General features: G+C 43.8%; 2 protein-coding genes across 2 annotated transcripts; both read right to left on the bottom strand.

Moving 5' to 3' along the window:
* Positions 1-5,865: 5,865 nt before the first annotated feature.
* LOC142571928 (nose resistant to fluoxetine protein 6-like) lies at positions 5,866-13,206 on the bottom strand. Its single transcript, XM_075680654.1, has 3 exons — positions 13,023-13,206; positions 12,164-12,306; positions 5,866-6,957 (listed from the first exon to the last, which is right to left on the bottom strand). The coding sequence occupies exons 1-3, from the start codon at positions 13,153-13,155 to the stop codon at positions 6,640-6,642; spliced, it is 594 nt and encodes a 197-aa protein (XP_075536769.1). The 5' UTR covers positions 13,156-13,206; the 3' UTR covers positions 5,866-6,639.
* An 8,392-nt stretch (positions 13,207-21,598) lies between these two features.
* On the bottom strand, positions 21,599-32,853 carry LOC142583255 (uncharacterized). Its single transcript, XM_075693679.1, has 5 exons — positions 32,773-32,853; positions 30,705-30,870; positions 25,180-25,262; positions 23,502-23,624; positions 21,599-21,644 (listed from the first exon to the last, which is right to left on the bottom strand). Exons 2-5 carry the CDS (start codon positions 30,867-30,869, stop codon positions 21,599-21,601), a joined length of 417 nt encoding a protein of 138 aa, XP_075549794.1. The 5' UTR covers position 30,870; positions 32,773-32,853.
* Between the last annotated feature and the right edge of the window lie 28,095 nt (positions 32,854-60,948).

Here is a 60,948-nt window from a genome sequence, read left to right as displayed (position 1 = left end):
AGAAAGACGCCGCTACATCCGCATCACAGGAGGAACAGCCGCTCCAGTGAGGTCTCGTATAGAGAAGTGAACGGGCGCTCATGGTATGAGGCTACAGTTGCGGTCGGCCTAATGAACAGAGAGAAAATATACAAATACAAACGGAACAGCAACATCTATAAACTATAGAATATAAGAATCTTGATATACGGTTATGTGACACTTTGACTGAGCTGTAGGTTGATTATTATTTTTGTTGCGCACCATATATGGATGCCATAATCAAACGCTCTTCAGCTTCAACAAAACATAAGCGCAGTCATATCTCCTCCGCATTGTGTAGCTCTGAAGAAGCATGCCGGGAAGAGTATCGCCGATGTGGTCTTTTTGTAACGGTCGTGTCGCGCTTTGTTTCATCGCTTTAACGACGTTTTGACGCTCTTCGATTTGGTGGCGTGCGCTGACCAAGCGTGTGGAGTCGCTCGTGACGCGTGGTGCAGTTACCAAAAAGACTCCTAAAGGTACGAGAGCCTCTGGAAAGAAACCATTCCGCCGTGTTGATAGCTGTTTGCAGTGCGACTTAAACAATTAACTATAAGGTTATGAGATTACTATTCCGTTCTTGTAGGCTCCACTGCCCAGCAAGGAGATCGGAGAATTGGCAGCTCACATACTGACAGCAAAGAGACATGATTGTACTCTCAACAGGGCTGAGATGGTCTTCCTTACTATAGTCTAAAAGTTATATGTATTTGTATTTAGACATATTGTACACGAACCTTGAATATTTATGTCTATTTGCATCATTCCTGGTGCTGCTGCAGACATAAATGTATGCTGCCACGCAGCGCTGTGCTCAAAGGTTCTTTTCATTATTGCTCGTTGGCCGTGAAGAAAAAAAAAGAGAGCAAGGGAAGATGCATTTTTGGTTGTGAAGGGAAAACGTCGAATTAGCTTGTTTTGTTATGCAAATAAAGTAATCATGACATTTTCATTAAACATTCTGTGTCAGCTTTTTTTCTCACAGCTGCTACACATATGGAATATGCTGCCTCATACCTCAATGAATTTGGTTTGGTACAGGCAATGTTGCGTGCAGGAAAGCGTAGTAGTTCTGAAATGGGCCACCTTTGTCGATGTGCTTTCCACGTGTGGAAAATATGATTATAAATCTCACTGTAATGTGATGACGGCATCTTACTGTTTGCAGAAAGCTTTCTCTTAGCATGGATCACAGCAAAGAAATATGTTGCGGGTCCAACCTTTATAGAGTGCATGGACCTCTACAAAAGCAGCACACGTATTTAACCAATTATTCTACGTTTTGCACGTTTAATCCTCAAATTAATGAGTATATGTGCTAACATATTTAAAAAGGTACAACTTTTATGATGCATCGTGCCTCCTATACTAATTGCTGCAAGCTGTCTTGTGTAAATGACATGCGCTGAAAAAATAGCAACGCGGCAAAGGTGATTTAAACGCTCTGATCTGGACTATCTTTGAATACGAAAACTAGAGAATTTGAATTGGAATGTTGATTTCTCCTGAACAACTTTATAGCACTTGCAACAGAATTTCCGCAATAATCGTTAGTATGAACATTACCAATACTTGACCAATTATCGTGTAAATAACGAACTGTGGTTAACGGCAGAGCTGTTCAATCAGCACTTCATATCCGGTTGCTGGAAGCATTCTGCCGCAGAATATTCTCAAGAACACATACTGCTAACATGCGATAAAATGTATTGCTGTTGCAGTTGAGATGTTTATGTACAGAATGTTGCTGCAGAGCGTGCAGAAACAATAACTAAATCAGCAATGCACTTCATTGCGGATGCTGACTTTCAACTTCCGGAACGTCGTGCCAGGCACAATTTATGAAAAATTAGTATGCTTTCAGTACAGGCTGCCTTCAATATGCGGAGACATGACCTCTAAAGAAATGAAGAAAGTTAATTAGTAAAATATTCTCCCTAAATAATTGTATTGTCTATCGCGCAAATTCTGATTTATGTCGCCGCTATGACGCTTTCGCAGCAATGAAATATCATTTTGTCTTAAAACCTGCATATTTATTAATTTTAGACCGAGTCATGCCCAAGAATCTTGGACGTAGTCCCTCCGGCACTTTTTATGAACTTTTTTGGCAATCTTTCGTACAGGCATAGAGTCTTGCACGTCTTCATAAGCGCGTCTTTCTGTTCATGCCCATGAATTTTGTACATGGCTCCTTCGGCCATCCATTCAACTTCCCTGCAGCGCATTAACGTAACTCATTGAGCAACGCTTTAAAAAATAGTATTTCAGAAGGTTGGGCGAAGTTCAAACACTTCCCGTTAGCTATAGCATACTTTTTTTCTGATAATATACGCTTTTACGGCACTTTGTCGTAGTTACGACTATGTGCATTAAATGCCCATATTTTCAGGAGAGTATCCTCCCGACGTAGCTAACTGAAAGTTGTTGAAATTCGGCCGATCTCTTGAAATAGAATTTATATAAAGTGCTGCTCAGTGAGTTAAGCTAGTGCACTGCTGTAAAATTTGACGGATGGGCCAAGAGCCCGTTGTGCTTCATGGCCATGCGCCGAAGGACGCGCGGGTGAAGAGTTGCAAGACTGCATGCTTATAGGAAACGTTACAATACAAAACGATTACTTGTACCTATACTAAACGTTACTATATGCCTTTTAATTTATAGGTGCTCGAAATTTTGAGAATATGCCCCTGTATTAAGCGTTACTTAATTGAGTAAAGGTTACAATTTTATTTCTGGCTTATAGGTGGACAAATACGCCCCTTTATTCGAGGTTACTTGAATAAAGGTTGCTATGTTATCTCTATTTATAAGTGCACAAATTTGTGAGAATATGCCCCTTTAATAAACGTTACCGAACTAAGAGTGTAGCGTTGCTGCTCAGAAGCTGTGCGCATACCACGCCGTAGTGCATGTACTGGTCTAGCTGAGCGGAACTGACAGTAGATGTCAAGTCCAATATAAAGTATAATCTTTATTGTACTTTCAATGGACGTTGACAAACGCCGGCAGTTTTCCGTCCGCGTCATTTCATGTGCCATCCAGGCGCGACACCGGTAACACCACTGCCGGTGTTCATAGCGCCAGCTCTGCGCCACGCCTGGTACCTGCCAGGAAGTTGTTTGCACTGTTTCCACTGCGCAGCAGCAGAATATTCGTGTGCTGCGACGTGCCACGAGTTTACCGCCTGCGTGCATTTTCAGAAAACCATGCGAACTGCTGGAGTGCAACGCCAGCGCTTCTTATTGCTTTCAATGCATCGACTTCGCGCGAAACTGCCATTTTTTTTTTCTACAGTTGGTTTAGGCTTTCTGGCTGCAATGAAGATGCTATTACGTATATGTCTGACATAAGTCGCCAACTTACCACGCCTGTCGTCCCTTACCCGTTCGCAATGTTTGACATGTGTAATTAGGAAGAAGGCAGTATTATGCGATATGTCCGAATTGACGGCATAAACTCTTAAAGATATCCCTCGCGAAAGCTGCTATCGCCTCCTGTGTCCCAAGCACACGCCGTCTATTAGTGTCCGTTGTGGAAGTCCCTACTTTGCAAGCAGGAAATATCAGCTACGTTGAGGTTCTGTTTCACTCTTCTAGGAAGAATGAAAAATGAGAGCCTTTTATGCGCATAGCTTAATCTCTTTTCCATAGTTCAGCAGTATTTGTAATGGCTAGCTGATTGAATAATTGTCTGTGGAAACATTCACATTTCACGTAGTTGATGACTCACAATGCAACAGCTGTGGGGGAAATAGCGCGGGGTGTGGCCCGTTGCTTGGCACCGTTTCAAGAAGGCATTGTCGGATCAATTCGCCCGAAGCACTCATTATCGCAAGTGAGTCAAACGGCTTTGCTTTCCTCCGTGCCGCGAAGAGCAATGTAAACGTGAAAAGGGCTCCACGTGTTCTAATTTCCCGTGGTTATCTCTTCGTAAAACCACTACTTGGCCTTTCTAGCGAACTATAAACTATTTTACTGTTCCTGCTTGTATCAGCGTTGAGTGATAGCAGGAATGGCGTTTTTAAAGACGCGGGCTACCTTAAAAACAACGCAGAAATTTCCCTCGCCTAAACACAACGTGGCGATGCTGTTACACTTCCTCCTTGTGAGGATGGATGGATGGATGCAAAACTTTAATGAAGGTCCTGAGGTACGCGACGGACAGTCAGGCCATGCCCGACCGCTGCATCGTGGGCCATCTGGACAGCCCATAGTTGCGCTCCCGGTATAATTTGTGATAAGAGAATTTACCTTAGCCCGCGACCATAGCGCAATGGCAATCGCAGGATAGGCGATCATGTATAGGCAGGGGGAACAGTGCAAGGGCAAAATTGCCTCTGTAATCCTGGCAAGCAAAATTGCCATCGCGGCTGCCACGACGTTTGGGAAACGCACCGACAGACACTCTCTGCTTTGGCTGCCGCTTTCCCGACACCTCAGGCAGAGGACCACGGCACACGGAGCGAGAGTAGCAGGTGGCTGGCCGGTGAGCTGAGGCTATAGGCACAAGTCCTCGGACTGCGACTTGAAGCACATCTTTTAAGTGAAGCTAAGTGTAGCATATTGACAGGAGGCTAGAGCAATGTACGCCATCGTAAACGCGTCATTCGTTGTTTAGGTATTTTCTAGGGAAAAAATTACCCTGTTTCGCTAATATACAGAAACAGGGCTCAGAAAGACTACCAGAATCACTCCCCACGTCATGCTTAAATGTTCGGAATTAGTTAAGTTTGCTTCTCGTTTTTCAAAATTTCAGAATTTGTACGCTGTCCTCATCTATTTTTATATAATATACGTAACATACAACTTGGTTTGATCATTAAGCCTCTTTGCTGACGATTGCATTACCCATCGACAATAATCACGGCAGTAGAGACGAAGTTATACTAGCCAGATTTAAAGATAATAAATAAACGGCGCAGCACTGGCACATCCAAATTAAGGCAAAGTTTTTGTATGTTTTGTAATAATAAACTCTGTATCATCTCCTCGTGACACTTTTGAGTTGAACACGATGCCTGGATGCTTTATCGATGGCAGTGATTCATTGCGTAATAACTGAAACTTGCCATTTCAGACAGCCTTATCACTTTATCAAAAGTGTGTTACTATCCATAATTTTGTATGGTTGTTATCTGTATTCCTGCAATAGTACTTTGTTTTTGTATCATATATATCGAAATACGCATCTGTACCATTTAACAATATGCGCTTTTTTTGCGTTTTGCAATCGATGTTCTACTTGAGAGGGTGCTCCTATATTGCGCTAATTGATCTTTTTTTTCAGTTTACGTTCTATTTTGGGTTAATATTCACCAACTGGCGCATATTATGTTTCCTATTATTGATATGAATGCTAGCTTGCTTCGTTTTTCTTGTAGTTCTCCTTGATAGTTTTTGTTCTGCAAGTTCCCTCATTGAGGTCCTCAGAGTACTCAATTTTAAACCGAATTTTAGTTTTCCAGAAATGGTGCCTTAAAAATTGTCGACCTTACTTCCCCGCCAAAAGAACAAAATAATTATTGTGCTTTCTAGATTTTGTCTATATTGTAACGAAAGAAACGCAAGTTTATTAAATATGCTTACTTTGCCACACCCTATGGAAACGGCAACTACACAAAGTGCACAAGGGAGTTGACAAATGGTAGAGTACATCGTTTCACCTTCTCTTTGGTTGTGATCGCTATAACCGGCATAAATGCAAGGCGAACTGGCAGCAATATTTGTTGACTTTATTCACGGGTAACTTGATCACCCCCATTGAAAACACGGGGAAGTACCAGGGTACGACAGGTCTTTGCAAAACCGAATGTGTGGTATGAGGGGCTTTACAAAGCTACACATGGTGCTCGTATTGTTGTGGAGAAAGACTACATCGTCATTTGTGCTACAGACTAATAAATACTTGCACTCAGTACAGCCTGACCCAAACCTGCGAATGCAGTAACACAAGGACGACGTTCAGCGTTCATATACAAGCTTGAAGTGACATTACCATGCTCACTACACCGACACACACTCACATGTATTATACATATATAGTTGGCAGACGCAGCGCCATCTATGTGCACACTACAACAGCAAACCGCCGCACATTGTTTACCGCTCCATAGAGATGCACAGCGGTTTACGGCAGCCTACCAACCACTAGTTCGTGCACAATCGTGTCCACATAACATCATAAAAACGCAGTTGAGACCCGTTTTTAGTCGCACGAAAAGCAAACAGCCGAGAAACTTGGAGGTATCACTTGGTTGACGAGAGTATGAAGACGAAGTTTCTGTTCTCATGTAGGTGATGGTGCTGTAGATGATACCGATAGCACAGGCAGCGCTGCAGCGTCGGAACGCTGCAACTCAAGGATTGCTGCGCGGGTACTGTACACCACATTTAGTAGAACCACCCGTTTTCGCACATCACGTGCATGAAGAGACGCGGTACAATGGCTTTTTCTTATTTTGTTTCATGCGGCACTTCACCTCTGCATCGAAACGAGGAGGCGACCGCGGCGGCAGCGAGTCGAACCTGCCGCTCCCGACGAGGACGCCCCAATACTGCAGGCCGTTGATTCATCAGGAGTAAATGAAATGAAGCAGTGTCCTACAGCAGATAGCAATCAAAGCCTTTGAGGCACCCACTGCGACCGCCACGAAAGACCACGCACAGCGCCGTTCCACGGATCGGGGAGTGTATAGCCATTCATTTTGCCACTGGTGAGCTGTGAGATGACCCGGCCATTTTCCGCTTTCTTCTCCGGCAGTTCAGCGCTACAGTCCAGATGCGGCTCTTGAGCTTGGTTTCCCGAAGGACGTCCTCTTCTGGTGAACCTCTGGAAGGCAAGCTTGTCCAGGAGTGCTGTGGGGCCTTCGCATACCAAGTAGGCCAGGTACGCCAGAAGGAAGCTCCAAACGAGCAGCGCAAAAAACAGTGTGATCTAGGAGTGAAAAAAAGAGAAAAGAACAGCGTCGTTGTGAGTTCGAGGCAGCAGAGAGCGTCATCATTAATGATTTTTTGGTACACTACACAAATAAACCGAACATGATTCGGCCACTTATCTTACGACACGAAGAATACCGTTAGACAGCTATGTGACTGGACACTAACACGTCTAAAGAAAGAAGACATTCCACAAGAACACATAATGCAAGAGTTCCGAGCTGTTCAAGAAAAATATAAAAACTACGCGTAATTTTACAGTGACGGGTCTAAAACATAAGAAAACGTAGGTGTCAGGATTATAACGAAAAATTGGGAAAATAGCATTCGGATAAATAATTTTTCTTCAGTCTTTACCGCAGAAGTTTATGCAATATGGATGGCACTTAAGACAATTACTACCGACAAGCAGAAAAATGCTAGTATTTATACCGATTCATTAGGTGCCCAGAGAACTCTAAACTTAAACTCTGCGTCTGAACCCCAGCTTGGCGATATCATAAACATGGTATTTAATAAGAAATACGGAGAAACCGTATGGTTCTGCTGGGTCCCAAGCCATGTTGGGATACTACAGAATGAAGCAGCAGATAGAAGCACATTTATGGCGGCGCACAAAATCATAACTCATAACACTTCCATACAAAGACAGTACCCGAGTGATTCTTAAGGCCCTAGTATCAAAATGGCAAGAAGAATGGAACTCCTGCATAAATAACAAGTTACATGTTACTGAACCCTGCTTGGCGAGTGGAAATCATGCAGTCACCAAGAACGGTTGTATGAGGTGCTGTTATGTCGACTTCGAATTGGACACACGCATTTAACAAACAATTTTCTATTTCGAAAAGAAAACCCACCATCTTGCGAGAAATTCCATGAATAGCTTACAGTAAACCGCATCATTATGTCATGTCCACATACTGAAGCACACAGGCGGAAACATTTCAACAATTTGCATCACTTGCACATACCTTTACACCCTGCCTTAATATTGGGCGATGAGCCACTAGTGCCATTCACTAACTTGTTCAAGTTTTTAGATGAAACTGGGTATTTACATGCACTTTAAGGTAACGCAGCTATTGCTGCCGTAACATTGGATCTTGAACTGTCCTCTGACTGGCGCAGCATGGCCTTAGTGGCTTTTGCGCCATAAACTTGAATCAACTAACTAAAGAATTTGTCAAGTCATCGTGTTCGAATGGCCATGCATTTACATTGCGGCTAGAGCAACAAAAATGGCGTAATTTCTTTGCAGCTGTCGCCACATAGGATTGCCATCAGGTAGCGCGTGGTCACATTACAAGTGGCGGTAGAAGATTTGCTGTGTACACAGTCTGCAGTAAAAGTGTTATGAAAAGCTCTGCAGTCACGGTGAAAAGACTTTGCTTTACTTCCCTTCTTCAGTGCGTGTATGAGATGAATAAATGAACAGCATCGTAAGGGATTATTTCAACGCCACCACAGCATACCACCTGCATAGTTCGAATGCCGATTTCTGTTAAACAAAGACGTCTTCAAAAGCCAGCTAAATGCATTCATTCATTGTCGGAATGTGAGGTGTGTTTGTGGCGGCAACCTAACTGAAATAATATTAGCAGGCTTATATTTTAGAGTTCCGTACAGTCGTCTTGAATTCCTCCGCAATCTGTGTTTTTTTTTTAAATTTAAGTACGCATGCACGCACCCAATAGAAATACACAGTTGGCAGGCCCGCAGAAAGGACCCAATAAGTAGACGTTCACTGTCTGTGCGTGAGTTCAGGGTACACGGCTTCACCTTATAAATTAGGCACATCAAGAATGAGAACTGATATCATGCATGCATAAATACCCTCGACAGGCATGCTTCGCATATGCCGTATACTTAACTGTCAAACGATAGTATCAAATGCCTGACGATGCATAAGCGACAGAACATTGAGACGTGCTCCTTTAAAGGTACAGATTGTACCAAATAAAAAACCACACTATCGCAGGCACGGCAAACAAAAGTAAACATCAATGCTAGCGTCTCGATGTCATTATTTTTCTTGCTTCATCCTCAAGCGCGCGGAGGAGCAGGCTGGGGCTACTAATGCTCAATGTAAGTGAAGTGATGATTTGTTGCGTAACTGTGACTGTGCTAACTGTTACGTACCTTTCGTACATCATCATCATCATCATCATCATCTTATGTCTACTGCAGGACAAAGGACTCTCCCAGCCATCTCCAATTACCAATGTCTTGCGCTGGATAATTCCAACCTTGCGCCTGCGCATTTCCTAATTTCATCACCCCACCTAATTTTCTGTCGTCCTTGAGTGCGCTTCCCTTCCTTTGGAACACATTATCTAACTATAATCACCCACCGGTTATCTGACCTACGCATATTGCATGGCCTGCGAAGCTAGATTCGCCCCCCTTTCCCCCGGGATGTGAATTAGAATATCGGCTATTCCCGTTTGCTGTCTGATCTACACCACTCTCTCCCTGTCTCTTAACGTTATCCCTAACATTTCTCGTTCTATCGCGTTTTGCGTGATTCTTAACTTGTTCTCGAGCTTCTTTGTTAGCCTCCAAGTTTCTTCCCCATATTTCAGCGCCGGTAGAACGATGTGATCTTACATTTTCTTTTTAACTACAACGGTAAGCTCTCAGTCAGCATTTGGTAATGCCTGCCGTAACAACTACAGCCCTAGTTGATTCTTCAGTAAGTTTACTTCTCATGATCACGGTCCCCTGTGGGTAATTGACCTAGTTAAAAGTACTCCTTCACTGACTCTAGAGGCTGACTGTCCATCATGAATTTTTCTTCCCTTCCTAGGCTATTCAACATTGCCTTTGTCTTTTGCTCATATTAATGTTCAACTCTCCTCTTACACCTTCTCGGTTAAAGTCCTCAATCGTCTGTTACAATTCATCCCCTGTGTTACTGAACAGGAAAAGGTCATCTGCAAACCGAAGGTTGTTGAGATATTCGCCGTTGATCCTCACTCCTAAGCCTTCCTAGTCTGATAGCTTGAATACATCTAAGCATGCACTGAATACGATTGGAGACATTCTGTCTCTATGCCTGACCCTTGATAATTTTTTGCTTTTCTTGTGGAGAACCAATGTAGCCGGTTGATATTTCCGAAGATATTCACGTATGCTTGCTCTGCACCTTGATTACGCAATGCCTCTATAACTGCTGGCACCTCTACTGAACCAAATTAATTTCATAATCTATGTAAGCCATTAGAGACGTTGATAGTACTCCGCAGATTTCTCGATTGCCTGACTGATGGCATGACATGGACGTCATCCATTGTAGGCTACCCTTTCCTGAAGTAAGCTTATCTTCTTTGCTTGAAGTGAAGTGTTGCTTTTATTCAATTGGAAATTATCTCGGTGAATATTTTATAGAATACTGCAAGCAAGCTCATTGGCTGATGATTCTTCCATTCTTATCTCCCTTCTTATGGATCAATTTAATGTTGGCATTCTTTCAGCTCTACGGTAAACACGACGTTGTGAAGCATTTAGTATAAAGGGCACCAAGCTTTTCAACCACAATATCTCCTCTATCTTTGTATAAATCGACTTTTATTTCATCTTCTCTTGGCGCTTTTCCCCGGGACGTGTCTTGCAAGGCCCTTCTAACTTCATCGCTAGTTATAGAAGGAACCTCTGTATCCTGTTCACTACTACTTCGAATGGGGGTATCGTGCCTGCTCTGGGTACTGCCCAGGTCAGTATAAAATTTCTCTGCTGCTTTTGCTATATCATCGAAATTGCTGATGACATTCTGTATATTTCTTCTGTATATACTTATCATGTAATTATCCCCATTTTTGTCTTGAATAAACTGATTCTGATTCTGAAACATTACCTTGCTTATTGTTCATTGCACACGCCTTGCTCTGTCCTATGCAAAGTTTTCTTCTTACTGATTTCATGATAGGGTCATGCTTTGCTGCTTCCTCAATCTTTCCAACATTACAATTTCGATTATCGCTTACTTTCTTCTTGTATGTCAGCTTTGACAGATTAACGAATTCTTTCTGGCCGCTTGAGTTAGACAGGTTCATGCTTTGTCGTTTCTTTATTAGGTCTTATGTTACTTCGGAGAGCTTACCTACTGGTTGCCTTGGTGTCTTACCTCCCACTTCAATTGCTGCTTCTTAAATTAGCCTAGTTACGGTGTCATGCATTACCTCTATGTTATCTCCATCTTCCTGTTCTAAAGCTGCATATTTGTTTGCGAGCGCGAGCCTCAATTCGCCTACATTTACCCTTACTGCGTCTAACCTAACTAACCTATGATCATTATCATTTACGTCGCCTAACAATTCTATATTCCGCAATATGCTGGGGCTGTACATATCGGACCGCAACTGTTCGCTGAATACGACATATGTACAGTACCCGTATACACGTACGCGTTAAACGTACTGTTACTTTCAAAGTGTCCACAAAACTACATGTCGTTATTTAGCTTTGCCTTTGGGATATTATATATGTATTTTTATTGCTCATGATACGGGAAATTGTCATCCCCCGACTGTAGTACGCAGTTTACAATGGAAACCTTTACTGGTTTCTGTATAAGAAATCTTCGCAGTTGAACAAAAATTCATCCATGTTGCGGATGACCAGAACTTATTTTTCATGCGGTGGAAACTTCCAAAGCTAGAGCTTGAGACGTGGCTGCTGCCACAGTACCCCTTCACGTGCTATTCTGCACTGCTGGATAAATATCTACTATACTAGCTTGTTTCGTGACTGTCTTTGGTATCTAGTTGCCTGGCTATGGCGATTCTCTTGACTTATCGCAGACTCTGCAATGCCATCAGACAGCCAGGTGTTTCCACACTATAATATAATTGCAGCAAAATCGCACCTTGACTTCCTTAAGAAATTTAACGTGTTCTTTATTAGTGTCGAAATGAAAAAAATAACGTTGCAGGGAGCATTGGAGGCAGTGATAAATAAACAGGAACAATGTTATGCGGTCACATGTATGCGGACGGTTGCCCTCGGAATAACAATATGTCAAACCGAGTAAGGCGTTTACAGCGTGCCCCCAACAGGGCGTGTTTGTTCCCGCAGTTCATCTTTAACTGCAAGGTTTCCGAAAATTGTTTGTATAAGAAACTTTGCCCTATAGATTTACCAGTGATCTTCCACATATTTACCTCCGGACTTCATAGTCTACGACGCCCTTGATAAATGTTTACCTGGTTGAAGTGTGACCAGAATATGCGCTCTCTGGACGCGTGCAGCATAAGTTGGATGAAAGGGAAGTGGATAAGGTAGACGCCGAACGACAGTTTGCTCAGCGGCACGAAAGCGTTGTAGGACAGGAACTTGCTTAGGACTCCTGCAGGATAAAAAGAGCGGCGGCATACTATCAGTGATAATACGAAGCTATCCAAAGGGAGTATGGAGGGTTATGGTAAGCGAACAAAGCGGAAGACAAATAACATACACATCGGGGACGGTGCTAGACCTGGCCTACCCGTACGGCATATAAACTGAACAAATACAATACACCACAAACATTGTTGCAGACAGTGTGTTTAACTCAATAATAAAAGTGCTACCCCATAACTCTAGTGAGAGTTGTTAAAGGAATCCCTGCAAGAAGCTGTTTAGTTATGAACAGTTAAAGGTTGCGAATATCTTGCAAGCTTTAAATGTGCGATCAATTCGATCAAGAACAGTATTGTTTAATGTGACGATCATATCATTAAGGCGTAATTGATTTTTTTTTATTAAACACTCACTCCGAGCAATCTTATTATAGTGACGTGCTTTATCTGTGCACATGATGTTCTGAATGTAAACATGACTGATAGAACTTGTAATCGATATTCTTGATTGCTCCTATACATGATACAATGTGTTGTGATGCTCAGCGGCTCTTATGATCATGCCGTTAATTGTAGACATTCGGCACTGTTATGGTAATTTATTTTTACCGACGAGCACTGATAATCTGTGAGTGATTTGGTCCAGAACATAAAAAAAGGAAATTTAGGCTTCTGAAGAGAGTATCCAGATTTTTAAAAAAAGATGTAGTCAAGGTAGCCTCACCTCCTCGGCCCGTAGAGCACGCCAGCGTGATCCAGGAGAGAAACAGCGACCACAGAACACGGTCAAAAAACGCCGTGAATAGCTTTCCAGCTTCCGAAGTGGGATTCGAGTTCGCGTACCAGGCGTGCTTCATGAAGATGCAGCAAAGGCAGCACGCAATGGCCAGACACCAACCCACCAACTGCACGCCCTGAACACGACAAAAACATTGCATACGCTCCTTTTGATGCCGTATGTACCACACCACAAGCGAAGAGCAGGTGTCACGCAAAAACTGAAGTACATGTAACATAATTCAAAACTTCAAACCAAGTTTCATCGAAGCAACCAATGATCAATCTGAATTCGAAGAATGCACTTGTAACGCGTTTTTCCGGAAGCCGATGAGCTGTGGTAAGAGTGAGAAAAGTCATAAGGCAAAGGCAGGGAGGTTAACCAGACTAGGCCCGATTTGCTACCATGCTCAGAGGAAGGGAAGAAGGGGAATGAAATATGGGGAGGAAGATAGAAGTTAAAACTTTGCACTGGTACACACACAATGAAGTGTTCATCGTACAGTCCATCACAAACGATCACAAAGGCTGGTTCATCTCAAGAAGCGCAGCCGCGTTTCTGTACTTTTGCAAACAACAGACGCACGATGGCATGGTCCCAGGATCTTTTCTTTTGTAAAAGGTTTGCCATTTAAATGGCCTCAAGCTGTTCGAAGAGCAAGCTTCTCATCTTTGTACGATGGGCAGTCACACGGCAGGTGTCTTATGTTTTCTTCTGTGCATCATGTCTTTCAGTTGGCACTGACTGCCATTTCTTCTCCCGAACACCCACTCATTCCTTATTGCTAGGCTTTGATAAAATTTATATAGGTCAAACGGGGAAGTGTTTGAACGATCGAGCCCGTCAAAACAGTAATAAAGTTAAGAATGGGTATGGTTGCCACATAGCCGCCCATTGCAAAATGTATGAATGCACTAGCTCTATTGTTTGGGAAGACCGGATTTTTAAAGAAAGGGAAAGCGAAAATGAAAGAAAAATAATAGAAATGTCCTACGTAAGAAAAAGGCCGGAGATAAGGGTATAAGTACGCCCTCTGTTGTATTGTCAAAAAAAAAAAAGGATATCCTTCCAGAGGGGAAAATTTTAATACTTGTCTTGTATCGGTACGCATGGTTGGTCTGGGCAGTCTATAAAAAGATGGCGTTTTCTGAAATAAAAATTTTGTTGGCAGTCTGCGCGTGTCCTGTGGTGTCTGCTTGCTTTGTGTACGTTTTTCAACCGCGCTGCATTAGCTTCAATCAAAATGAACCAACTAACACTCATTAACATGGTATTGATACCTCTGCTTATTAAGAAGGCAACTATCAAGGTCCAGGTTGGGCCTAGCTGGACTGACATTTCGAGGAAGGCAGCGCTGGAAAAAGGTACGACAAAAAGACGCGGACAACACGAGTGCTGCAGCAGCTGTGCACGAGAATGCAGGCACCCGTGATTGTCCCACGTGTAGGGAAAACAATATAGCTGGAAACTCGAAAGAGTAAACAGAAATAAATTTTGAGGTACCCACAGACTGAGCTGCCGTATGCCCTTCTAGCAGATGAGTAATATACTGGATGGGCATAGGTGTAAAAGACAGTGAATGGAGATAATAAAAAGATCTGAAATGGCAAGGTTGTGCTTTATGAAGAATTACGGAATTTACGTATACCTTTTGTCATTTGCACCAAGCTGGCGCCTGTGAAGAACCTTTCATGCAACAAAATAAGAATAGGCAAACCATGAGCAAAAAAAAACAATATATTCAAACTTTCATTCAATTTTACCTAGGTTGGACCATTGAACAATATCTGACCGCGACTCTTCATCACGGCAAACCACTGTATATACTTGAAGCTTCAATAGTCACGATCTAGTAATGTTATTTGCCCAATTTATTCTCATGAAACAATGTCACAAGACATTCCTTAAAGGGGCCCTGAACCACCCCTAAAGCTTGGTGAAATAACATAGTCCGCGGGTAGCATACGCTGTTGTGAACATCTCAGCCAAGTTCTGCTGTCGTACGCGGTCCGTGGAGTTCGCAAGCGGAGCGCGAAGTCACCTTTCTCTGAAACGCTCTCGTTTCAAAAACCCCGTGATCCTCGGTCTTTTCTGTGCGCTTTATTTCGTCATAAAGCACACTCCAATACGCGTCTGCTATTGGTCGCTGCGCTCGGCGACACCGCGGCCGCCGCGAGGTGCCGCCACGAGTCCAGTGGTTAAGCGCACTGAGGCTCTCTGAGGGCAGCCGCGTTTGGCTTACGTTTAGCGCGGCATAGGCACCAAATCGGAAATTTGAACGGCGCGCCACGGTGACGTCTCCGCCGTAGCCTTCGCAGTGCTAGGCATTGGAGGAGGAAAGGGAGCACAGCTGAGGCCGTGTTTGATTGCCGATAACTCCGCTTCTGCTGAACGCATTGAAGTACTTTGTGCGGCAAAGTGTTTCAAAAATAGCCCATCTTCACTTCAAATGTCTTTCTCCACTTCGATAAAAAGTGGTTCAGGGCCCCTTTAAATAAGAATTCAGGGTTTTACGTGCACAAAACCACGATTGGATTATGAGCCATGACGCAGTGAGGGACTACAGATCAATTATAACTACCTGGGCGCACCTACTGACGGTACATGATCGTTTTTGAATTCCGCGCCCATTTGAATGCGATCTCTGTGGAGCGCATTCTCTCAAGCGAGCATATATCGAAACAGAATTACTATTTAGATAAAGTAATGTAATACAAGTGAAATCAAACATGCTTTCATCTCACTATACAACTTCAAGAGACACTAGAGCGAAGCATGGACATCGATTGCTAAATCATACTTCTTGAAAAACAAGCAATAGAGTCTCCCTACTGAGTATATTGCCCAAACCCAAGCCAACATCCATACTTACACAGCTGGGTACACGGACATCAGCGCTCTTCTTGTACTTCGCACAAAACGAAGGGCTTCAAAATCATGTGCGACTCATTTTCCAACAACTGTTTTCCAAGATCAATTCCTAACACACGCCCCCAAGAAAAAACAACTTTTGGGAATTTCTCGCCTCATTGAAAGCTCGTAACTTACTTTTGACATTTTTCGTTCCTTGATGTCGTCGATGACTAGGAACGCGATACAGCCGCTGAAGTAGCACACAGCGTGGTAGAAAGGCCGTATGTAGTATTTGTTGACGGTTCGCATCACGATTCTGCAATAGAACACCACCCAAAAACGCGTTACAAAATTATTGACGATAGCGTCGTTAATGGTGCTCAGCGCATAGAAGCTCTACCTAGCCTAAGCTAGACCAGGCATAAAGCAGATACGGAACACCTCATGTATCACTTCGATAAACAATTTGTGTGGGATGTCCCAGCTAAATTTAGCCAAGGTCTAAAAATATGCGGGATTAATAGAAGGACGCGACCAAGACATGTTATTGGCCATTGTACGAGGGAAGGCACGCTATTTCCTTTTTTTTTGTATTCTGCTTACTGCATTATTATACTAATGAAACAGTTGTAAAGCATTACAGGACACATCTAATTCAGTAGGTTGTACCTTCCTACTTGTTATGTAATAAGTTTTTCTGCGTCCTAAAGAAAGCCGCCAAATATTTTTTTTTAAATGTGAAGAAATAATCAACGATGATTTTCTAACTGGGAGTACGCAAGCTTTTTGCGTCCTATAACATAAAGCTTTCTATTAGCGATGGGGCTGAAGTGCGTACGCAGTCATCGGACCCCTTTTTTAGGCCTCCTGCCACACGTCGCACGCCCTTTGGCGCCTTAAAAACATATTTGGCTGTGGCCGTTTGCTATAGCTAGGCAATGCATCGATTATTCGACACGAACCTTACTTTCATGCCAGCGCAGAAGTTCGAAATGCTCACATGTCTTCTTCAGAGACGAAGAATACGTTCAGTTGCTCTCGGCGCATTTCACACTACGTGTCCCCAAACGTAAGCAAATGTAATGTAGATGGTGTAACGATAAGTTTGGTCTGTTCCATGCGTGCGTGCGTGCGTGCGTGCGTGTGCGTAAGATCTATCAGATGAGAGAAAATACTATGAAAGGAATTTACCTTCCTCATCGAAGGCGTGTACCTCCGATTCAGTAGACCCGCCGTGGTTGCTCAGTGGCTATGGTGTTGGGCTGCTGAGCACGAGGTCGCGGGATCGAATCCCGGCCACGGCGGCCGCATTTCGATGGGGGCGAAATGCGAAAACACCCGTGTGCTTAGATTTAGGTGCACGTTAAAGAACCCCAGGTGGTCAAAATTTCCGGAGTCTTCCACTACGGCGTGCCTCATAATCAGAAAGTGGTTTTGGCACGTAAAACCCCAAATATTATTATTCCGATTCAGTAGATATTGCATATGCTGACGGAGCCCGCCGAGGCTCATTTTTTTTTCTTCATCATTAAATGTGAAAAATGGGAGGTTTGGCCTTAAGTACCGCCGGCTATGCCAAATTATTGACATTTTTGTTGAAATTTGAAAACTTTCAAAATTGAAAACTTTTGTTTCAAGGAAGTGCAGCAGATCCAACGAGTCAGTATCAATATACAGTGAAGCTTTAGGTGAGTGCATGAAGAGTCGAAACACGAGTACACGCACACACGCACACATACACACGAATTATACCGAGCTTTATTTAAGCGTAGTTGCTGACAACTAGCGAGTACGACGTACGCCTTGAACGCATCATGGTTTCAGAGGCAGCACGTGCATGTGCACGTCGCACAATTATAATCCTTTCTGTCCACAAGAAGCGTCTACTTCCTCCTAACCATGCGGCCGCGGATGCGCGAAAGCGAGCTTTCTGGTTCTTTTTTTTTCACCGCACCGCCGAGGCAGCCACTGCCGCGAATGCGCGAAGGCGAGCGCCATCTGGTGGTGCTGCAAGGAACTCAGTGGCGCGCGTGGTGGGCGTGCTTCGGTGTGATTGGTTGTCCTGTTCGGCAAGGGAGCAGCCAGGCCGCAGCACCCACGGTCGCGAAACCCGACGAGGTTCTCAAAGAAAAGCTTTGCTTTTAGAAGCAAAGCATTCCTTTAAGTAATTGAAAGGATCAACAGCTACTTATTACAAGCTTTGCGGCACATGTTTATATTCGAGAGCTGATGGGAACCGCCATAAAATTCTAGTTATGGGTTTTAATAAACATTGAAATGGCAATGTAAATTGAAACAAAAACACGGCATGGGGAAGCCTTGTTTTACCCCTCCCTATTACGTCACAGGGGGGGGGGGAGGTTTCACCAGCAGCGATGCTTCGTGGTGCCGTGTGTGTGATCAGATTGCTTGAACAAATAATGTCACGCTAGTTATTTCTGTCTGCACGGCCACTTTGAAAGGTCAAACACGTAAGTAGACTTTTACGGTGATTTCTTTCAATTTTACAATATAAACATGTGTCATAACACATAAAGGATGTAATTATTGTAATAAGTTTATTTAGTGAATTATTTGCTTTGATTTTCCTTGCAGATAATGTCTACCTGGGCAAATAATTCACCTGCAATGACGTAATTTGAATAAATTTTGTAAGCATTTTTTTATGTGTTCGGAAGTCAAAATCGAACTACAAACACGGGCACTGCATAGCGGAAACAATCACAATCAGTGAGCCTGTCTAACAAAGAGAATTTCAGTGTCAATGGCGTTAGCAGCTACAAGAAAGGGACCGCAGAACAACGCTTCGAGGACGGCACGCTTGGCTTCAGCTAATGTTTAAGGCTCAATCACATCGGCGACTTGATGAGGTCGCGTGGCCATTTGCGACTGGAGACCAAAAAGTGACTGAAGGTGACCGATGCTCACGCCGGCAAGCCCGGGCGAGCGTGACCTGCAAGTCGCAATCATGGAGGTATCGTTCTCAGCGAGAACTAAAGGGATCTACGCAAATCGCGCGCACTTCGATCGTTTCCCGTTGAGGCAACAGTTATGGGTTTTGTTGTTGTTGTTGCCTCAAAACGTGGCTTGTTTCGAGCGGAGGCAAGGACGTCTTCACTGTGCTAATGGGCTCTGCCGTGCGTGGGGTCAGCTGTGGCAGCGCGGAAGCCTCCGAAGAAAAAGCAACGCTAGTCTGTGCGCCCGTGCCGCCGTTCGCGATAAGTGGCCGGCAACACAAGCCGCCTCCTGCTCGAACTTCGCGCGCGTGACGAGGAGTAATATTGAGACTAAGTTGTAATTTCTAGTTCGCCCTGGTCTCCGCGGACAGACCTCGTCGCGGACGGTAGGCCTTTCATCGTTCCAGAAGCCCGTCGGAAGGAAGAACAGATGATAAACCTATCTGTTTCCGCTGCAGTCACGCTGGTGGCATTGCTGGCTATTGCCGCAGCCAGTGGCCCTCTCAGTCCCAAAGCCCACTTCCCACTTACTCCGGTCCCTTCCGTAATGCAAGCCACTACCCGTCCCGCACCGAATACTCTGCACCCAATGTCCCTGAGGAAGCTACCAGTCGCCTCCACCGCATCGCCGTCTATCTCGTCCGCTCTCCCTCGCCGTCCTTTAGCCATCGTTTTTCGAAACTAGACTGCGCAGCTTCTAACGGTGAAGGAAGTTTACGTCGACGGCGTCCCTGTCCGAGCTTTTGTTGAAACTGGGGCACACGGCTCTGTCATAAGTGCTACCTTTCGTCGTCGCATGAAGAAGATCCTTACACCTTCCACGAACCGAGTCGTATGTGTCGCTGACGGTACGACGGTCGCTATTTTTGGCATGGGGACAGCTCCGGTTACTGTTGCTGGTCACCAGGTGGTCGTTATTTTTACGGTCCTTGCGCAGTGCCCTCACGACCTCATACTCGTATTTGATTTTATTTGTGTCAATTCCGCTCTGATTGATTGCTCCGCCGGTATCCGTCTCCTTGAACTGCCTTACCTCTGTGAACCCAGTGACCAACCTCCTCTGTCTCGCCTACATTGCAGCGATTTTGTTCGCCTACGATCTAAAACCGTGACGTATGTCGAACTGCCATGTTCGCCAGGTGTTCCAGAAGGCGACTACTACGTGGCGCCTCTAACTGACGTCCTGCTTACGTACGGTGTCACTGCATTCTACATGATCCTGAGCATTACGGCAAACAGGACCCGTCTTCCACTTGTAAATTTTGGCTTCATCAAGCAAGTACTTCCAGATGAACTTTACCTAGCCCCATTTGCCCTCTACAAGACTTTCGTCGTCGCATAGCGGCATAGCGGATAGTGACTTTTACAATGGATGCTAGATGTCTTCAGCAGAGCATTCCGACGCCGACAACTTCTGGCAGCCACGAAATTCGCAGAATGATCACCAGTGACCTTCCGCTAAAGCACACTGACCCCCTGAGACGTATTATCGAGTTTTATCGAGATATTTTCAACTTTGGTAAGCGGCCTTTAGACCAAATATCCTTTGTCGCGCATCGCATAGACACAGGCGATTCCAAACTTGTTCAGCAGCACCCATATCGCGTGTCTGCGTGTGAGTGAAGCATCATCCAGCAGGAAGTCAGCAAGACGCTTGCGAAAGACATTATCGAGCCATCATCCAGTCACTAGGCATCACCGGTTTTTTTAATTATAGAGAAGGATCCATCGTGGCGCTTTTGTGTGGACTATCGTCACCTCAACATTATGAAGAAAGACGCTTAACCATTACCACGAATTGTTCAAACCCTTGATCGTATGTATGGTGCCGCTTACTTCTTTTCTATTGACCTTATATCTGGATTTTGGCAGATTGCTGTGGACCCAATGGACCAAGAGAAGACGGCTTTTGTAACTCCTGATGCGCTTTACTAGTTCAAGGTCATGCCTTTCGGTCTGTGTAGTGTCCAAGCCACATTCGCGCTAATAATAGACTATGTTTCACGGGTTCAAGTGACATACACGATTGTGTTATTTAGACGAAGTGATCGTGTTTTCGCTTATGTTTGATGCACACCTCGAATGCCTCGCAGCGATTCCTGGCGTGCTCCTCCCTGCCGGACTTCAGTTGAATTCACCAAAGTGCACTTTTGGCAGTCGCTGCATTACGATTCTTGGCCATAGTGTGGACGCTGCTGGCGTACAAACTCACCCAGATAAGATTCGAGCCATGAAAGACTTCCCTATGCCGCAGTCTACCAAAGAGGTTCGCAGCTTTCTGGGCCTCTGCTCCTATTTTCGTCAGTTCGTGAAGAATTTCGCAGTGATTGCGAAACGCTCACAGATCTTAAACAAGACGCCCCTTTTACGTGGGGTCTTGCACAAGCCGCAGCTTTCTCCGAGTTATCCACACTCCCCACAAGACCTCCAATTCTGGCCCACTTCGACCCATAAGCTCAAACCGAAATGCGCACTGACTTGAGTGGTTGCGGGACAGGCGCTGTCTTCGTCCAGTGTCAACGTGAAGCGAACTGCGTCATCGGCTATACCAGCGAGGTGCTGTCTGCATCGGAGCGCAATTACGCCATTACAGAATGTGAGTGCCTCGCTCTTGTATGGGCAGTTGCTTATTTTCACCCTTATCTATTGGCCTACCGTTCAAAGTATCTTATGACCACCATGCCCTGTGTTGGCTCACCTCTTTGAAAGATCCTACAGGAAGGCTCGCTCAATGGGCACTGCACCTGCAAGGGTACACCTACACGGTGGTATACAAGACAGAGAGCCTGCAAAAAGATGCGGGTTGTTTGTCCCGCTTTCCTGTGCTTGACTGGGACTTTTCTCGTGCTCATTCTCTCGATTGCGTCGTTTTCGTGAGCCAGTTGCTTATCACCGCCGACGAACAGCGTTAGGATACGTACTTAAGGGCAACAACCGAGCGCCTCGAATCCTCTCCCAGCGACGCTTATGTGCGCATGTACTGTGATGGTCCTGGCCTTCTAGTTATACCATCACATCTGCGCTCCGCAGTTCTTCGTCAGTGTCACAATGCCCCAACCACTGGCCGCCTTGTTGTTACTTTTTTACCACGTGCGCCGTTGTTTCTATTGGCCTGGCCTTGCCCACTCAGTGCGGCGTTATGTCAGCGCCTGCGAGCTCTCTCAATGGCGAAAGAAACCGTCTACGAATCCTGCTGGGTATCTTCAGTCCATCGACGTCCCACCTGAGCCCTTCTTCCGTGTTGGTTTGGACTTCCTCGGTCCCCTTCCTACATCTGCGACAGGAAATAAGTGGGTTGCCGTCGCTACCAATGACACGAGCGCTGGCACCCAGCTGTACTACAGACGTGGAGGACTTTTTCCTCCGTGACGTAATTTTAATGCACGGTGCCCCACGTCCATTGCCACCTAATCGAGGCCATACCTTCCTATCGAATGTCATCGACGACATACTGGGCTGCAGCTCCACGCATCACAAGATCACCACGTCATACCATTCCCACAAGAACGTGCTCACCGAGTGCTTAAATCGGAGCTTAACCGACATGCTTTCCAAGTACGTGTCGGCTGACAACCGTGATTGGGACCTTGCACGGCCATACGTGATTTTCGCATTAATTCCTCCCGCCACGACACTGCTGGATACTCTTCCTTTTACCTTTTGTTCGGACGGGAGCAAACTTTACCGTTTGACACATTCCTTCCTTCCTCTACAACTTTAACTTGTGAATATGCACGCCACGCCATTGCGCAGGCTGATTACGCGCGGCAGATAGCCCGTAGTAGACTTGTCGCTTCCCAAAACCATCAGAAGCGCCTTTACGACCAGTGACACCATGACGAACGTTTTGCTCCGGGTGCCCTCGTGCTACTTTTAACCCCCTCCCGACGTGTGGGTCTTTCTGAAAAGCTCCTTCCTCACTACACAAGTCCATACCACGTCATTCGGCAAGTGACTGACACCACGTACGAGATCGTGTCCGCCATTGCCATATCTTCTTTTCCGTTGTCCACCGAGGTCTTAGGCGTTTTGAAACTTAATCATTTCCACCCTTCGTCTGTTGTAGATCCTTAGTGGCGTCGGGCCAGTGCTTCTGCCGCCGAGGGCCATGCTACGTGCTATTCGAAGAAGACAATGGGGACAGTTGGATTTGGTAGGACGTACCCACAAGCGGCCCCTGGCTGGTCTGAGTACGACGACGGGCCTTGCTTGATGCTGGCTATAATGTTGTCCAGTGCTTGCTACCCCTTGTAAATACAACGTATAAATGGTTTATCTATTATGCTTCCACGTAACAACATAATGACATTATATGAGCGAACGTACATCATCGCGCTTAAATGTTGCCACATTGCAAGTAATTTGTTTTCCTTTCTTCAAGAGCACCGGGGGGCGCATCGAACCTTGACAATGTTGATCCTTGGAACCACAGCCCTAATTTTATTCCCCATAGATCTCATTTTACACACGTGAGCATGGAGGCCAGAAGTTCAGCCTTCTGGAATCAGAAAATGCGTTCCTCACAAGGTTAAGCGACGTAAACTTCACTACACTGAAGGATTCATATACTAGCGACGATATTCGGTGTATGTGAGGGCTCGTTCATCGTACTCACTGTGGTGTCTCGGCAGGAAACACGACAAAAGGAGTCAAATCGGATCCTGATATGGTCCACGTAGCGTAGGCGCAGCCCATAAAAGACAGCAGGACAAAGGCTCCCACTGCCAGCGTTTTCCGGCTGCGCAGGAGATATGCGCAAGGCATTTTAGGGTTACGGAGTAAGTGCAAGGCAATGAAACCCATGCACAGTGCGTGTGACAATTTCTCATTAGCGTGAACTGTGCGTTTTCTCTGCATGTTTAAACAATATGGCACCTCGTTATATGTTGTTCATCAGCTGCTGAAACATTGAGCTGCTCTCTAGCCTTGTGTTTCAAAAACATGAAATCACACTAAGCTCACTGTTACAAGGTCAGAATGGGGTTTAAAAAGAATCAAAAGTAACGCGTAATTTTTAGCACTTAATTGAACAAATAGTAACAACAACTCCTACAACAACATGTTATTAAGGCCATACACTGCCGTACTCTTGTTTATTAACGGCGACAGTATGGAAAGTTTAGCGATTGCAGAGCGCGCTATCCTAGAATCGTAGCTAGAAACAAAAAAAGGTGGCGCACTTAGTCCTTAATTAAACTAGAAAGCTTGCGCCTTATTAGTGTGTCTTCTGTGATGTCGAACTTGGATAATAAATAGAATACGCGAAAAGCTAATTTTTTTTTTAATTGCTTGGGTTGCCGCGCAGCATGGAATGAAAATATAACTGGACATCGAAATCCAGCAGTCAATTTAGGAGTCTCTTGCAGATAATGCAATTATGAGTGACATGTAAAATGCATTTTTCATTATATTGCTCGTGTACGTCAAGTTGACATGCCTGAATGAATTTTCACCAATAATATTTGTCCAAGGGTGTTTTTCAAAGCAGACAGATGACGGGCATCTACTCTACACTGATTTTGCATGCTAGTACCAAGAATGACCATTGGAAGTTACTTGTCTCTATCAACTCAGATTATCTGGCAATACAAGGCGAACGTGTATCCTGCTACAGAGATTGTAAGCGCTCGTGTCGTATCACTTGTGCTTAATTTCCTGGCTCCTTCAGTAAATTGATTATCATCGTGTATTGTAAAGCAGAGATTAGATCGTGAGAAAATTTCAGCCTCATCGGGCAGTTTTTTCTTTGACTGATCGGGAGAAACCGTACCAGGACGCAGGCAGTCAGTGTTGACTTTCTAAGCAACCAGCTGCATTCTTTCTTTCTTTAATGTAACAGATCCTACATCAAATTCCCATAGGGCCAATATATCAGAAATTTTGTTAGTGAATAATACGTTTGTTGTGTACCTTTTTAAAAAATCGTATTCCCAAACGAAACAATAGCCTTCGGGGGGCAATTATTTCTTTCTTTTTATTTCTTGTATTTCTTTTTGGGAGTGCCTCTTACAAAAACAGGCGCATAAAGAAAACGAGGTCAAGATGTTTTTGAAACTTCGTGTTTTGTGAAAGGCTTCTCAAGAAACACAGCGGAAATATTGAAAAACAAAGAAACAACATTATTTTGTTCATTAGAATATCTATGTCTTCCCGACGTTCATACCTTAAATTTTCTTAGACATACTTATTTGACTGACAAGATTAGTACCTGCGCCCTATGTAGCTAGTTTGACGAATGAGTAGAAGGCTATTGTAGCTACGTTCATTCTCTTGCCTTCCCTACACAAATTTACCTTCTTAAAAGTAGAAGTACCAGAAGTGAGATGAGGAAGAGCTGGAAGTCAGCTGACAGGTACCACGTGTGTCCAAGTATGGTCTGCAATTGCAAATCAAAACATGTATATATGTCTTATAATGTGCAAACCGTTCGGGAGGGACGGAAGAAACAAAAGTATATCGTTAATATAAACAATCGGATAGCTTAGTCAACTACGCATTTTATCGAACGCCCAGCAGTGATTGGACCGGACGTATATTTGACGGTGAGTGCGTTTGTTTCTAGAATAGCTGCCTCCAACACGGAGAACTGTAATCTCTTCAGGCAAACCAATTTCTAAATGTTCCGACAAAACTGGTTTGATCGTTAACAGTGTTGTCACAAACGACAACCATAACCCTTTCAGCCACGCCGTCCACATTTGTGGACGCGACCAATTTTTGCCATTTCTGTACAGTGGTAGCAAGAAATAGAGCACAAACATTAAGCTTAAGGTACACTGAACATTCTGCTAACCTTAAATACTTCAATTTTACTTCTAAGTGACATGTATCACTACGCACAGTCGTGTTTTACGTGACGTTTCACGTGGGCCATGTCGGTAGCAACCTCGAAATATTTTCCTTTTCTGCTTGAAATTCTTGTCGCCCATAAATAACTTGTGGACGTAATTCGAGTGGGTGATTCAATCCTTTTTATGAAGAAACATAGCATGGCTGACTTTACAGTGTTGAAATATTTAGTTACTCTGTAATTATTATGGCTCACCATAAAATGCACAGAGTCATTCTAGTATCTTCACTTGCTTTCGGTGGAGTCTTAAGCGCCCTAGCATAAACTTACGAATGTTTCGCACATGTATAGACAGTTAATCACAAGTCGTGATTGAAGGGGATTATATATATATATATATATATATATATATATGCATATATATATATACAGTGAAGTGTACGCGCGTATGAAGCGGTTTATTGACGCTTTGGCCGGGGTCCGGCCTTCATCAGAATACATTGCAGGGTGTCAGTACAGTTAATATACATGTGCCTATCAACCAAATGAAGATACGTTTACGTGAAAACCTAATAAAATGGGCGAACAAAATGCATCCGAATCGTTCAAAGGATAGCTGACACGTGTATAGACCGATGGCGATTGCAAACATATCATCTAAAATACAAAGCATAAAAACGCACCGAAATGAATTGTAAAAACCAATCGCCACGTGACAACAAAACGTAAATATGTGCTCAATATGTGCTATGTTATCAAGCAAACACAGACACAGAAAAAGGGCAATAGCGACGTACTAATAGAAGAAGGGACAAGTGACGGGCTACAAAGACAAGCAACTCAATTTTCCTACACATTCATTCATACCACACGCGACGGTATCAAACTTATTGATAAGGAAGGATTCGCGGGCTTCTCTATCATAATTTGAACTAAATCCAGATTCAAGCAACGTGACTCTCAGTTTATCAAATGAGTGGTCAGGAAGATGCACGTGTCTTGAAATGGGCAGGTTGGGCAACGTGTTAGCGTGGGATTTATGATTGTTACAGCGGAATCTGAAAGGCCCTTCTGTTTGTCCGATGTACCGTTTTTTGCAGAGCGTGCATTCAAGCATGTATATTACGTATTTTGTGTCGCAGTCGAAATCGCCTTCGATTTTTAAACAAAAGTGTCAAGACGTACTAGTAACCTGTTGCGATGTGACCATGTAGGGGCATACTTTACATCGCGGTTTTCGACAAGGATGGCATCCGATGGCATCAGGGCAGTCAATCTTAGATGATGATCCTAGTATGTCTCGAATATTTCTAGCTTTACGGTATACTGCTTTAGGCGGATCAGAGAATATGTTTTTGAGGCGTTCATTTTGCATTAGAATATTGTGGTGTTTCTTTAATACATGGGAAACACTTGAGACTGACGCAGTGTGGGTTAGGACAAGATTTGTCTAGGGTGAGGGAGCCGGTTTGTTCTTAATGCAAAGAAGCGTACTTCGGTCATGCACGTCTGCGCGTTTTATTGCATGGTCAATTAATTGTGGTGGGTAATTTTGTTTGGCTAAAGCGTTTCTTTAGGGTACCGCAATTCTTTTGAAACTCTGATTGCTCAGAACAAATTCTTTTAAAACGTAAGGCCTGGCTATAAGGAATGCTAGTCTTGCAATGTTTAACGTGACTGCTATCGAAGTGCAAATATTGACATGTCTGTCGGCTTTTTGTATAGGGCAGTAGATAGTTTATCATTTAGCACTGAAACGCTGACGTCAAGGAAGTTAATAGTAGATGCAGAATACGTGTGAGAAAATGTTATGGATGGATGGGCATTTTTAAAGTCAGATATGAAAGAAAGCAGTTCCTGTTCCCCATGAGGCTAAATCAGAAAAACATCGTCAATGTAACGTTTGTAATAAAAAGGTTTTAACGTCCTGGTTAGCAAAAATGTATCTTCTAGCTGACCCATAAATATATTGTCATAGTTCGGGCCAATTCGCGTACCCATAGACGTCGCACTAAGTTGCATATATATATATATATATATATATATATATATATATATATATATATATACACTAGAAGGAGACACTATGATTCGTAACAGACTTCCACGAGTGATTCGACTGTTCTATTGGCGGAACCGGCGACTTCATGGGAGGATCGTAGTGCGAGTCATCATCGCAAAGTGAAGTTGTCTATAATAGCAGCCTCAAAGGATTTATACAAGGCTTTATGGGCCAGTTTCCTGTTCTTATGAGTTCACGTTAAACGTGGTACCTCCGAGTGACTGGATGTTCCACATCAGCCGCCATGGCCGCCAATGGCTCTGGATAACACTCCGAGTGCTAGGTTTCATAGATACTAACAAAAACCTAAGAAGAAGAGCGAATGGACTGCCGCCACCGTAGCTCATTATGTATGTGAATGAATGAATGAATGAATGCCTTATTCATCCCTGTCAAGGAGAGAATGGGCAACAGAGAAAAGAAAGCAACAGAAAAGTAACTGGAGGACAACTGGGGTCCAGAACATAAACCCAGGCACATATACAGGGGCGGCACGCAGGCACAATTTATGCGATGTGTGCCATATAAAGCCTTGCTCGTGTCATGTGAAAATAGTGGTTTCCACTGCCAGCGATGGCAAGCTGCTTTCCTCCAACATTCACTTCCCTTTTCATTGTTATTTCAACATTTCCAATCAGAAACGGAATAATTTAGCTTATGTTTTTTTTTACTTCATTGTCTGTTTGCTTATTCATTCGGTTGCGAGTCGCTATATAACATCAATTGCACTGACTCCGGAGCAACCCGCCGGGTTGGCTTAGCGGCTATGGTGTTTCGCTGCAAGGCATGAGGTCACAGGATCAAATCCTGGCCGTGTTGGACACGTTTCGATGGGGGTCGAATGCAAAAACGGTCGTGTCCCGTGCATGCCCTGGTGGTCAAAGTTCATCCGGAATCCCACACTATGGCGCGCCTCCTAATCAGATGGTGGTTTTGGCAAGTAAAAGTCCAGAATTCAATTCGACTCGGCGATTGGCCCATGTACCGTACAGAACTACAGCCCCAAATAGACAACTAAATAAACCAAACAGCACTAACGCATTCTAAAGCATCAGAAAACAGTTTATGAACATCAGCAAGCACCATAAAGCATTCAGTACGGTGAGATTTAACGCATGCCTTGGAAGAGATACCATATTTATTTGGTTATAAGGCGGTCCTGATAATAAAGCAAGGGTGCATTTAGAGGCCTGAGAAAAATAACTGGAGCACGCACACTAACATAACGCGATATACAGAAGCTGAGAGAATATTCAGACTCGGCGGGAATTGTCCGAAATACTGAATAATCGGAAGCCTCTGGAAGAATTGCAATATTCACTGCGAGTTATGTGCGAATTTCGCCTTGAGGAATGACTTCCACAACAGCGCAAATTTCGCATTTTGGTGTGGCTTTACAGCAGTGGGCGTGGCTATACCATGAAGCAATATAATAAAACAATATGGTCACTGCCGTGAAGCCACACCATAAGGTGAAATACGCGCTGCCGTGAAGTCGCACCTGAAGGTGAAATTCACATGTAATGTGCACCTCGCCTTTACTGTTAAATGTTTCGTATTTACCACGAATTATACGCGCAACAACATCGTACTGCCTCTTCTGCCTCACATGTCAAGGCTTATTAGTTGCATTGCTGTTGAAAATCTGGATCGCCAGAAATGTGGCGCTGCTGTCGCCACGCTGAAATAGTAACTGAATCTATCCGCCTCGAATATAAGGCGGGGGGCGACTTCAAGGCTAAGAATTGTGAAAAAAATAACCTCGCCTTACATTCGAATAGGCACGTATTACAATACTGGGTTACCAAGGGTTATGTGCATGAATTAACGGGGAATGTCTCTGGAACATCCACTTTGTCGGTGACATAAATTTCTTGAGCATCTCTCGACGTGGCTTCGAACATATTATGGAGAAACAGAAACAAGCAACGTCAAGGGCTAAGATTGAAGACTGATATGCAAAAAAAAATGTAAGTCATGCTTGATAGCATAACAAGGCAAGGAGAATTCACGTTTGGTAGTCAGCCTCCTGTGGCCAAGCTGTGAAGGAGCACGTTTATATAGGACAGTTGTCACGCAAGACCTATATCACGAAAAGAAAATCTCTAGATGAAAAAATTTGGGAGCGCATATGGAAGACACTGTCGCGACATGAAAGCGAGCTTACCAGTATCACTGAAATGTCAGTGTAATCTAATATTACTCAGATATATACAGGCCGTAAATTGGAGGAAAACAAAGAAGTTTTAGAACTAGCTAAGAAGAGCGCATCGCTTGAACGAGGCCGAGGAGGTGCAGTCCCGATCAGCAGTGGCGCGTAAGCGTGTTTTGCTTGTGTCTATCGACAGTGAGAACAGTGACATGACCCGCCGTGGTTGCTCAGTGGCTATGGTGTTAGGCTGCTGAGCACGAGGTCGTGGGATCGAATCCCAGCCACGGCGAAATGCGAAAACACCCGTGTACTTATATTTAGGTGCACGTTAAAGAACCCCTGGTGGTCGAAATTTCCGGAGTCCTCCACTACGGCGTGCCTCATAATCAGAAAGTGGTTTTGGCACGTAAAATCTCATAATTTAATTTTTTTTAACAGTGACATAGCCGGGAGCGAAGCGGAACAAGAAACCGCACGGTGATAGTGTTTAGGCCTGTAGCTGCTTAGCGTTGCCATAGAGCCTGAATTGCAGTCACCTTTCTTTTTCTTCTTAGCAAAGTGTAAAACCAAACCGAAGCCTTTCAAGGGCCACGAAGCTGTCCCCTTAGTAAAGGAAAAAAAGGAATCTGCAGATACCACCTACCCTACCAGGCGTGTGCATCGCAGCAACTAAACGCAGATTGTTGCACCCCCCAAAGAGGAGACCGCTCACACGCAAAAGCGGGAACTTCAGGAAGGCATGCTTCAGCACTGGCTATAGAGTACGCTCAACCATGCGGAACAAAGTTTAGTCAGTGGTGCATGCATCGCTTACCTTTGGGGTAAGCTCAAAAAAATTTCGGATCTGAAGAAGGAGGCGCCACCAGTTTTCCTCTACGTCGTCGTAAAGCTTTAAAAAGAACGATTTGGTGTCTGGCCCAGTGGTAAAAAGCGGAACCACGTAGAAGCACATGATGGTAAAGAATAGTGGGATGCACATCCTGTAATGACAAAAGAATATAAAGAATACGAGTATATTCATTGGGAATCCCTCGTTGTCTGTATGGCAGCGAAGTTCAGTTTTTCTAATGTAATTCTAAAATACTACCACTTTGTGTGCCTTGAACATGTAGTTGTGAGTGGGATGAGAAAAAACATTCTTTTATAAAGAGGCTAAGTTTAATGCTTGCCACGTCACTTCAGCGCTGATGTGCATGTTTATCTGATACATTGTTACTATCAGTTTGACATGCATCGCTTCTGGGACACACCAATTTGCCACAGACAACATTGAAACAAATTCTTATATTGAAGTAGGGAAACATATTGATATGTGGTCAGTGCCAGTAGCTTTACCTGAATTAACGATGCCATAATTTTGCTCTATCTACAAGAGTGCGTCACTTCCTTCGCACTCAACGAAATGGGATGCGAAATTATTCACCCAGCGAGACCCGTAGGAAGCGTCCACCTTACAGAAGCGCTAGGATTTAAAGGGGATGGAAGGATTAACTGGTGAGCATCAAAGATAAGCAAGAGCCGTTTAGAGTATTTGTTGAAATAAAGCATGGAAGAAATTCACAGGACCGTATCCATTACAGGCCGAGGTAACTATACAAGGTAATCTACAGATGTTTTAAGGAAGAGAGAAAGGGTTAAGCAGATAAAAACAAAACGCTAAACTTATAAACTGATATAGATTACTTGAATAGCTCAAGCAATCCATGTGATTATTTATCGCAGCCTTGTTTCGAAGGAGACGCCAATCAAATATCCTCATCATTATCAAAATATTAACCATTTTACTTAATACTTTCATTGCTATTCTGTAAGGTTGTGTAGGCTGTTTGGCGTGTTGTATGTATGTATGTATGTATGTATGTATGTATGTATGTATGTATGTATGTATGTATGTATGTATGTATGTATGTATGTATGTATGTATGTATGTGCGCCCGCGTGTGTATGTGCATGTGCGCATGTGTGCGTGCGTGCGTGTGTATGTGTGCGTGTCTGTGGTTTTGTCTGTCAGTGTATGGAACATCGATTTAATCCCGAGTAGCATGCCAGGCACGTATGGCAAGGGAGATCACTAGGGGGCCACCACTAAAAAAATATATTTCTAAAAGAAATAGGCCAAATTGTATGCAAGGAGCCTTTTTATTAAAGCTCAGCTCTTAGGCGGCCGTTCCTGCGACGAGCGTTGGCGTCCCTCGTAACCGAGCGAACGAGCACAGCGAAGGATCGAAGAGCAAACGCGGAGCGCAGCGGCAGATGAAAGACTGCGATAGTGAAGAGAGCGCGAAGAGGAAAGCGGAGCAGGAGGGCGCAGTGGAACCATGAGGTGGAAAGCGGAGAAGGAGGGTTTGGTGAAAGCGTGAGAAGGAGGGTTTGGCGAAAGCGTGAGGGCAAGACGGACTTTGCGGTGACGATTGCTACGAGATGCCGCCAGAGTAGCGCGCGTCGTCTCTGTGGAAACAAAGCGCTGCATGAGCGCAGGTCTGTCTGCGGCGGCTGCTGTGAATCGCGCACATGCATCACCAACGAGCTGCCTCTCGCGATCTCCCGATTAGCGAGGCACATGCGCCACACTTCGCTCAGTTTGCAACGTGCCGTACGAGACAGATTGTCAGCGCCAGCCAATATATCGCGAAATGACTCGTAAAAAGCTGCGCTCAAATTTCGCATTAGGGAGTATCGTAATCGTCGGTAAATTTTTTTAATGACGTGACAGTGCTTGTCATATAATATACTAGTTTGCGGAGACCATTTGTTGCGCAAGACAAACTGCCTACGAAATTCATGTTCATCTGTAACTTCTCTAAAAATTAATCCTTGACATCATACTGGTACCTATAGTTCCTGATTCCCCCATGATTCGAAAATTGCTCAGATATGCTTACCTGGTAATCCTTCGAAGCACTCCGATTATGAAGACATGAGGCCCGTTCGATTCTTGTTTTACGATAGTGAGGCAAAGGAAGAACCCGCTGAAACATGATTTAAATACTAATTTAGTTGTGGCCGATATAGGTACACTGAACACATCATTCCGTGCTCTTTAGCGTAAATGAATTAATCATTCTGTTCCAAACGAATTAACTTTTGGGCAGGATGACAGTCGCAGTATAGTGATCAGAGGCAATTAACAGAAACAAGCTTGAACAATCACCTTATTTAATATCTGCAACTAAAATCGGTATTCTACATTATTTTAAAAAATAAGGCGCAAGAATGAAGGGTTATGCGCTTTGTGAGTGCGTAGTTTTGTCATCGCTCCATAACTACAGCTATATCTTTTGAAAGTGATTTTCCTCTTGGTTGTGAATGCTAGCCACAAAATTGTCTTAGCCCTCCTCACCTCGGTCTTGTGTTCCCACGAGCTAAAATAAGTTCGAACAGTCATACCGCAAGACCCGTGGAATGTATCAAACACCTGTGTGTAGAATTATTTTACCTCTGCATTCAAAATGCAGAGGTTCGGAGGTTTAGGCTACTCGTGGACTAGCCTAAAAACCTCCGAGCGAGAGTGTTTTTGGCTTCAATGAGTAAGCAAAAACGTAAAGAGACTAGGTTAAACCTAAAATGGCTTCTTACCAATAATGAAAACACATTCTATCCATAAAGCTGCGGTATTGAGCCTAAACAAATTATTAGCAAAGGGAGCAAACGTAGACTCAAGTGGAATCGTTCGCCGCTTCTGGTCTTTTGATGTGCAATATGTAGGAATGACCCTCCATCATTGGCTCAATTACGTTTTCCCGCCTGCTGTGGAAAAGGAACCGAAGGCATACGACTGCTTTATGCAGAAATTCAATTACTCTAGTAGCTGTTATCGGGCTCGTCCCTACAACCTCCAGAACACTCGCTATTGTTGTTGCAGTTGTCACTTGGCAATCAAAAGCCATAGCGTGTACGAGAGCAGCGTGTTGCTCACATAAGATACAGTCGCTCAATGAGAAGCTTGCCACAAGTAAGCAGCATCCTTCACGTTATTCGTGTTAAGTAGATATAGAAATGTTAAAGAAGAAAGCCACTGCCCCACTGCGATCAGTGCACCGCTACTCATAAATTGTCTAGTGACATGACTTATTCAAGGACACAAAAAGATTGAACTTCAAAAGTTATCTGAAAATCTTTATCTACACGTACCACTAATAATTCGTAGATATCCATAGAAATCTATGTATTCCGTGACACTGCTTATAACCCCTCCCATTTTGAATTCTCGTATAATTGAAGAAACATTTATTCCTACGGTTCCCTTGTTATCGAAAATTCCTCAAAAAGTGTACGGCACAATGATTGTTCAGAGCAAAGCTCATTTTCGTACTATGGCCGATACGTGCAAGAACCCCATGCATCTACTCCACGCAGCTCCCTTTCTTGTATCATTAGGTGCCTGCTCCAAGGACGGAGTCAACAATCGCGTTTTCTGGAAAAAAAACTATAAGTAGTAGCTTACCTAAGAAAAAAGAAAGTATCGACACTGCTGAATCCCGCCGCTATCATCATGTTTGGCCAATAATTCACGACGGCGAACATGTTTTGCAGGCGTGCTGAAAGGATAAGAAAGAAAGCATGCTTCCATATTGCGGGCCAAAAATTGAACTGGGCCGCGGAGGTGGTGCAAGCGAAAGGAAAGGCAACAGACTGTTATAATATAGTAACCGATTAGCGTATCTTGTCGCTTTCTTTGCTTTTTGCGCTCATTTGCAAGTACACTAATAGAGTCCTTCAATCACGCATGAGCAAATGAAATTCATAGAAGCGCGATTTGGTGCTCAAGAGTTTCAGCTGTCGGCATTTAGAATGCGTTAACATTTAGACAGCCCACGATTAATTTGACATCTTTACATATGGCTTGGCTGTGACATTTAGAGGATCCTTCTCGCATTGGCAGCAGGTCGAGATTTAGAACTCAAATCCCGTTATGTGACTTGTGGCTGCGTGTATAACGAAATGAATTACAATAAAATATGTACTCATCTGCATAAATGACTCGTAACTATGGCTTGTTGTTATAGGAAGTGCCACAGATAATAGCAGAACAGTTAATCACAAAGTGCACTGATGATTTGGGAGCCTGCAGAGATTGTCCAAACGAGAGCGTGGTTATATCTCACTAAAACTAAAAAAGCATGCTGTGTTGTAAAAGCAATAACTGGCGTCAGTTGACCAGTGACACTTGCATCGCATGCCAAATAACTTCGGCATATGATTAGCTAAGTCTACTGCAGCCTCCGAGCAATTATTCCACAACCGAATGCACCTGCATACAATTAGTTCATATGAGTTATTTGTCTTTTATGGTATGTGTCAAATACAGAGAAGCTTTGTTTTCCCCAAGCGGAAGAGGTGGCCGAGTGTAAAAGCTGGAACGAGCTTCGCCCTACCCCCTTATATGTAGAGAGAGAACAGGGCAAACAACTCTGTCATAAACAACAAGACCTTTTTGTCAAAAGGAAATGAAATATTCAGTCTGTGCTTTGGACATATTACATGCAGTAGCAAATGAACATACATGCCATATGAATTGTTTACCTGCAGCAATCTCGACTATAATGGGCCGCCTTGAGAAAAGGTGCGCGTTTTGGGTAAACCATCGCTGGGGAATTATTTAGGATTCATATCAATCCCACAAGTGCAAGCCGTAATCCGACAACATAAAAGTTAGGAGAGAGGTGTGTTCTTGAAATCAACACTATCTCTCTGCATGCAATTTGAAAATTTTGACAACTTTTACAATTTACAACCACTGTTTGAAGTTCTCGCGCGTAAAGGTGCCTGGTGTTATAAGCCATGTTATTTGGAGTTAACGAAGCGAATGTAGCTAAATTATTAATCTTTAGTCTTTATTCCTTTTTGCAATTTGAAATGAAATGCATATTCTAGACTGCGCAAATTACTATATGGGCAGTATGAAAGGCCTCTCTCGTGCTTTGATATTTCTTGAGTTGAAAGATACTTCTTATTTTCACCTTTTCCAGATAAAGTCGAGACAGCTAGAGACCGGAAAATGGTATAGAACCTACACACTCCTGCCTCCGGTAGGAAAAGAATATTCCGGGCACGCATCTTCCAATACGGCGTTTTGACATGTTCCCTCAGCCTCAAAACTGTACGTGCTACTGCATGTAAAATTAATATGGCTTTGGCTTTTTGTCGTATAGCGCTCTATTATTCCATTTTTGCACGTACGCGACAGCTTTTGCTTTTGTTCGTTCTCTTTACGTTCTAGCGTCGTTTCCTTATATCTGCCTTGAGGTTTAAGCCACTTTTAGAATTCCTTTGCCACGTGTTTCTATTCACATAGCAGCAACGGCAAGTAAAAACATGCACGCGCAGCCGAGAAAGACAATCTTCTATAACTTGCTCACACCACGTATCTGACATGGTCTGGTAGGAGTGGCCCATCACGATGTAGGCGAGGCTGAAGAACCGCAGGCCGTGCAGGAACTGCAGCGGGTAGTGGTCGGCGTTCGCCTTGTCGGCAACCTTGAACAGCACTCGCGTGTTTGCCACCGCGGAGAAGGCTGTGGCAAGTCCGATGAGCGCACCTGAGATTCATAAATAGCGCGTTTTTAGCGGAAGAACCGGTGACCTGCAGCAGCCCACGTCCAGTCATACGCGTCCTATTGCGTATGATTAAGCGGGCCTATCCCGGCCGCGTTAGATGATGGGAATTTCGAGATAGCAGGAGCTTTTTGCAGTCTGAACCACAATTTTTATTCGGTGTCTACTTTTGTAGAAGCCAACAACTGGAGCCCTAATACACATCCTAGCACTATCATCAACACTCCATTATCAACACACTACACTGTAAACATTTTTGCATCCTTAAGGGTGTTTTCGTCGCACTGCTAACACCCTTACCGTTAGGGCCTTACAAAAAGAGGACGACAACGGAGCTCTAACTAGACGTGCGATGACAAAAGTCGTAGTTCAAAACAGTGTAATCATTCCGACAGCCTTGGGCGCACAGAAATATCCGACAGGAGAGCTTCATATCTCTGCCTGTGAAATTCTCTTGTCGGGTATTTTTTTGCGCCAAAGGCTGTCAGAATTATTACATAGTTTTCAACTACGCCTTTTGTCATCGCTTGTCTAGTTAAAGCTGCGTTGTCGTCCTCTATAAATTTTTGTAATGCCCTGGTAAATGTCTTTGCAGTGCGATAAGAAAACTCCCTTAAGGGTGTAAACATTTGTACAGTGTATCATTAACCTAAGTCTGTCTACTTCGCCAATGTTTTGAAATTACTGGCCTTTTCTCCAACATTAAAGCAGCGAATGCGTTGGCCCCATAAAGGCTGTTTCATGTGCTAGCGACCGAAATGAAAATAGCAGGATATGATCTTGCCCGTCATTGTACCATTCCTATTTGAAATTTTCGCGTCTTTCCGCTATGGTATCATTCCTAGATTCAAGAATGTATCGTGCATTGTGCTGTCATACGAGAGGCTGAATTAATGGACTACTGGCGACAGACACTTCAACAAGGAAAGAGAGCGTACACAAGGCACGGACGGACGAATTACCGGCCGTGTCGACCAGGCTATCTTCGTTTGTATCGATCCTACTTAAAGGAGAAATTGCGAAGGGGTAATGGAGTGGCTTAAGCATGAGAATCCTCTATTTCGCTTATCATGTGTGAATTTGGAACGAGGTCGAGCAGGCCTGGTTGTAGCCGCTAGAAATGTATCAAAAGCCAGTGCGATCCGCTGAAATTTATTTGAAGGCAACACTACTCGGTCTGTTTTCCAAAATACAATATAAGTTAAAGCCTTACAGCTAGCAGACGTGTAGTCTGAAACCAAGTCCACTTGCACATTTATAGTTGACATTCGTTTATGCAAACCGCTAAACTCTCGAGCAAAGCAGCTTCGGAGAGCTTTGTCATGCCTCACGTGTATCTCTACGGCAACGTCACATAGTGCGCTCTTGCAGCGAGAATTTCATTCTCTGAACTGAAACGCATTTAAGTACTGTAGAAGTGCCGCCGTGGCAGCTTCTGCCAATCTCAGAGAATGACAGATCCTTGCTAGAGCATCCTTTGTGAATCTTTGAAGGTATAATTGTCATTAAATTAACTCAATAAAATTATAGCAACAATACACAGTCGGCATCGGCATGATATGAGTGCCGTTAATTTGTGGAACAGAACTGCAAGGACATGAAACGATGATAAAAATAAATGAGAACGTGATTATGCAATTCACTGCATCCAAATATGCATTCAACTTTGATAATCTTCATAGTTTCAATGTGAAGAATATGAAGGTTTTCGCAAAACCTGAACCTCATCAGTAATTTATTCTAGATTTCAATTTAAAAAGAAAGATCAATTTGCTGTACACTTTCCTGTCCTCATTGTCAGTTGGCTTCAATTATTATTTCGGTCGATGTATATCTCATAACGAGTACTTAGTCACAGTTTTTTTTTTAAAGAAGATTAGTTGTCCTGCTTCGACTTCGCAATTATGACATGTACCCTGCTGTTGCTAATCAGTGGTAACTAGTGCTACCAATGAAGTATCTGAAATCTCGTACTTCTCGTGCAAATAACATCTCACTTTTGAAGTAATCCTGCTCAAGTGTTGGAAGTCCGCTACCTGAAAGACGTGATTTTTGAAATATATCTGTATAGTCTTCAGAAAAGAGGAATATCAAGCACCTGGATATATTTTTCAAATACACAAGACAAAGTTTTTCACTCACTGTGTTTCCGAGAAAGTTTTCGCCTCGACTGTATGAAGAGGTCGACTGATGTGCTGCCAACAACGACGATGACTAGGAATCCTAAAAGTATCCTGCATTCCAAAGAACAGTTAAAGTTTGGGCACATGCGCGTTATTTAAAACCGAATGCGTATACTCCTCAATGCTGCCATTGTAAAACTAATAAACAAATAAATTCATCACTTGAACTTAGCTACATGAAGCCGAGGTGCGCATAAAGATACTTCCTATGGAGAAAAACGTCATTTGGAGAGAATGATTCACGGCTAATAGAGCGGTACAAACAATATGAGTGAAATCAAGTCGCTGCTACATGCTAAGCGCATCATTCAAGCAACGATATTGAATAAGTGAGAGCTGAAAAATGTCTATGCTTCTCAATTGTTTCTTTTGAAGTACGGCAACTGTATAGACGCGGGTATAAAATTGTGGTTCGTGGGCGAGGCTGAAATTCACGTTCCAGATAACGTACAAAGTTACAACACCGTGAGTATCCTTCTATCTGAAGAAAAGAAAGTTTTCCATAAGATACTGCACAAACTGAAGTTTGCCGGTGGCTTCGCTTACTTTAGAGACTGGGGATTTTACATTCTTAAAGAAGAAGACGAAGAAAAATGTTTTTAGAGCGCGTGTGTAACTCAGTCCAAAACTGAAGTTCTCAGAACAGAGTCGCTTAATCTATTGCAAAAGCATTATATTAGTCTACTTATGCTGAAAGACGCTCGCTCGTACAATCAGTGGCCGAACAAGCTAGACAAGCATAGGCGGGAGTACAAGGCGAAGATAGCATGAAAGAGACGTTATTCTCCTCGTCGCCGTTAGGTTCGCCCATAGGCCGCAGACTGTGTGCTACGTAACTGCTCACAGCATTACGTGAATGTCACGGCAGACCGTATAAGGTGGTGCAGCAGACGAAGAAAACCAGGGCCCGTATGTATTCACAAGGAGCTCTTACGCCAGGATTGTTCGCAAGATCAAGTTCCGGCAAATCTTCATTGTGCGGCCGCACAGTCGAAAAGGCCATTTACGAAGGAGATAGCTTGTGAATTCAGCCCCACGTTCTGAGAATTTGCTGCTGTGGCGCAGTGGCTTTGGTATTGCTCTGCTAAGCCTGAGGCGTGGCAGCTACAGACGTTGTTACCTTTTTACTAGTTTTATGGAACAGAAGAATTAAAACAGTTTTCTCTTTCTTTTTCATTGGTTCAGTAACAATTCTCCTTTTAGCGTAATGATGCACACTCAAGAAATAAGATGGCTAAATTTTCATAGGCAGCGCGTATCACGTAAACCATGATGCTCATCAGCTGTAATCGCACTGTTTTAAGCCTCCTTGTGGGCACTTGGTGATTTGTTTCATGTTAGTACCAAGTCTTACGACCGAAGCAAGGCTTGTCAAATACTATGGTAATCTTGGGATTCCTACTCTGATATTACACTGAAACGCCAAGAAATGTACCACTATAGACTTCAAGACCGCTTTCTCAACATCTTGTACAAAAAAAAAAGAAAACACCAGAGCACTCGTCATCAAAAGTAAAAGTGCAGCTCGCAGACTCTCTTTATCATCAAAGGTATGTGATGTCCTCGCTTGCTGCTACTTTACCTGGCCTTACCATTATATTTCAGAACTTGTTTTTCTAATATAAAGAAATGGAAGTCCCAGAGCTTTTAAAGACAGCGATTATGACTTTTATACAGTAGTAACATCTGTTACCGCGGTTGTATGCGGTTGCAATGACCAACTGTGAATGTGTATATCTGTGCTCACTTTCTTTCTCCGTCTCTACATCCCCCTCCCCTGTCTCCACAGCGTAGGGTAGCAAATCGGTTCTCCCCCTCTGTTTAACCTCCCTGCCTTTCTCCTTTTTTCTGTCTCTGTAATATCATAGGTTACCGCAATTGGGAGTTGTACCTTTACTAGGATTTCTTATTTTTCTTCATTTCTGGAACCGAGGGCCGCAACCTGCTGCCGTAGCGCAGTGGCTTTGGCGTTGCGCTGCTAAGCCTGAGAGCGCGGCATCGAATCCCAGCCGCGGCGGCCGCATTTCGACGGGGGCGAAATGCAAGAACGCCCGTCAGCCGTGCATTGGGTTCACGTTAATGAACTCCAGGGGATGGAAATTCATCCGGACTCCTTTACTACGGCGTTCCTCATAATCATATCGGGGTTTTGGCCCGTAAAACCCCAAGAGCTAATATTCATTTTAAGGGGGACCGCAAGGATTTGGTTTACACCATCTTTCTGAAGGTGCGTGTGCTACTAAAATTAATAGGTTACGCCACAGCCCTCTCCTCATTGTTTCTGCAAACTTGTTTCTGCAAGCTCAATGCAGTGTGTTAACTACTATAACAGATGAGCCAAGTGCACTTTGAAGAGACCCAGAACGCCAAGGAAACCAAAAATTGGTTCTTTTGTTCAAACACAGCACAGTAATTATTCTGCCATGGATGCTGGAATAATAGTTGGTGCACTATTGTTGCGATAAATTTTTCACGTTCCGAAGTCATTAAATTTCTGTATGCGGAAAAGAAGGCACTTATGCATACCACTAAGACATATGCAGTTGGTGTCCAAAGTCAGAAGTACGGATTCCGCGAGAAGGCGAATTTCAGCAGACATAGTTTGAAGCCGATAAACCAGTACGGCCCGTATTCATTAGATTTTTGGTTCGCAAGTGCTCTTTGCTACTGACCGAACCGACCGTGTTCCCTACTAATAATTCCCACATCGAGCTTGGATAACATTTGCTGTTACGAACATCTTAGGCGTAAGAACCTCTTTTATAAATACGGCTCCGAACACTGCGTTGGTCGCATGACGCTTGATGGAACATGGTTATAACGACGCGTTTTCAGGACAGCACACAGAAAGGACGCACAGAGGACAGTCGTCGAACTTCAACTGAGCTTCTCTGTCCTGTCAAAACGCGCCGTTATAACCATGTTCCATCAAGTCAATAACCAACTAGCCCATCTAAGCCTCTTAATTGCATAACGCTGATACAGGTAGAAACGATGAAACCTAGGCGGCGTTCACAGGCTAGGGAAATGTTCCGCTTTTCTCAGACCCCGTGTCCTGCTCCTTTTTAGCTCCTACTGCATATAACTCGAGTTGGCTATCTGGATGGAATGCGAAATCAAACTCACACAATGGACTTTTGTGTTGTGCTCCACGGTTCAGACTCTATTGTGAGGCAATTGGACACTTCAATATCAAGCACGGAAGGCTTTACTGTGGAAAAAAAGAGAGAAGGAAATAGTTAGCAATGAATTATTATCCTTTAGACGCCACTCCTTTCTGCTAATCGTGCAAGCGGTATACTTATTAATATTTAAAGCTTCATTCATTGTTACTTGAAATGTATGCTTTGTTCGTAGAATATATTTGATCTCAGTACGCGAAGGGTCCAATAACTTACGTTGGTAGCACCTGCGCGCACACGACCGTGCCTATGAAGAACCGTCCAACCTGTCACTACCAAAAGTTCAATCGTGACAGCACTATCTAAAAAAAATGCTAACCGACAAAACAACCGATAAACTCCCGTTAATGTTCACTTTTTTCTATTTATGTTTTCTATTTGTATGAGTGTTTATATGGGAACCCCAAGGGTACACTTACTGGAGGTGGTGGTTGTGAGGAAAATGGGTCATTTTTTCATAGGGTGTCCCATATGATCTATGGGAACCCACGGGTTATTATATGAGATATCCCATATGTTCATACGTAATTATTAGACATAGGTCATGTAGTTATATTTATAGGATTGCACGAAACAGTGGCGTAACAGTGTAAGATAGGCTAACTTGAACTGAAATGAAAACCAACAATGTTTCAGACGTACCTGAGTCTACTAAAGCTTGTAGATCGTCTTGACTGCAGTCGTCTAAAGTGCAGATTCCCAGGCGAACGATTGGAAGCTCTTCCAGGAAGAAATATTTTTTGAAGTACAATATCTGAGAGAGAGAAAGAGAGAGAGAAGGAGAGAGGGATAGAGAGGGAGAGTTATGGAAAGGCATGCAAAACACCGTGTGTGGTCAATGGGACTGCATGTATAAGGCAAAACATATATGCTGAAGTAAATTTTTTGATGCAGCCTACGCTTATATTCATGTGACAGGTTCAAGAACCGCATGCTGCCCCACCAGCACTTTCTCGTACCAGGAGGAAAGAGGAGAACGAAAGCCTTTTCCTAATTTAGCGAAAACAGGATAATATTGATGAATCAAGACCTGTAGTAAAACTGTTAGGCGATGAGATGACACACTAGTTTCAAGCAGGTGATGTTTTTGCAGAACCATATTGCATCCATCACGGAGAAAGCAGCCATGCTATATATTCTTACGAACACAAGTGTGCCATCGATTTATGATAGCCAGGTGGTTTGCAATTGGCTAGCGTGTCACCTTCATTATACGTAAAAAGCTGAATATAGGGCGAACTTTTCTTTCGAAAAACTGCCGCAGAAAGTGGAATCCCGTCATATATACCGGTTATCTTTTATCAGTTTATACCAGTATTTTTATTTCTTTTTAGAATTAAAGTTTGGGATGCCGACCTATATTTTGTTATGACCTATATTCTGGTTTCTACTCTATTATCAGCAACCGCCTCGTGCCTTAGTGCACAGAAATGCTGACAAACCACGATATTCTCTGGACTGGTGTACCGTAAGGGTACCGTCCGCTCGATTATATAGATTTCTTATCACGTGCCGTTCGCGCGCAGCCGATTCGAGTGATTAAGTAATATACGGGGCGTCGCTTGAACCACTGGCGAAGCGCGAAGCGGTATACGGTTGGAATACAAGATAATCGTTGCATAATCCCGACCCTTTTAGTGCATGCCAGCAGGCTTGGAACAGTATGCAAGCCTCATAACTGCTAACAACAATATGTCACTGCGTAAATATCAGAAGTTGTGAGTTCCGTATGCAGCTGTCTGAAATCTCTCCGGGTCAGGGCACAAGGCTTCCTCTAGAATTCGGTTCAACGAAACGCAAACAAAACTACCAAGAATAATTAGTTGTCGTGTTGGTATTAAAAATTGAGATGTATGCATGCCCTTAGCGAAGCAGTATACTTGATAAATTTGGCAATAACGAGCATCACTTTTTAAACCGCGCTGTTTCTTCCTTACAGATTCCCGGTGGTCTTCGCTGTCAATACAATATAGCGCATTGGGGAAACATGCAAAAGAACATGCAGGAGAATGAGAGTCACCTTGATATATTCAAGTGGAAACACAATATGCGCATGCACTATTAAGTCGGAAGGAAACGCGAACGGGAATAGCCAGTGATACCTCTTACGAATAATTACTTTAATCTTATTTGTGTGATCATGGTGAAACCTGGAAGTGCACATGGATTCGTTATGGATTTGGCCACTGTGGCACATCTGGAATTCTGCCAAAGAAAATGTACCTTCCTATTTGCCTTTTTAAGATTTGCGCTTCATTAAGGCGTCACAGGAGCACACCTGTTTGAAACATACTTTTTTTACATGCACTCACACTCGGATCCATGACCTGCAAGATTGGCTCCATCTTCTTCTGCCATGCGGTGGAATTCTTTACGTAAAACTGCAGATTACAGTACTGGCCTCGGGAAGCCACATGGCCAGAACGGTCGAGGACCACGGTCTCTAAGCACTCATCAAAAGCGCCCAAGTCGACGTGTGACCCTTGGAACAGGCCCGTGGGGTACTTTCCGGATGCGTCGAACACTGCGCGTACAAAAATGATGCAAGCGTGAGACAGAGAAATCGACATAGCCTTGCACGAAACGCTATGTAGCATTAAAATTATGCCTTGCCCTCCAGAGGAATACAATTAGCACACTAAAAGAAACAGGCGCCTCTCACTACCAATTCTACAAACTCAGAAGTTCAATCGTGCTCGTGTTGGATATGTCGCCAGAATTCTTAAGCGTCCTCTTGCTAGCGAATATTGCTCTAAAATAGTCGATCTGCTATCGTCTCACTACCAAGACCCTTTTGTGTCTTTAGCGCCTGTTTGGAAGTTCGCTGCCTGGTCTGACACTAAGACCGTGCTAACAATAAAAAGCAAAAGAAGGACCCCCATGCCTGCATCGCAATACATTACCCTACAAGATATGCCATGCCGCTACGAACAACGTCGTCACATCCTCACCGACAGCTCTGTCACAAATGATTATTCCGCTATAGCGGCGGGAGTTTCATCAAAAGGAGTCGCCACTTACACGAAGCTGAGCCACTGGACCTCTATAACACTGTCACGGAGCTGGCTGCACTTGCAAATGCGTGCAGCTTTCAGTTGCATTTCGAAGCAGTCAGTAAGCTCCTGGTTCACCTTTGCAGAATCACGACCATCTTTACAGATACGCCACACGCTAATTATCAGCATATCAGACATCTGCTGTTGCACACCGACGCTTGTGAGATGGAGGAAAGCGTTTCTCTGCAGTGCCGTCTTACTGGAGAGTAGCAGGCAACGTCCAAAAAGACTGCGCTGCTGTTCACAGTAACAGTTCACAGTAATAATACGGAGCAACTCCCGTTACCCTTCTAGAGAGTGTCGGATCAGCGCTTGCGGCTTGATTTGTACGCTTCACGCATTCTGCTGTTGGACCTACTCAGCACCAAGCTATTCACAGTTATGACCCAATGCGCGAATTCCACATGCTGGTATGGTCTTGACAGGCGCAATCGGGCTTGTCTACACCGTATATGACTAAATGTCAGTTATATAAATGCTTTCCATTTGAAACATAAGGGATCAGATTGACACTGCGCCTTGTGTACCGCGTACGGAAATGGAGCAGCGCCCTCCGTGCGTCCGACGCAACGAAGGCCCATTTCAGTATTTTGAGAGACACTGGCCTCAACGGGATATTACGATTAGTTTGTGTATTGCAGTTTATAATGTGTGTTGTCTGCCTGTGACACGCACAGTGTGTATCGTTCCATGTTTCATCAGTCCCATCTGGAGTAACAAGTTAGGCGTACTGCCAGGCAAACCTCTCTAGCATTCATTACAATGGTCCTCTCTATACGTAGCACGAGAACTGCATGCAGTCTTGGTATGAAAACGTGTTCTTCCCAACAAAACAAAACATGTTTATGTGATGTAAGAAATTATGCACTACGAACGTATCGTTACAACACAGCTTTATATATAAAAAGTGCTACCGGTATTAAACGCCCACGCCTATTATGGCTGGCCTAATCGTATATTGTGTATTGTATTGTACTGGAGTGTTCCTCAACCCCCCCCCCCCCCCATCGTTCTTTCTAAAAACAATGAAACACTTCGTTCAGCCTTTGTGGGCTGTTGATCAGATTTAAAGCATAACACAAGAAACATAATTTCTTATTCAGTAAAGGCCATTTCTAACCAAAGAAAAGTCATTAGGAATCGAATAATTAGGAAGTCAACCTAATTAATCACATCATTGGAAATTAAAACTTCTTAGCCGTTCAACGACAAGCAATAAAGGAAAATATTTCTTGCTGGCGGCAACGGTTTGCCTAACCTGTTAACGCTTGTTTGGTGTTGCGGTGATCACTAGAACAAAGCCACTGTCAGATCGCTAAAAACCACAACGCGACGCTTTATGCATCTTTAAGAGCCTGCGCACCGCAGCCTCAAGACAGCCGCGATCTGTCAGCATGCGCAGTAGATTATCTACTGCACAAAAAAAAAAACGCTACTCCAGCACATGATAGCATGATTGCCAGAAATTTGTACTTCATGAAATTGAGCATGTAAGGGATGAAGAAAGAAGTAATAATATGCTTCCCATGCCTTCAAAGGGGCAACAATGAATGATGTAATGAAGCATATAATGAACAAGACCTGAAACACTTGTCAGTGCACATTTTAGTGAACAAGCAGTTTGCACGAAGCCGTTGAGAGTCTGGCACGCACAGCGTTGGAATTCAGGCCGACGAAGAAGGCTCCTCAGGGCGCAGAAATAATGAAGCAGCAGGCTACCTTTAAGCTATGTTTGTTGTGGTCTCCGCCACAGCAAACACTAAGAGACTTCACATAAATAAGCCGCCTCTTATCACTTGCCCACTGGGCCAGCGCAAACTCCAGCGTGACGGTGCAAGACAGCAATAATTGCATCAGCTTCGTGCGTGCACTTTGAGGCCTAAAATAATTAAATTCTCGAGTCTTACGCGCCAAATCTACGATCTGATTATGGGGCACACAGTAAAAGGGGCGGGGGGACTTCAGATTACAGGATTAATTTTCATCACCTGGGATTCTTTAGCGTGCCCCAAAATCTAAGCCCATCAGAGCCCTCGCGTTTCTCCTCATATATATGCGGCCGCCGCGACCGGCAATCGAACCCATGACTTCAAGCTCAGCAGCCAAGAACACAATTACGGTAACATTTTATTAGGAACCAGCCACACCCATCATCGTCGGTACAGGGCGCAGGAAACTCCAAAGTATATATGTCAACCACACTATAAAAAGAGTGACAGCTTTTCGCAACAAGCTTAAAAACGTGCCTAATTGATCTCGTCAGATCCCATTCGTTCACGTATTTCAAAGAACACGTGCAACAAAATTTAATTTGTTGTTCAATATACACAAGTATCTTATACTCCAAAGCAACAATTATACTCTGCATCCCCCCCTCCGTAGTAAACAAAAAAAAAAACTTATGAGGCTCGTATACCAGCGGATTTGCGCACGAACACCATACTGATGCGAAAGCGTCGAATGGCCAATTGAAAGCCGCCGTCTGTTGCACAGAAGCAGCACCTCGATTCCCATTGGTTGCTGTTACGACGCCAGCTCACGTGCGCGCCTCGACGGAGCAGTGCGGGCGAAAGGGACCGCCTGCTGCCGCGCCGGCGAGCCAGATGTTGCGTTAGGGGAGAGAGCATCGCCGCGACGCCATGTCGTCCTCGCTCTAGGACGCCTGTGTTATCCGCGCAAGCTCTCGCCTGCGTTCAACTTCGCCTCGGTAATCACTGTAAAGAAATTAATGTATAAAAATGAAAGCAAATTCGAAAGGAAAAACTATCGTGGTAGTAAGTTTTGAACCTACGACAGGACGCACGGAAGCCGAGCATCTTACCCACTGGACTAAACCAACGCTGCCTCGATAGCAGACATGTCAAAGACATGTTATGGCACCATGCTACTAGGACCGAAATTCCGTCGGCAAGCCCGGCGTGACGAAAGCGATGACGTCAAAAAAGATTCCAGGTAGCATGACATAACCGATCGAAGTGCACCGGCCATGTACTATGTAGGAGGCAAAGGGTCTCAATGTACTCGCTTACCCACGAGGAATTTATAACTCCAAGGACCACTCAGCGGCGTTCAATAAGACATTGATGCTTTCGCATTCACAACTCGTAAGAAGTGCTAAGGTGTCCTCGGATTTTTTCTTCTAAGCTTAAATGACATAGTACGCGGCGAAATTTGAAAACATGAATAAACAGTCATGATCGTATAGAAACTCACGATATGAACTGCAGGGGTGATTAATCACGCGACATTTCCTTGCTCGCAGGGTGTACTTGCAGCAAGTACTTCAAGTGAAGTTTGCTTTCCTGTTTTAGCGATAACAACCTGTTTATACCCCGCTTCCCCCAATTTGGTGTGTATGCTGATAGACTGCCGCTTGGAGGTAAGGCGAAAGGAAGGACAGTGTTGACGGAGGCCACCGGAGGTCTCATCTTTCCTTAGGTAGCCGTGAATTCTGTCAAATCCGCCTCATCGACTTCAAAGGGGAGCCCACGCCACTGGAAACAAAACAAGGAGCTATCGGTGGTACGCCATCCAATTTATATATATCAAATTTCAATTACCACACAATAAATATATTTTTTGCTGATGAGAGTGAAGCTGTAATGGTTTGATATAGGACATGAAGTCTCTGCATCCCCCTACTCTATCATTAGGTACCTCTGTACCAAGTACGTATAGAAGACTATCTCATAGGGTTTGCTGAACAAGACAGGGCTAATTGGCGATCGCCAGGAGAGATATTCGTTCTGCAGTGGACACAAAGATGATGATGAAAGACGACAAAATTAGTTGATTGAAATATGCAAGCATAAATAAAAACACGCACCTAACATAGCTGGCAAGACATCAATCATCTGAGGAAAAACTGTCATTCAAAATATAAAACGTGATATTTATTAGCGCAGCCATTTACCGTGGAAGCTTAGTGCACCGCCGGCGTTGTGCCGGCTGTGGCAAGGTCAACACAAAATCCTTTTTAACTTCTTCAGCGCTTCCGAGTCTTGAGAACAACATTGTTTGCGGCTGAGAAGGAACTAAAGCACCTTGTATGCCACTCCTCTTCCTGAGGCAACCAACAGCTTGGCATTGCACTCACCTAAATCAGTGAAACAAATAAACTATCCCCAGAGGCATCACCTCAGGACTATTGCCTGTAACGCCTAAAGCCTGGTTCACATGATGCGACTTTGATCGACCCGCAAGCGCGATTTGCATGCGACGGAAATCGCAGTCGCAGTGCAAACACGCCCTACCCCCCTACCTTTTTCTCGACTGCGACCAATCGGTTGGTCGCACGTCGCACCGATCGCAGCGATCTTTCGTCGAAATCGCGCCCACAGCAATATTGCGGGTTGTTCTGCAAAATCGCGTCTCGCTCACAAGTGCACTGCGCGGAGACTTGGATTGCCGAATCCGGTATGTATACGCGAAGGGAGAACAAAAACTTGTACCGCAGATTCTCTTCTATATTTATATGCGTTCGTTACACTACGAAGCAAATGAAGTGCACTTTCACGTTTGCTTCGTATGCTATGAACACACCTTTGCGGGTTGCCAATACTACAAGGTGTTCGAGCCCAACGCCACGAAATGGCCTTTTGGAGTCGTCACAATTTTCTTAATTGTTGAGTCGCATACAAAGATCGCGCGTAGGGAGCAGTTTAAATAACTGCAACCTCGGCAAAGGCAAATGACAACACATCTAAGAGACCTAAATTTCAACGATGCGATGAACGCGCAACCATTTAGTTTAATCATTTTCCTGTCGCAAGTTTCCCGATGCATCTTGAAAGGTTATCTTCCCTTACCGGCGTAGGACATTTCATATGCCGAACGTGCAGGCTATCGTAATTAATTTTTTACAATCGAATATTAAACTCTGTGGCTTGAATAAATAGCATCGTCAATTTGTTTTCGAATGTTTCATGCAGATTAAAAATTGTATGTCTTCTCTGATGGTGAATCTTTTTTTTTTCTGCACAGAAACCAATAAACCTTGAATATGTAGCGGACTTTGTATCCTTACTGTACCTGTATTAACCCTTATTTTCTTTGAATGGTAATGAACTATACGGTTACAGAAGATTATTGACTTGGTATAGTGTCACAGTGACAATGCACCCTCCCGCAACGCCATGGAAAACTCGTGCAACAATGCGAAAAGTAAGCAAACAGCCTGTTCTTATGTAGATGAAACTGCAGAAGATGGCACTTTAGAGAAAAGCAAATTAAGAGTGTGCAGTGAAGTCATCCAGTTGCATCCCGTCCTGTGAATATTTGCATCCTTTAAGTATAAACGGTTCTTGCGCGTCCACGGCTAATCAAGTGTGACGAAACATTCACGCCTCACGTGTTCCTAATAACAGTTTCTAATAAGTTTTATCATATTTATTAGTGTTTGAATGCATATAACGATATCCTCTGTGATCAATACCTTTAGAATTAATGAACTACTATGGTACTTGGAAGAACATTTCACTATGATATTTTAAAAACAAATTTTTATATTTAGGTACACAATATGCAGTTTATTCAATAAGGGCCACAGACAGCTTTCTTACAATGGCATACTCATTTATTGCAATTGTTACCTACATACAGGCAAGAAAAGAACACAAATTTGTCGAGAACAAAATTGTTCTTCAATTCATTCATCTGTGACTGTGGCTGTGGCATTCTGCTCCTAACAAGGTAAGGGGTTGAATTGCCAGCCATGGCAGTCGCATTTACATGGCAGTCATAAGTAAAAAATAGCTGTTGCACTTAGATTTGGCACATCATCATTTATTGATCACTTAAACTTTCGAAGAGTATTGCATCAGAGGGGCATAGATATCCAAACATCTTACAAGCAATAATAACACCAACAGAAAGCAGAGGGTACAATTGTCAAACAAGCATCTTTCTCATAATTCGAATGTGGAAAACATTCGTTGCGTCAATATGTGTTGTTCAGCAGCGCTGCACAAATAAGCATGATCAGGCATACTAAGTACTCTATCAGGTAGCTGGTTCTACAGACGTATAACCGTAATGAAACACGAATACACATGCTACATCATGCACACAGCAGAAAGAAAACCTATTTCAAGACTTGTCTCTTCTGGCAGATGAGTAGGCGGTAAGCCGCAGAAACTTGAGAGGGCATTGGCTAACACAACTTATGAAAGAAGGAAGAGAGAATCTATCAGCGAAACTGTATAGGGAGAGCCTCCTTTACAGCAGACAGTGCCTCGCCGGATGTAACAGGAAATAATAAAAAGGCACCCGTCGTGGAGGCTTAGTGGCTATGGCGTTGCGCGATGTAATCCGTGGCCGCGGCCACATTTTAACGGGAGGGGGGGGGGGGCAAACTGCGAAAATACAGGGGCAAACCCATGTACAGTGCATTGAGTGCGCATCAAAGTGCCCCCGCCCGTCAAAATTAATCCGCAGTCCCTCACTATGGCGTGCCTCATAATTAGATCGTGGTTCTGGCACGTAAAACCCAAGAATTTAAATTAATTTTCATTTAAGAATAAGACAGACTGCTTTGTTTTGTAACAATCCCAAGCGATTTGTTAGAGTAATTGAATGGGAATTTCCATTATGAGTGCATATTCAAGCTTTGAGCTAATTAAAATTTTCTAAGCAAATCATTTACCATCACTTTTAAGAGGAGCAGAAAGGATGACGAAGGGAACCCAACGTAGAGCTGGCCGGCTGCTAAGTATCTCATGACAAACAAATAAGATGAACACCCAAATATTTATAAAAGGCACAGTATTGAAACACTAGCCCTGGTACACTAGTATTCATACTTATTAGCGGTATAGTGCACATGAACTTAATTTGTCCACTTGCTGCTGCAAAGTAGCGTCAAATGGCAAATTACAGGTAAATCACACAATAATCGAAAAGGCAATGTGTGCTACATGATATGCGTTTGCACCATGAACTTTGTATATATCACACAATGATCGATAAACCGCTGCACAGTAGATGAAATACCATGGGGGAGATCATTCATATATAGACTAAACAATAAGCATTATTGCCCGAAGAATCAAATCATTCACTCATATGCACTCATATGCACAGAATCAATCATATGCACTCGAACATTAGAGGATGCGCTGCTTCTGCTTAGAATGTATTCAAAATGGCTTCAGATAAATGCTGCTGTCCAGGTGATCACAGAGTAATCAATGACCAATGCTTTCCTTTCAAATATCAAGCGTTTCTGCTTTACCTTGTCGAAGGCTTTGACACAATCAACATGTAGCGTGTATACGTCTACAATACGATGTGTGCTAGAATGTAAGTCATTGAAAAGATTGAATTTCACAACACAAATTACATTCCACGTTCAACAATAACACGACATGTGCTTTATGATTGGTGCTTGCTTGTGCGTTAAGTGCACGAATTTGGCTGGAGCAGGCAGCGCTTATGCGTAGTCGCCAGCAATATACACACATAATTTCTCTAGAAGCTGACGCTGAGCACGGGTAGCGCTGAGACCTCACTGCGCGGACACGACGGCTTCGCTGCAGCCGAATTCCGAATACTGCATATGCGGTCAGCGTACCTACATGGACTTGTTCATAGGTCAACTTGCAATTTGTTGTAACGCAAGCACAATGACACGGACATAGAAGGCACATGAGACAACACACAGCGCTGAACAACCAGTCGCGAACCGCTGTGAACGTCCGCCACAGTCATGTGGCGGACGAATCGCAGTCATGTGAAATTGCCCCTCTAAAAATCGCATCGTGACGCGTGCGACTGCACCGATTTCTGTCGCTCTGGTCGCAGCATATGAAACAGCCTTAAGGTGCGAAAGCCGCTGCGTTTTTTAAAAGTTGGCTGGTCAGAACTACATGCCGATGGCTGAGCGGTGAGCATTTAAGCACGTCGCGTGTGAGCACGCATAAAATCAACTACCCGTCTCCTGCGCATTCTTCTCTACGCAGTTCCAGATGAGCCTTTTTGTCCTCCAATTAGCCTCTCCTAACACATGGTCCAACATCATTTTTTTCTGTCATGGATATATTTGCTGCAGAGATTAAACATGTTTCTTTATGTGACTATGACACGCCAAGCGCGAGTGGAACAAAGAGGGATGATCAGGACGACGCTGGCAGTTGTCCTCGTGTCCGTCTTTGGTCTTCGTGCGTTCGCCCTATAACTAAGCACAGACTTGTCCAGTGTTTTACTGTATGGCGTTTTATACCATATCAAGAGTGAACATAGCAGCAACTATTTTGGTAAACATAGTTGCTACGTAGTTTCCTGTGTTACCGATGAGGTTACCGTGGCTCGATGCCAAAGGCAAAATGGGCATCCAACTGCAATTCCCGGGTCCCACATGCGTTTTTTTTCTTCGCCATCTCATCTCCAGTCGTGGCGAGGGTCGCTTCAAGAGTGCCCTAGTATGAGCTTAAGTTAAAAGCACGTCCATTTAAGCGACCAAGGTGTCTACAGAAGCTGCAGGACTCTGTGTCCATCCGGTCCTGGAGTAGCCACTATTTTTTTCACGACGGTAAATATTAATGCTTTGTTGAGGTCAAACGGGGAAGTAGGTTTAAAAGATACGCGACCCAGTTTCGAGCCGGTTTAGAAAGGCAATGTCACTCGGATAAAGTGGTTGCTTTCGGGTTCCGTGCGAACATCTACACTTGAAAACCACTCACGGAAGACTAGACAACCTTGGTTGCATTGTGGAGGCTGATATCGATTCTGAATTAGTTCATGGGTCATCTGCACATGTTTTTTTCGAAAGTCCTCTTCGTGGCAGTCATACACACGCCACAGTTTTATATTCTTGTCTTTATTTATTTTATTTACATATACTGCAGCCCAATATAGGGCTATATCAGAAGTGGGAACATTATACATTACTATACATTGCACTTTAACAACACAGATATACACAAAAAGATAAATGATCAAAAAGAAGAGCTCTACATATTAGCGAAGTGGTTACCAGTGATAGCTATATATAAAATATTTTAGTGATAGTGAACGAATGTTACCGGGTAGAGAATTTCAAAGCTCTATTGTATGTGGAAAAAAAACTGTACTTTAATATATTAGTACGGGCATAAATAGGTGTTATGTTCAAGGCGTTGGAGCTACGGGTACAACTTGCGTTAGTAAATGTGATGTAGTTACAATCAGAAAGACCAGATGTGGAGTTAATAATTGCATTTAAAGTTTTAAGGCTTCAATGGGATAACGTGAAAGTAATGGCTCAATCGTCAATGATTGTTGAGCCTGTGTTGGTGAGAAACTGCGGCTGTAATTTTGGCAAATGAAACGGTTGGATTTTCGCTGAACCTTATTGAGCGAGCTTATTTCACATTGTTTGTAGGGGAACCAGACGACACATGCATATTCTAGAACAAGACGAATAACCGTTTTATATAATAGCAGTTTTGTATCTCGGGGGGTCTTAAGTGCGGCGCAAATAACCTAATTTTTAGGGCTTTTTCGTTTACATATTCGATGTGTTTAGACCAAGAAAGATGTTCTGTTAGAATGACACCTAAGTATTTATAGTGAGACACTCTTTTAAGTTGGATGCCATCCAGAGGATCATCGAACGAGAGGGTCTCTGTCTATTGGAAAATGACATCACGACTGTTTTACTAGAGTTGATGTTCATTTGCCATGTTTTGCACCAAGCGCCGAAAGACATAATGGATTGGGCAAGACGGTGGTGGCCATGAATTGGGTGAATAGATTTGTATAATACTCAGTCACCTGCTTAAAGTTTGATTTAAGTTGAGGTGCTACGAGGTAAATCATTGATGTATATTAGACATAATAAAGTGCCTAATACGGATCCTTGAGGAACGCCTGACGTAAAGTCGACAGGAGTTGATTCCACTGAGTTAAAGAAACAAATTGTGCGTGATAACGAAGAAAACTGGCTATCCAACAAACAAGACAGCGATTATTGAATATGGCGTTTAATTTTACCAGTAGGTAAGAATGAATCACACAGTCAAAAGCTTTAGAGAAGTCAGTAAGGATGGCATCCACTTGATTACCTATGTCTAGGTTAGAGGCAATATCATGAACAAAATGGACTAATTGTGCTACAGTGCTATAACCATGACGGAAACCATGGGCAGATGCTAGAACATGATTAGCGTTAAGTAATTCGATTATATATTTGTGAATATCTAACATCTCTAAAACTCTAACATCTTGCATGACTGGAGTGTCAAAGATATCGGCCTGTATTTAAAGTTTCTTATCCCCTGATTTATACAAAGGCAAGGCCTTGGCTGTTTTCGATTTGGTTAGTACTTCACCGGAGTCTAAGGATTTCTGGAAGATTACAGTAAGGTACTGAGACGTCCATAGGGAGTATCTTATAAGGAAAGAATTGGAGGTACCATCTGAACTGGTAGACCTTTTAGTGTCGAGGTCCAATATTAGGTTTAAGACACCATCAGAACTTATTACGATATCGCCTAATTTCTTAGTTTGTACATCATAACTAAACTTCGGAACTGCATGGTTATCGAGGTTGAAAAGAGATTGGAAGTACGAGTTAAAAGCATTCCGAACTACAGTGGGGTCGTTAGTAATAGCGTCGTTAATCTTGAAAGAGGTACTGTACGTTGCACTAGGTAAGATTGATGTCTAGAACCTGCGAGGATTTGATTTAAGTAGTATAGGGAGGTTGACTGAAAAATAGAAATCTTTAGCATTTTTAGTACGAGTGCGAAGCTCCTCCTTTGTTTTTTTCTAAAGGAACGCGAAGCGCATGATTAGAATGCTTTGATTTACGTAGTCTACCTGCACGGCGTGACAAGTGCAAGATATTCCGGTTAATCCAACAAAGTTTATTATTTATCTCTTTTGTTTTTAATGGAAGGTAATTATTGATGCAAGATTTCGCTAAAGACTCAAAACAACCAAGAAGACTGGCACGACGACATTCGCAACTGAGTGACAAAAAATGGCCAAAGTTATCTGCCAGAGTATCAGTGATAGAAGCATCGTCAGCCTTGTTAAAATCATGAAATGTGGAATAGCTAAAGCGTTCATGTGGGATAGGACAGTTAATGTGTACGAGAACTGCGTTATGATCCGAGATTCCTTCCAGGCTATCATACTTAAAACCTAAATGAGCAAGACTGTCACTGATAAACCCTAAGTCAAGTATGGAGTTCTGCCGCGTGTTCTTATCAACTAATTGTATCAAGTTATGGGACAACGAAAACCTAATTAAGTCTCTACAAATTGAGGCACTACTGGCGGAATATGTAAGGTAAGGCCAGTGAATGCCGGGAACCTCAAAGTCGCCAAGAACGATTAAGTTAGAACTGTCGAGGTTATGGTCATGCATAGAATGCGAAATATCGAACAAGTATCTAGTGCTATCAGGGGGCCGATAAAGACCACAAAGAATGCCAAAATGATCCCTCGCAAGCCATCTTACTGCATTCTTTTTCATAAATAATTAAAATAATTAAAATTGTAGTCCCAGTTTGAGGTTTGAAGGATAAAGCTTAGACCTAACGACCAAGAGCGATATCATAGAAATCCAGATTACTGGCACGTAGTATACTAAGTTTCGCAAAACAATACTGTTTTACAAATCCTCGTCTGTGTCGGACACTTTGCGCCTAATCGAGAATATGTGTGTGCTTGATTTTGCACGCTCTGAGTGTGCTAATGCCATCCTCATTTGTCTGGCTCACCGCAGGGCATTTAGAAAGAGTAGAGACTGCAAACAAAAGTGTACATGCTTTCACAAAATGCGAAAAAAAGACACCCTACATTAGATCATTTACTTTTCCATAACTTTTATGCTAGCAAATGGGATCAATCAACGAGGCCCCCATCAAGAGCCCATCAAAAGAACAACGTGGTGAGCACCTCTAGAGAAAAACTTAAGCAAGGTCTGATAAGGCGCATGTGATTACTGCCTTGTGATAAATTCGCTCGAATCAGGGTAGCACCAATAAAAAACATTGGGAAAATATTTTGTGGGCTGTAATTGTCTACAAAGTTCCAAATAGCTTTTCATACCTGTGGGACAAAAAAAGTGAGAATGTGCGCGCTACCCAGATGCGAGTCGAGGGCTCGAAAATGAAAACCTTTTTTTTTTTCGTCCATTGAACCAGTAATGCTATAAACTTGACGTCTGGAATAGCCAAGGATGTGGGGAAAACCCTAGGTGCCGCTTTAGCGCGCTTTGAGTTTTGTTTCATAATTTCAGTCTCATAAAAAGCATATGCACAGTCCAAGTACATCAATTTTGCGTCTTAGCCAACATATGCATCTAACAGACGCGACAGTGCATGTATGACGAGAATGCATGTTGATAAACAGATGGGATGCTGACATAGAATTATTTGACTGATCTACGCAAAGGCACTTTTTAAAGCTTCAACAAATTAGTTATTTCGCTTAGCGTAATATACGCCGTGCTTTAAATCAGACTGATTTTTCATAAAAAAGGCTATGAGCGTAGCGAACGTGGTGTTATTGCACATAAGTCCTTCCGCGAGGCGGTTGCACTTAGCCGTTAATGAAGTGGGTATCAGAAGTCTATGTGTATAAAAAAAGATTGTTATTGAACCTTTTTATATCAGTTTTGAAGGAGGTTGTTTACATGACAAATTTGGATGCAGTCACGTTTTAAAGCACCCCTATTTCTTAAATATATTCAAAATCATGTCAAATTCGAGAGATGGTTCATCAAATTTTAAAGCTCAATAAAAGCAATATCGAAACTGAGCTTACACAGCAGCAACGAAATACGAAAATTCTCTGTGACAATGTGTGTGACGAAGCTTGAATGTTGGCATGTTGCGGCAAATACCGATACAGCACGTTTCGCAGGATTCTTGCCAGGCAATTTGTTACTCAATTGCCCAATTATGTTTGCTGATGTTTCTTTGTTGTCAAGACTTATGTACCCCACTCCTGCTATGTCTTGCTCATGCAAGACAGCAGTATTTTCAAATAATAATAATAATAATAATAATAATAATAATAATAATAATCGTCCGATGATTACGTTTCTTGATAATGCGATATTTGAGCGCAGCTGCTGCTTTAATTCAACAGGCAACCGCATACAGAACATGCAGTGCCAAACAGAGGCGGTTCTGCGTTTCGGATTGGGCAGGACACACCGCGATCCGCCGCTATCGAGCCCGCGCTCAGGCGACACGCCATTTTATTGTGGGTCAGCGCAGCGGAAAGGCGGGGGAAGATTAGCAATTATTATTTAATGTTTCTTCTGAGGTGGGATGAGGAAACGGGCTGAGAACAGGGTATTGAGTAGAGGTCACACACTCATTCATTCACAGACAGGCCTCAATGTGGCCGCACAAGGTTGGGGTGGCAAGTAGAAGTAAGGGCACGAAACGCTATAACTGTCTTTCGAGTCACCGCAACGGTACTGCGCTGGGTAAGGGGAGGTATAGGGCAAGAGGGGAGCCGGGAGAAGTACAGCCGCGCGACGCGTAGTCGAAGGACCAGAGAGCCGTGGATCACGCCCGAGGCGGCAAGGAGCGCGCGCCGCCGTCACCGCGGCAGTGCCGCGACAGCGGGAGAAGGGACGGCGAGGACGGAGTGGACGGTAGCGGCGAGAGTCACCGGAACGGCGCTGCGCGGAGGAAGGGGGCGCGAGGATAGGCGAGAACACTTCATCCGGCTTTGAAGGACAAGGGGACAGCAAGAGTCGCGCCGCGCGCGAGAGATGGCAGCAGGAGCGCGCGCAGCTAGAACAGCGCGCGGATGATGCCCTTGGTTACGGCGAGGCCAACGGCGACGACGCAGCGAAACATGGGAAACGGGAGCCAAAGAGCTGCGCTGTAATAATAATAATAATAATAATCTGCCGCATCACCATCACTCAACGTCACGGCCTGTCACGGCAATGTTCTGTGTCGAAAAACTGGTTTTTCGTCTCGGGGCGTTTCCATCTGATACGATCACCTGGCAGCCTTTTGTACACTTAAGGCGTGCTCGGTTTCGATATTGCCTGGATTGAGCGCTGAAATTTCATGAGGGGGGGGGAACTTCTTGATTTAGGCGCGATTTTGAAGATCATAAAAACAGAGGTGCTTTCAAACGTGATTGCATGCCTCCGAATTTGACACTTGAAAAAGTGCGCCTAAGGTTCAAATAAAAGGTTAACAAATTCTTCTGAATTAGTCTTCTGATGCTCACTTTACTAGCGGCAAAGTATTTTCATTTCGTTCGCTACGCTCATAACTTCTTTTTTATATAGGAAATGTGTACGACATAAAAAAAAGAAAAGCTATATACGGAAAGCTCATGCGAGCTAGTTCCGCAGATCGTCGCGCGCAGACGAGCAACCCTTCCGTTACTCTTAATAATAATATTTGGGGTTTTACGTGCCAAAACCACTTTCTGATTATGAGGCACGCCGTAGTGAAGGACTCCCGAAATTTTGACCACCTGGGGTTCTTTAACGTGCGCCTAAATCTAAGCACACGGGTGTTTTCGCATTTCGCCCCCATCGAAATGCGGCCGCCGTGGCCGGGATTCGATCCCGCGACCTCGTGCTCAGCAGCCCAACACCATAGCCACTGAGCAACCACGGCGGGTTTCCGTTACTCTTGAAACGTACGGCAAGCAGTGTATTCACAAAAACAAGGAAAGCGTGTCAATCTACTAAAATAAAGCTGGTGTTTGTTATCGACAAAGAAAAACAAATGCCGTGCTACTTGACAGACGTGTTTGACAGTATACAGCGAGTGCGCGCCGGAGTGCCAGCATGCAAAAACAAAAGCTGCGCCTGTGGGGTTTGCCTCGTCCTTGTCCTTGCTTCAGAAAAATCTGCGCAGACAAGTTTCACCACGGCCGCCGACCATGTCAGCCTTTGCCGGCGCTCTGATAACGCTCGTTTTCCTTCCAAGGTTCGATGCACGCGAAGCTCTAAGAAAGCGAAGGTCTATTCTATGCGGCATAGCGGAAAGAAACGCGTCGCCTTGCCCCCACGGGAGTAGTTGGCACGCATACGCCAATTACTTGGTTGTCATTCAAGCGCCTCTTCGGGGCGCACGCAAGGCTGTGTTCGTGGTTAGGCGCACATGAATACGTCGCATCCGTCATTTGTGTCGCAGTAAAATCTTGCTGGTGGAACATCACAAGGTGAAAGGAAGCGCGGCGTGTGCAGCGCGACTGCTGGCGGCAGGTCACAGCGTTTCAGTTACACGGGCATTTCGCTTCAAGTGAGCCGCGAATTGTTTGAAAAGGTCGTCATTCATCAGGTGCTGTCTCCAAGCTATAGATGCTATATGTGCTTTCGGCTGTGTGCGACCTATTTCACAACCCCAGCCCCAACAGCCGACGAGGTTGCTTAGTGACTTTGGCGTTGCTCTGCTGTAAGGTCGTTTGATCGAATTTCTGCCGCGGCGGTCACATTTTGATGAGGGCTAAATGCAAAAGAACGCCCGTGTACCATGCATCGGGTCCACGTTAGAGAACACTAGGTGGTCAAATTAAATCCGGAGTCCCCCACTACGGCGTGCCTCATAATCAGATCATCGGCGTTCACTAGCTAAGCACTATAATATTTTACGATCACTGGGACTTATCTTGTCCCGAAAAAATGATCTTGTATCTGCACGTACTTCTTTTCTTTAGCGTTGAGCGCCGAATAATTTGCTGTCAGGAACGCCACGTTGCGCTATAGCGCTTGCTCTTCGTGACCTGAGAGCACCGGATGACATTTATTGTTTGGGGATAAAATAAACCCAAAGGGTGCAGAACTTTTTAGCGTGCATGATTGCTGACGAAATGCTTACTCGACTTCTCGTGACACAGACGATAGCGCCCAAGTTTTCGTGACAGCAAACCATATCGACGCAACAAACTCAGATCTATTTTGTTTGTTTTTATCAGGCAGAAAAAAAGAACAAAGCACGTCTTCATGTGGAAATCCACATTACAATCACGGCAACGACTGTGGCACATCATCGGGTCCTTATTTGTGACATATCTTGTGCCAAAGAAAACCTTCCAAGACCTGCCGATGAACATGCAAATAAACAGCGTGGACGCTGTGACATTTGCGCGCCAACTTGGGCGACTGA

The sequence above is a fragment of the Dermacentor variabilis genome, chromosome 1, assembly GCF_050947875.1.
Source record: "Dermacentor variabilis isolate Ectoservices chromosome 1, ASM5094787v1, whole genome shotgun sequence".
Classification (NCBI taxonomy): Eukaryota; Metazoa; Arthropoda; class Arachnida; order Ixodida; family Ixodidae; genus Dermacentor; species Dermacentor variabilis.
This window is presented reverse-complemented; position numbering and strand designations above follow the sequence as displayed.

Bases quoted from the DNA above. Each gene is read 5' to 3' on its own strand.
- LOC142571928 (XM_075680654.1), bottom strand. From the start codon at position 13,155: ATGAAGCACGCCTGGTACGCGAACTCGAATCCCACTTCGGAAGCTGGA. The intron at 12,307-13,022 runs GTGAGGCTACCT...TTTATCCTGCAG, and splicing joins GTGCTCTACGGGCCGAGGAG to GAGTCCTAAGCAAGTTCCTG. The intron at 6,958-12,163 runs GTAAACATTTAT...TTTCACTCCTAG, and splicing joins TCTGGTCACACTTCAACCAG to ATCACACTGTTTTTTGCGCT.
- LOC142583255 (XM_075693679.1), bottom strand. From the start codon at position 30,869: ATGTGCATCCCACTATTCTTTACCATCATGTGCTTCTACGTGGTTCCG. The intron at 25,263-30,704 runs GTAAGCGATGCA...TTGCAATTGCAG, and splicing joins TTTTTGAGCTTACCCCAAAG to ACCATACTTGGACACACGTG. The intron at 21,645-23,501 runs GTGAGTACGATG...ACCACCGTGTAG, and splicing joins TTTCCTGCCGAGACACCACA to GTGTACCCTTGCAGGTGCAG.